The 72,089-nt window shown below is 39.7% G+C and overlaps 1 protein-coding gene across 1 annotated transcript; it reads left to right on the top strand.

Moving 5' to 3' along the window:
• Window positions 1-24,593: 24,593 nt before the first annotated feature.
• Window positions 24,594-35,059, top strand: lhx2b (LIM homeobox 2b). Its single transcript, XM_046386016.1, has 5 exons — window positions 24,594-24,846; window positions 26,393-26,595; window positions 27,593-27,963; window positions 30,915-31,120; window positions 34,339-35,059. The coding sequence occupies exons 1-5, from the start codon at window positions 24,664-24,666 to the stop codon at window positions 34,627-34,629; spliced, it is 1,254 nt and encodes a 417-aa protein (XP_046241972.1). The 5' UTR covers window positions 24,594-24,663; the 3' UTR covers window positions 34,630-35,059.
• Window positions 35,060-72,089: the final 37,030 nt, after the last annotated feature.

The raw sequence follows: 72,089 nt of genomic DNA on the forward strand, positions 1-72,089 counted from the left end.
AGTCCTTGCTCAAGAACAACTTGACACATGTAGCATTCTGAAGTTAGTACTTCATTATTGCATAACTGATCATTCAAAAAAGGTGTCAGTGTTACGACTGAAACCCTCTTTGACAAACATGGCCCTCTTAAGCTTAACTGTGAATCTACTCACTTTACGACGCAGTATTGTGAATACCACTGTTGAGCATGCTCTCTCTCTCTCTTTTAATCTGTCCTGTTGTTTTAAACCACAAAAGCTACAGTGATAATTGATTACAAATTATATTCATTTTTTGCACTGGCTTGTGGAAACAACAGAACATGATCTGTTGTAATCATACCATCATGCCATACCAGTTATAGATGAGACATTTTTCTTACAGACTACTACTGTTCATCAAAGTTGGAGTCTCTATTGACTAATCATAATCAGTAGATTTAGGGGAAAAATAAGAAAACACAAAGAGATGAAAAGCAGAAGTCAAGCAGGGCAATTTTGTTTCAGAGAGGATTGCTTGAGACTTGTACACAGACTCTGTAATCCCAATGCTCCATTTCATGGAGTTTTACCCAGAAGGGCTTATCCCCAGTATCTAACCCCTCACATACTCCACTTGCTAAGATGGGAAACAGACTGAGAAAAAGCAAAGGGCTGATGGGAAAGTTCCTGAGAAGGACTGTTGAGTACCATGCAGTTCTCTAATTAAATCTTTAACTGAAAATACCAGATTTGACATGCTTGTTAGTGTATACTTGAGTATACACTAGTACACTTTCGTGGTAGTGGGCTATATGCTAGTACTAATTTATATTTGGCAGACTTCAGTAGAAAGTATTATTGTTTGCTTTTGTGAACATGAAGCAAATTTATAAACAGAGGAATTGCTGTTTAAAAAAATGATTGAAAACAAACATGGCCCCCCATCTAAATGGGGGGCCATTTAGATATACAAATTAAAAATACAAATGAAACTAAATCTAAGGGTGCTTCCATACCTAACCTCGTTGGTTTGGTTAAAACAAACTCAAGATTGTTTCTATGGTGCATTTGGGCTGGTTTGAGAGCTCTCAAATGAATTCAAACAGACCAAACCAGACAAATCTGGTGTGATAGATATGTGATTTCAGCACAGTTTCTAGAGTAAAACAATGTACAGTGTTTATAAAGAGTATCCGCCCCCATTTTTTTCTGCTTTTATAAATAGCATCACGGTAAATATAATTTGGCTTCTTTGTCTGCACTGCAATTTTGCTCTTCTTCTTCTTCTTTGCAAAACTGCTCAGGCTCTGTCAGGTTGCACAGGGATTGGGCATGAACAGCCATTTTTACGTCCAGCCACAAATTCTCCATTGGATGGAGCTCTGGTTCACTCCAGAACATTCACCTTGTTGTCTTTAAACCATTTCTGTGTAGCTTTCGCTGTACGCTTCGGGTCATTGTCTTGCTGGAAAATAAATCCTCTCCCAAGTCAAAGTTCTCTTGCCGACTGAATCAGATTGTCCTCCAGGATTTCCCTATATCTTGCTGCATTCATTTTAGCGTCTACCTTTACAAGCCCTCCAGGTGATTCTGCTGAGAAGCATCCCCACAGCATGATGTGCAGTGGTTGGTGTCCACCAAACGTTCATCTAGCGTGATGGCTAAAAAGCTCCATTTTGGTCTCATCAGACCAAAAAAATCTTCTTCCAGTTGACTCTGCTAGAGATTTAATATGAGCTTTCTTCAACAGTGGCTTTCTCCCATAAAGCTTTGACTGGTGAAGAACCCAGACAACAGTTGTTGTATGCAGAGTCTCTCCCATCTCATCTCCTCAGAGTAGTCATAGATGTCTTGGTGGCCTCCCTCACTAGTCTCCTTCTTGCACCTCAGTTTGTGAGGATGGCCTGCTCTAGGCAGATTTACACATGTGACACTTTCCTTTCATTTGTTAATGATGGTTTTAACTGAGGTGATGTTCAGTGACTTGATTTTTTTTTTTGTATCCATCTCCTGACTTAAATAAACTTTCAATAAACAATAAGACTTTCAATAAACTTTTGTCTTCATGGTGTAGCCAGGAATACTAATTATGACTAGTATCACCAATTGGACCTCAGCTGCATTAGGCCAGTCACTGTGAAGGAGGTGAATATTTATGCAATCACTTATTTTACATTATGCATTTTTGATTAATTGATATATAATCTGTTTTCACTTTGACAATAAAACAAATTTTTTTTGAATTTTTTGTTCAAAAAGTCAAATTACATTGACAGTTCCATTTATAAGAGCAATACAAAGGGGGAAATATTCATCTGCTGACCATAAACTGTTCATGAGGCGATCTTATAATTGGACTGTATGAGTATTTATGGCATCCATGGTAACTGTCGTCACAGGTATTTGATTGGTAATTCAAAAACTGTTAAAACCAATATGAACTCATATAGATGGCATATAAATAGTACATCACTTTTAAGGACATTTCATGTGTTATTCCATGCATTTTATCCTTCTCACTTTTAACACTCTCTGCAGTTTAGAATTTTAGACACGCAATGCTGGACAAACTCAGGTTGCTTTCATCACATGACCTTCATTGTCTTAGTCACGTGACCTATGATCACTGTTTTGTTAGGTTTGGCCATGAAAAATATTTGATTAGATTTAGGAAAAAAGATCATGTTTTGAGTTAAGTTAACTTAAAGATAAGTCAGTGTTTACTTTCTGTTTCACATGGGGCACGAACACTGCTCTCCTGGATCTTGTGTTTGTTTGACCCAGCCACCACTCCAGCCTTTTTCATGAACAGACCTTCTCCCTATTTATATAAATTCACCTGACATTTTTTTCAACATGAAACGCATGCCTAAAATGAGACGAGAACAGCTTAATGCAGACAGCTTTAAATGCCAAGTGGAAAGTGTATTGCGATAACACACAAAATGACTAAAATTGCTGTGCTTTTTTTCTTGTTTTTTTATTTTATATGTCTAGAGAAGTGGAGTGTATCCTTGGATTTAAGAGGGCTAGATTCAAGTCTGAATACAGACAGGAAATAATTCTGTAGTGCAGCACCAACGATATGATGATGATAATATGGTTGACATTTGCACATTAAAACTGCAACACCTCCTTCCTAGAGGCTAGAAAATCTACCTCTATGTACATGACATTATTTAAATGCGTAGCCTCTGAAGCAAAGCATGTGGTGCTGCATGGAACCATGTGAAGAAACACTAATGCATATGTGGAACGCACAAAACATGGTAGCAAAGCAGGAAGTGAAAGTATTTATTTTTCCATTCAAAAACAATGGCTAATTTGCAGTCCCATATTCAGTTCCCACTGTACTCTCATTAGTGAAGCACACAAGATTGAGCAAGGTTTTGCTGTGGGGTCTGATTTTTAACTACAGATTCTGAATTAGCAATACTTCATGAGGAAACTTACAATATCTCTCTGAGAGTGCGTTCACGTCTTACCTAACAAAATCACATGTGGTTCAAGCTGTCAGTGGAGCTCCGTGCAGACCAAATAATTAGAAAAGCATGAAAAGGGGAGTCTCGGGCTGTTTTTGTTGTTTGAAAGCCAGTGGTGGAAAGTAAATAAGTACATTTACTCAATTAAAGTACTTAACTGCATGAGGTACCTGTTCTTTACTTGAGTATTTCTTTTTCATGCAACTTTATATTTCCACTCTGCTGCATTTCAGATCAAAACGCCACCTTCATTTACATTACACGTTGTTAAAGATTAAACGAGTGGTTTCCAACTTTTTTGGCTTCTAGAAAGACATATCAGATTTTTATTAGTTGTTAACAGCTCCACCAAACTGATTTTTCCCCTCTGAACTTTACACATAGTTTCATTTCAATAAATGTTTAAATAGCTTTAATGCTTTAATTACATTGCACTTTGCTACTAATATACAACCCTTCACTTAAGTAGGATATTTTATGCAGAATTTTTACGTGGAGTGGAGTGTTTTTTCATTGCTGTATTGGTACTTCTATTATTTATTTTATTTATTATTAAGCAAAGGAACTCATGGGATGGCAGATAAATATCTTTGACCACTGTTGAAAACAAAGATTTTATGAGAATAGATATGTGACTTGAGCATGAACTTAAAAGTTAAACTTCTATTAAATCCATTTGCTAATTGTGAACTGTTCAGGAAGTTATGTTATCATAAGCGATCTGTATATTTATTTATGCAAGTCACTTGGTAACCATGGTAACACATATTTTATATCTGTGAGTGTTGACAGTCCAGAGCAGTTAAACGTGTAGTGCATTGTGGTACTTATATTCTGTTTCTTGTTTATTAAGTCCCCGTGCTGCAGGATGACATCATCAAAACTATCCACTCCATGGGTTACTTGAAGACACTACCCTCACTTATACCCATATACTTTTCATTTGTATTTTCTTTTTGAAAGTGAAATTAAAATGACTGGCTTGTTCCTTACAGCAACAATGGTCAAAAATACAGGACAAAAGAGTGAGTTTGTTCATTCAATTAGTCTAGTAGGGAGATATGAAAGCAGACAGAAATGGTGGCAGACAGCCACCCTGAAGGAATTGCCACTCAGTATTCATTTTCCCAAAAGATTTTTTGCCTGGTGTCAGGCAAAACTGCATAGTGAAAAGAGGTTTATAGGGAACCAGTCTAAATGCATGTGGTGAACATTTACTTGCTTTGTGGAATTCAGCTGAATTAGCCTTTAGTTCAATAGCCCATATTTAAGTTTTTTGAAAATCCAAAAATGACAACAGTGATCAGGTAAAGGTTAAAGTAAGAAGCCAGATAGAGAGAAAATCATGACAGGGTTGAGCTTCGCAGCAACCGCGCAATGTTCAGTCTCTGAGGAGAATTTGATGTTAAATCATGGTGATAACATGAGCAACAAATCAGAAATGAAATGACAGAGAAATATCTTGCCTCTGGCAAAGAGTACAGGAGGGTATCTTCCATCAGAGAGAGGTAAATGAAGACACCATCAAACAGGAGTACACAACTTTCAATCTGTCTTCATTGGGGGATGTGGGAGTGTAAGTCCCTGGACCAAAGGGAGGGATGCTGCTGTGATCCCGTCATAGCCTTTGATCCCTGGGATGACCTGAGACACCGGCTGGACACTGGAAATGAACACACTGGAGGCCTGTGGGACCCAATCCATCACTGTTCAGTCTTGCACGTGCTCTGTAGAAGAGTGTCTACATGCATACATGTAGTAACACACACACAAGCATGCAATCTTTAGTACTCAAACAAATAAACAGCACAATTTGCAGACCAAGCAATTTACTAATATGTCGCTAATGCAGTATAATGACACCTGGTTTAAGCTCATTGTATGTTGCTACTATAAAATACATACGCCGATGAGCAGGGCACAACAATAAACACAGGTACATTCAATACAGGAATACAAAAAAGACTAGAAAGACAAAAACATATGTACATATATATTGTCAAACAACACAGTCGTAAGCACATCATTACACCAGCTACATCAATTATACCGATAACACTATCATAAGGAAATTCAAGTGTAATGCAGCAAACCAGGGGGGAAAAAAAATCCTGATGTGACAAATTAAAAGACATGCAGAGTTATAAATGAACAGAGGAAATTATGTCTCTCTTTCCAAAAGATGAGTGTTTGAGCAGTGCAGTTGGGAGCGAATGCTAAATCTCATTAGACAGAGCAATACCCAGAGCAAATTAAACCATTAGCCTCCGACATGTTTAAAGGAACACTTTAAGATCACTTCCTATTAAGGCTTGCCAGTAAACAGGCCTTTGAAATGGAGCCCTCAACTTGGAGCAGAGCAGTGTTGCAGACATCTGCCATACCCAGCCAAGCCCACAGTAAACTGCAGGGGAATGCTTTCTGTGCTACACATCGCTCTGCATAACACTCCACGTGCTTGTACAAGGGAGGAAACAAACCCTGGGGATTCATGGTCTCGTAGCATAGAAGGCATAAAAACAAGACTTAGCAGTTTGATAGTGACAATGTGAATTTTTGGAGAATTTAGCCAATTAATAGATATATATATATTCCATCTGCATTTGTAACCTGTATGTTCTCATTCATCTACCAAACAGTAAATTATTTTTTACACAATCAAACTCATGAATATGAAACTGCAATTTTAAAATTGCTGAAATTTATTGACAACAATTTTAATGTATTGCCTGTTGTTGGTTTTGGTAATTTTACACTTCAAGGTAAATTTCTACCATTATCTTGCGTGGGTAGGTAGACAATGTGTCACATGTCTACATTCAAAGCAGTAGCCCAAGTTTATATCTAGAGGCAAAATCCCTCTCCTAAAACCCAACAAAAAACTGGATGGTAATTAATAGTGACAAACAAATCATTTTTAGACTCTGTTTGAATTGTGTCATGAATTACACATATTATGTACATATATATTTGTTGTAAAATATATTTGTTGTCTCCCAATACACATCACCGACAGTGAGTTGGCAGTCATCTCAGCACAGAACAGCTATTAAAAGAGGTCAGAAATACTGCAAGTCTGGCCATACTGGCAGCTGCATCTATAATGAAAGAGAATTAATGTTTTCTCTAAGCTAGCTAGTAGGACCGGCTCTACAAGTGTTAAAGGAGACATGCAACTGCTGGGTATGTAAACATTCTAATCATGTATTTTTACAGTTTTACTTAAACAGTAATACACAAAATATGTGTAATATTGTACAGTCCAGTCGGAATCAAAAATTATTTGTCTGTTGCCATTAACTACCAAAATAGCCAAGACAGATTAAAAAGATAAGGATAGAAGCTAAAGCCTCCAAATAACAGTGTAAAAGCTAACCACCAAATCATTGGCAATCAAGACAGAAGACCAATTATCATCTTTGTTATTCTTTCCGACAATCACCATTCTGTTATTATCAAAATAAAACACTTAATCATTAGTTGTGAAAATATTCTGCATCCACACACGGTTTTCCCTCACTGGTCTCTGGCACCTGCACTCCCTCTCGCTCCTCTCCTGATATTTCACATCTACCTGGATAAGGTTTTATTCAGACCAAATCAGCTGCTGCTTGTTGATTGTTTCTAGTTAAACAAAAGGATCTTTTCTGTAATGCTAACCGGTGGCAAGAACAAGCACTTTTAGTGGATGTAACTTTGATAGTCGAAGTTGTCCTTAGGGACTACATTGCAGTCATGGCATCTATGTCTCAGCTGTAAACTTATTGTATCCCTTAGAGAGTTCCATAACACGCCAAAACATGTAAACATTGGAATTCCACTTTAGGGAGCAACACTGTTCCTGCAAAGAAGGCCAGGTATTTATTCACTGTCACAATAATCAAAACACAAAAGTCTATGTTTGAAGAGGGGGACTTAGCAAAGGTGTCTCTGCTGGAGGAGAAGGGTGACTAGGTATGGGAAGAAAAAAAACCTGGCTGCAGCCACGTAGCCAATCTTGTTCTTCTTTGGCAAAAAATTTGCCAAACACAACTAAACACAACGTATGATCAGTATGTTCTTTTAATGAATGCTAAGGTCTGTCAAACATGGTAGCTATTGCTACAAGCCATGTAACAAGCTAACTGGGTAGCTCACTCATGGCAACTCACAGAGCATAGTCATACACGTCAGTAATAGTTGCACTGCTAATCTACGAATACACTGGCCTTGAGGCAGACAGAGGCCCAGATAGCATCTTCTTGGGATGTCTTCCTGCACAAGTATCCTGGGACAATGTATGAATAATGAAACTTTAAAACAGAATAAAGGGCATTTAAAAATAGGAATTATGAATATACAGAAATAGTAGTAGTAAAGTAAAGTAGTAAACTCAACATCTCATATTTAGCATTGCCTACCCTGACCAGCGCATCAAAGCTTTTTACGCAAATAAGTAATTTGTTGGCAAAGGAAATGGTTCTGTTTCAGTTTTAGAGTTTCTATATAAGGTGAAAATTGTGTACTTAGGCAAATAAATTTGAGATCTGAAAGCCACCATGGCTTGTAGAAGAGTACAGAAGCACATGTTTGCTCAATGCTATTTAACAAAACAATTGTTAGAATTGGTACATTTTGTTAAAATGCTAAAGCTGCAGTAATTTCACTAGCAATCAAAGCAGATGATACCCATTTAATTTTCTTTTGTAAATTAAATAAAAGGGCCTGAGCCTTAATATTCTCTCAATGAAACAATGCATTTAAAATCCACTTCCAACACATAATTTAGACAGAGTGAAATTACAGCACATCCATGTTGTGCTGTAATTATAATTGGAAAAATGATTCATCAACCAATGTGAATGGTCCCTGAAGTTTCAACAACCCTCACAGTCTTCTTTCTAGTTTCCGTGTTGTTTCCACATTACAATAAAAGCTCATGAACACACCAAAGTTATCAATTTCACGTCCAGTGGGCCCATCCGAGGAGCATCAGAAGCATCTCATAAATCTTTGGATTGACATGTCTCGTTTACTTCTTGAAATCCTGACTCATTGGATTTAACCAGTTGCAAAGACTGAATCTCTACCTTTCCAACAACAGAGTTAATTCTATAGTATATCACGTGTACTCTGAGGTCTTGTGTGGTTTGGATTCAAGCATCAGTGGTTAGACTCTAGGGAGTTGCTTGTCTACCATGGTCGAAGCCAGTTCCATGTGTTGAGAGCAGTTTTAATAGGGTGCTGGGGAGAAATAACACTGCTGAGAGGAGCGACCATAGGCTTTCTGCAGGAGGAGTGAGAGACAGTTGTGCCAGCCCCTGGTCAGAATCACACACATACACATTCCGGTCTAACTGGATATTGCCCCAAAGTCCCCCTGAGGAGATTAACCACAGTTGAGTGTTAACTCTTTCGACTCTGTTCAGCTACCTGCCTTTCACCAGCAGATACCTGTTCCAACACCTCTGCCAAGGTTCCCTCTGCCTCCGACACCTTCTTTTTTGTGCTCAAATTGAAATGTTCCACCCCTACTACTCTTAGACTGCATAATCCCTAAACTCAACTGCACTATAGTCTCTGCCAGTTTTGAAGATTGATGCCAATAATTTTGGAGCAAAACTGATATTCATTAAGCTAAAAAAAAAAACAACAACAAGTGTTTAGTTTTTGGTGACATACGATACTGAGTCTTGCTGATGTTGTTGTAATAGTTTTGTATGACAATCGGTCACAATTTGTTGTGGATATTCCTGGTCACCAGAGAGCGAAACCTGCCCCTACAAGGTAAATTTGAATGCAAGATGTGGAATACAGCCTTGCTCCTCAGAGGATGTATGATTTTAATTTTGGACACTCCTAACACTTATAAACAAGCTGCTACTTCTGCAGTAGCATCTCATACATAAACTTATGCAATTTGTAATGATGTCACTGTACAACTGCTTTTGTGCGGCTACTAAGAAATAGGCCCAGTGAGTTCTGAGAGTTTGGTACGTGTTGAAACACTGTTGTCAAATGCTGTTAAATCAAAACTTATACAGAATATAGAATTGGACAAAAAGAAAATGTAACTTTTCAATGATACGTAGCCTAACTTTAGCTTATTCTCAAGTGAAATTCAATAAGACTACATTTGCTGGGCTGATATGCTATTAGGTGTTGTAATGGTAAACTTCACTCCTGACTGTAAAAAATAGCTTCTAATAAAATAATAAATAATACTTTAAAATGACTTACTTTTTCATTCTTTCGCATACTAGTTATTGTGTAAAAACGTACAGTTTCTTACAAATATATATGTCATATTAACACTTTTAAAGGGACAATTCACCTCAAAATCAAAAATATTCTTCCTCTTACCTGTAATGCTGTTTATCTTTATACACTGATTTGGTGTGAGCAGCTGAGCACCATGAAGCTGGTCACGAGGTCTTTGGGTTATCTTGAGTAAACGGGTCATGATTTCTTCAAAGAGACATTGCTGCTGAAATTTTCAGATGTATTTTTTGTTCAGTATATATGTACAATATATTTAGTCATACTGTATCTTGTCCATATTGTCAGACAAAACTAACACTAACCAGGCAGTATCTGCACTTTCAAAAGGTCAATACTGGCCCCATGTTAGAGCAAGCCTTATATCAACTTTGATGTTGGCTTTGTTCACTCTCTGTACTCCATGGTATTATTCCCTTTTCTTCCTCAGCACTGTTGAGGCAGACGGTGATAGACTGGGTGTCATTTTCCTCTGACCTGCTGTATCCTCACTGCTTTGGTCTGTCTGCCCGAGCCTGACATCTTCTTATCATTCTCTCAGAGCTAATCTCTGCTGTAAATCTCTGCACATTTCTGTGTCCTTTATTCTGCTAATCAAGCCTGGATTGCGTTCTATAAACAATTGAAATAGTGACAAAAGTGGAGTCTAATTTTAATGCTTTTTTTTAAAAACCATTGTTTTCCTTCAACCATTTCATACTTATTGATACATAGTATACAGATTCTAGAGACACTGAGAACTGATTACAACATTTTAAGAATTTATCTTTTTTGCATTGATGTGGTGATAATTTAAATCTAATTTAATCTATTGAAAAAATAACATGTATACATGTAAAAAGCCAGATCAGCTCTTAGATGTGTGGATGTCTCAGCTATTGACACACCGACAACATGTTGCCCACAGTAGGTCCCCAAACAGGCAATATCTATTTAATTAGTTACACTTTACATAGTTAACCCATACCTGGGCTTAGCTCCTGGGTATTTGATGACCATAGTGGATGCTGATATTTTTGAACAAGAACTAATGACAGTTAATATTTTTCAGCTCATAGCCATTATCTACACATCTGACTGTTTTTATGACTAGGAATGAAAGAAATCCTTCAAGGGTTGTAGGCTTTATCTCAGAATTCCACTCTTGTTAGTAAGGGAAGACCATATATTGACTAATATTATTTAGAGATTCACTGACTGATAATATATAACAAGGGCGGCTCATAATCAAAATAATGTTTTTTTCCCCTGTTGAAAATAGTCCTGTTTCCTGTGCCTAAAATGTTCGGTACAGGCAACCCCCCAAAAACTGTACGCACTCAAACATGCATAGTCTATTGGCTTGAACCCTGGTTGTCTCAGAATTAACCACTTCCTCTGTGGTGGCAATAAAAAACACAGCCATGAGTAAAGCAAGCACACTAACCCTGCCTCCCATCTGAGTATGTTGAAAGTTCTGCGTCCTTGAGATCTAACTTTTAAGCATCAAACACACTGAAAAGTCATACTAATTGATGGTGCATCTGATTAAAATGAGTGGCTAATGAGAATCGAGCCAGGAAGAATGTGAGAGAATCAGTGTTCAAGCTCAACTTTTAACCTTTGTGTCGGAGGGCGAACCACTTTGATGTTCCTTGGTCTTTTCATCAGGCTCGTTTTTGGTTATGAAAAAGGCATTTTCAAAGTACAAAGGCAAAGCGCACATTTGTAATTTGTCTCCTCTACAGGAACAAATGGTCATCAGAAACAGTTTTTTTTCTCCCTATGAACTATGTGGAGGGGAACTATAAATAAAGCTGAAAAAATGAGAGGTGAAGGGGCTGAGGGCTGTGTTGTCAATCCACAGAGTAGATTGGGAGGTTCGAATCTACAGCCGTTCTGTCTGGAGTCTTACACCCAGAGCAACTATACTGTGATCACACCCTCTGCAGACTTAGGGGCTCTTGCCTAGTTAGAGGGAGAGAGAGCGGGAATTGGCAAGGGGTACTAGTGGTTGTACATGTGGGTGTGTGTGCACTTGTGTCTGTGTCACGGGGGGTGCGAAGGGGAGTGCAGGCGGTACTTGGATGGAAATAAAGGTCGAAATCCTTGACTGTGAAAACTGTCATAGCAGGGGACATGTGCAGAGCCTGTTTGCCTAATAACCTAGGTCTTGTAAAAATATGAATGTGGAGTCCTCCGGAGCATATAATTTAACACCCCTATGCCAGGGGAGATGAGTGAGAATTGAAGCGAGTACACCTTGACAAAGGCTATTCTCTTGGTTTCACACCAGCAGAGCAGTACCGTGCAGGGTGCTGCTGCTGTGGCTAGGGGTGGCACAGCTACCAGGTTATGAACCAAAGCTGCACAAAAAAAGTCACATTCATGCAGAGTCACTCAACTTATACACCTTTTACAATCATACTTAAAACTGAAAAACATGCCATAGGTATAACACATAGTTGGTAGTTGGGTTTTTTGGGGCTTTGTTTTGTTTTTAACACACTTTAACACACTGAGCTGGAATCTAAAGACCAAAAGTGTACACAAAACTTGTTTGAGGATTTAAAATAGTTTATTAATGGTTTGGTAAATAAAGCATTGTCAGGGGACATATGAAGCAATGATCATATTAAGTTGGCTGCTTGTCAAGCAAACCCCTTGTTCAACCTTCTTCATTTCAGTTCATCTTCTGTTTTTTAAGACTAATCATATCCTTTATTTTGGCAATATCTGGTTTGACACTATTCACATTCATACTGCCTTTATGTGACCTACAGGATTAATATATATATATATCTATATATATATATCTATATATATACAGTAGGAGACCAGCTAAGAGCAGAGTTATCCCTGGATGACACTAAAATATCTCTCTTAAGAGCCTCCAATTGTACATAATGTAAACTTAACAAAACATGGCAAGACTCAACCAGCTGTTTTAGTTTTACCTAAAAAATGTACATAATTGTTGTTGTTTGTGCAGAGTCTGCTGCTGACCTCACCATGTGTTTTTTTTTAGCCACCCACATGACTATGGAGTCATGTGGGCCCCTATTTTGTTTTTATTATTAATGTGCATGTATTACGTATAATGGATTATGCATTTGTATGTCATTATCTTGCTGCAAGGTGAAGTGCTCACCCTTGAGTTTTAATGTATTTTTTTTTTCAACTGCTATCATCAGGAGTTACGTCATCAGTAAAAATGAGTGATCCAGAAGCAGCCATGTTTGTCCAAGCCATACCTTTAGAGCTGAGCTGGTGTTCTTTGAATCATGTGCAGATTCTTCACACCTTGGTCACTTTGGTAAGGGTTTATCTTGTCCTCATCCACCCAGAAAGCTCAAGAACTTTACTGAATCATCCTTTTGCATCTTTGCACATTCTAATTCGGTCTTCTGATTGTTGATGCTGTTGTGAAGTTTGCATATTGTAATGTAACCTCTAATTCTGCTTCTGAAGTCTGCAAGTGATAGCTTGTGATACTTTCACTCAAGTCTTCTGGAGGTTTCTCCTGGTCAGTAGTTTTACTGTAGGGTTTTTCTTCACAGTTCTTACGATGTCTCTGTCCTCAACTGCCATTCGTGCAGTGTTTCTGCTGCAATGATTCTAATGAATTATTTTCTATTCACAGTTTCCAAATTGCTTATTCTTCTATCTTGGGCTTTGTCCATACCAAATCAGGTGTTCCAATTATTAGCATGAAGTTGGGTGGAAATGTCATTACTACACAGAATGCTACACAATATGGTTTACAAAGTTCTACTACCCATGGCTGTCTTCTGGTCTGGAACATGATCAGACACAGCAGTGTGACGTTGGGTTGTGGTACTCCAAATGTTGATTTTTGTTGCAACCTTTCACCAAAGGGCCACTCTACAATCCCTGTGGGCTGCACTGTGAGAGTATAAAGACACTGTCTACATTTAAATGAATGGGAAGACTGGCATTTTTGCTGTCCGATTTGTTGTGAGTACAGCTATAGTTTCCTGGATATTATGTTGGTTTATTCTTTCTAACTATAAAATGACTATAAAAGGCTAAAACCAAGACTACACATTCAGAACCTTGTTATGTTTGAATATTTGCTGTTCCCATACCTTTGGAGGGCACTGTACATGTGGAGGAACCATGTGTGTGTATGCATCCACTGTCCTCATCTGTGTTTATTTTGCATTGTATTTGTGACACTGAGTTATATTGTGATTAACATTGCTCTGCATGTATTTCAGTGCTTTGTTATAACATCACACACCACTGACACGTTAAAAGAATGAAGGATATGTGTGGTACAAGTGCGTCATTAAAAGAAAGCATATGATCATGCATCCATTCAGTACAGTACCAGAAGTGAAATTATTTATTGAAACCTAAACATAACACGTAAATTATGTGCCTTGTACTGCAAGAAAAAAGTCGGAGAAGTTTTTTTTTTGTTTTTTTTTTTCTATTTATGACAACATATCGCTTAGCGTTTTCTTGGAGCCACCATCTAGCGGCCAATAGTGGAACTACAACACTTCCAAACTGGTTTCAGCACATTTTGAGTGATAAATTATTCCCTGTTTCTACTGGAATCTTTTGGTGGTGTTCCTCTGACTTCTTGTGAGTACTTCATTTTCATTTAAAGACACTGTGCTTATTTCACAAACTTTCATTTAAAGGGGCTACTTTTTTAGTCAACATGCAATGAGTAAGACTGCAATACTGTATGGACGTTGTTGATAAGCAAATACAGGCAGTGTTATAGAGCAGCATGACCCATTCTCATTCATAGGATCCACTGGGCACACAGCTCTTGACTGGCTCAATCTCAAGTCATTCAGTGTGTTCAGTCATGGGGCTTTGGAGGACTTGCTGCTGAGATGGAATGAGAAACAAGAGTGGTGCTTTCTTTTGTCCCCTTTTTCTCATTCCTTGTACCAGCACCGGCTCTGTCCTGCATCTGCAAGGCGGATTAGGCCAACAAGACGGAGGTTGCATTATGTCCTAAGGGGGCTTTACTGTAAGGTTCGCCACCAGTTCCCTCTCCTTCTGTCTCTCCCCACTTAATGTACCGCTTCACTCAAAAGCGACTAAATCTTTGTTAACAGGGAAACTATGAACTCACAGGGAGTTAATCAGAGTCAGTGCAAGGCTGGCTATTTGCATGCGAATTGGCTGTGGCTGTATACCAGGCCCCTTTATGTCATTCATTCCCCAATGCCTGGGGCTTCTGTCCTCTGGGACATCACACTGCCATAGGTGAATGTTGGGGAGAAATATCTTTATGTCTTTATATGCTGCAAGGAAATATGTCATAAATATAGCTAGAAAAACCCCCAAGAGGGATTTGTGGTTAGTCTACACCAAATTCAGTTTTCCCAAAGCTTTTCAAATCATCAGTTTAAGTTTCAAAATGTCTTTTTATCACGTGAAGCTGTTTTGCTCTTTGTTCAGTCGTGTTACATAACTGCAGTTTATCAAATGCTTGCTGTAAAATATGACAGTAATTGGATAAAGAGTCACATTTTTCAATTGTGATCTCAAGATTTTGTATCAGCTATGGTACAAAATCAGTCTGGAGCCGTGTGAACAATGTTCCTTCCATCCATCCTTCATCTTTTCTATATGGTTTGATTTGGAAAGGTTATTGAGAGGGGGAGGAGAGAGGATGCTAGAGGAGAGAGTAAATCTGATGTGGAAATGTAGACTTAGTAGGATTTATCCATTTGAGAAAAGACCTTTTCACTTGTTTTGTTGGTTTATCCCCTAAACCCCGTCTCACCCCCCTGCCTAAAAGCTTTTGACATCTTCATCTTGTTCACAGTGGGCAGGCTTTGTTTGCTCTGCTTGAAAAAGTGGATGGGGCTCAGCCCTCCCCTCTCCGTGGCACAAGTGTAGGACTTTGCCATGGCAAAGGGGGGATTTCTCTTTCCTGCTGCCCCCTCCTTTTCCACATAACTACAATATGGTCATTGTCTGCCAGTGAATAATGTGGCCACTCGGGCAGCATGGACTGCTCCTTGGGCTTTGACTGTGAACCAGCTCTTTTCTTCAGCGTGAAAGGACTCTAATCCATGTAAATATAAGACTCAGAGTACAGCTTGGCCACGGTGGGGAGAACGAGAGGGAGGAATGGAGGGGAGGGTCAGCAATTTAACCTTTGACCCAACAAATAAGAGGCATGTAAGTTTTAGAATTGCTTTCCAAAGAGGGGCTCCTGGGGCAGAATGAGCTTCTTTTGTAATCCTTGCAGTCTGTGGCTGATTGACAGGGGCTGGGGTGGGAGCGCAGTGCTACACAAAACCAGGAGAAAAAACAGTACCTCAGCTCTGCCATGAGAAAGAAGACAAACGGACAATGTTAATTATTGATTATCTCTATCTACATACAGCTGTTGTCAGGGAAAATCCTTGTAATTTTAATAATTAAAAAAAAAAAACATTTTCCCAGAATTACAAACTGTATAAGAATAACATCAGTTTGGCACCAAAGCTTGTTTCTTATTTCCTCGTTCATTTTGAATGATCAGGACTTTCACTTTATTCAACATATGTGCCACAGCACCATCTGCTTCTCTATTTAACACCATAAAAAAACACTGAAAGTCATGAAACATAATGCTGATCAGATGTAGAGTTTATCTGCAGTGGGTCAGCATCAGCTGCAGCTCCCCACTGAGAGATGACTAAAACCATCTCTTTGAACAGGCCTATTAGATGTACCAAACAGTACAATACTGTCCACTGAGCCACAGACTGACAACACTGTGATATTATTTGTTTCACAGAAACATATTTCATATTACAGAATGTATGAGAGGTACTGGGGAAAACTCAGATTTTTAAAAGACATTTAACTGCGACATCCTTGGCTTGATTCTGGGATCTTTGTTACGAAGCCATGTTTCCTGTCCACTATAAAGAAAGGTAAAAATACCAAAAATGAATTATTAATTATTATAACATATACAGGATAATATGGATAATACGGTAAAATTTTGAATGTAATCAAGTTAATTCAGATTTTATTTACATGGCCCAAAATGACAAATCACAGTGCCTCCGTGGACTTTACAAGCTGTGCAATGTATGATACCCTCTTCCTTTAGACCCTCAATTTGAGTAAAGAAAGACCCCCAAAAATCAGCCTCTTAGAAGGGAAAAAGAGATGTACGGAACCTCAGGAAGAGCCAGAGAGGAGGGAGCCCTCTCACAGGCTGGAGAAAGATGCAATAGGTCTCGCTTGTACAGGACAAACCAACAAAATCACAGAATATACAGATTACAATGAAGATTCTAAAATAAATATGTGAAGAATGTGGATCTGGGGGGGTGCAACTGAGCCCCTGGAGGTGACACCTGTGCCATACAACCTCCTCTCCACCGTGCTCACCTGGAAGAGCACAGGCCTTAGAAAGATCATTAGAAAAAGGGTCCAAATAAATACAAATTTTGATGACAAAATACAGACATGTGAACATCGAACAAACACCAGTGATCAGTGATCCACAGATGGGCCCAGGGAAGAACCAATGCAGATCCAACATCTGCATGAGGCTGTGACAGACAGGAGAGAAAGATCCGGAGGAGAGGAGCCTGAGTAAAAAGAATGAAGGAGGAAGAGAGAGGAAGACGCACACAGCTTGAAGCTCGAGGGAAACTAACAGAAAAACAACAGAAGCGCAGTATTTATAAGACATTCACAGTTTGTTTGTTGTATTTTTGTCAGCAGGACAAACATGAACTACAAGTACTGTGGTGAAGAGATTCAATGAGACTGAAACCAAAAGGTAACGGTAGCAGGCATGAGGGCTACACTAATTTCAGACATGTTTTATTGTTATGTTATAGTACTCGTGCTTTTAGTTCAGTAAAAGAACTGTATACGGTATTGGAGTCATGGACAGAGGGATTATATGACCTGGCTAATAATCATACTCTTCCACCTTCACTAGAATCAAGTGTTCAAAATGTGGCTTCACATTACCGTTAGTCAGAGTATTGACCCATATCATTTCAGCTCTACATAAAACATGGAGAATTCAAACATTCTGATTTTTGTCTTTCTTTCCCAAACCTGTCCTTTTTTCATGTGGGCCTCATGCTTATTCTCCCCAAATAAACATTTGGTAAGCACATTGTGAGGTCACATACTGTTGCATCCTTTTATTCCATATTTTGATCACATTCCCTGAAATAATTAATGGAAATACTTCCATTTTTTCATTACCTAAGTAACATCTGACACTCTTTCCAGACATATTTAAAGTGTATTCTTTGAGACCATACGCTTATACAATATTTTCTATCTTTGTGCCAAATCCGGAACATCACGCCTTTTCTGTCATTTTACAACACCGTGACGATATGAAAATGTGCCACCTCAATGCAAACAGTGACTCCAGGAATATGCTGTGCTGAAAAGTGAAGAATAAAGAGGCATCAGGGCATTTTAACTCTGAGTGACTGTGTTCTTCACTGCTGCCTTCCTACCTTCACTGCTCTTTCCTCCTGCCATTACTGTGCCTACCTGTAATTTTAGACGGGTCATTAGTGGTATTCCTGTTGGGTCGTCCTTCACGTCACTGTCTGCTGTGTATTTTTGGATCCTTTCAGTCAATGGTGTTTTTCCACAGTACTTCCCGCAGATCAACTGTCAATCAAACAATATGATACTGTGACAGATTTTTTTCCTTCATTTAGCAGAGTTTGAGTTTTCAAGCTAACTCCATTTGCTCAGATTTCCTCCCTTAGCCACCCTTTTTCCTTTGTGAACTAGAAGCAAATTTCAGTGCTGCCATCTTACCAGCATCATAACACTGCAGGAAAAGTAGCTTGGATGTCTGGTTCTTGGATGCTTTGTTGGAAAAGAGTAGAACCAGTTCAATAAGTGTTTATTCAAATTTCTTACAAAGTTAAACAAGGGGAAAATTGCTTTAATATGTATGAGTAACCTTTATAGGGATTCATTTTTTTTAAGACATCAAGAACACGTATACCAATTCTCTGTTTGTTCCTTTCCTTTCTCACGTCCTCCAAGTTTCCTCCTGATAGGAGGCGGGGGATGGAATGAGTGGACAGGAAATAAACAATAACAAAAATCTGGATAAAAACTAAGTCATTGCTGTATAGACTGGTTGTTGTTACCAGAAATACATGTGTGCTTATAACTAGTTCTCATTGGTCTGAACATGTGAAAGAGTGACTTTTCCTTTTTGGATTTTTTTAATTTCAGTAATTTAGAGGCACTAAGGCGTGGAACTATCAAGTACTTCACAAAAATCATTTTCCAAAGAAAACTTTTTCCAAATGGTGTGATATTGAATTGTTCAGGTGTGCTGAAGGTTGAGAAAATTCTCCCACAAAATCAGCTGGAATGGAAAGAAAGCATTGTCCCCAACCTAAATCAGGGTTTTTCAGGAGTTTGTGAAAGGCGGACATTTTAAAGGTACATGATTTTCTGTTTTCTTTTTATCCTTATATGGATTTTCTGCCTAGTCAGCCAATAGTAAAGAGATGAGAAGGAACGAGGGGAGAGAGCTGAGAAATGACATGAAACACATGTCCACGGTCAGACTTGAACAGGGGACACTGGGGTTCATAGACAGTACCTTAAGCCTATAAACCACACAGGTTCACAGAGATACATGCTTTTTCACTCAACTCAAATAAAATCATAACTCAAAGTCAACTCTACTAACTGAGGAATACTGTGAGATATGGTTGAAAGCTCTGCAAAAACTAAATAACGAAACTAATTGCTTCCAGTGGCGCATTGGCATAGCGAGAGTTAAGAAGGCATTTGTTTTGATATGAATTAATCTGATGGTTCCGTCGCATGCGATGTGTAAATCACGGAAATCAGGGCTGCTCACTTGCTCTACATGGATGATACTGACATCTGAGAGGCTCAGGTGTGCTGCCTCTGTGTTTATGCTTTGTATGATTCTTTCTTGCATTGAAAGTGTGTGTTTACATGCGGGCAATGGCATGGATGGTGCACATACAGTGATTAGGTGATCTGGTTCCTCCCTTTCATGTGTTTTTAGCCTCCTCTGCTTTGTTCCCTTTCTTAATTACAGCCCAGCTCTCCTCTGAGAGTGAGTAACCTACTCCCCACTTCCACAGCAGCATCCCATTAAAGCCACGCACCCGATGCCACCCCTCTACCTTTATGCAGAATACAATTAAAAAATGCAGAGAGATCAAAAAGATGCCAGGAGCCTGACGAGGATGATGTTTTTCTGAGAAATGCAGATTTGTGTTATTGATGGCTGCCCTGTTTGGAAATCATTATGGGACAAGGAGTAATCAGCGGAGCTGCATCAGCATTTTAGTCATCGACAAGCAGCAACACTTTATACCCCCTTTATACACACACACCCATACACACAAGGGCATACACTTTCCACAAAGTATTTAGCTGCTCACACTGTTTATTAGTTCCATGGTGGTTATTAGGATTAGTGCACTCTAAACTTGTTGTTGTTGTTGCATTTACCCAATTAAACAACACCTTTGCAATAACACGAGCCTGTTATCAGGTCATATTTTCTGTTTAATATCATGTCTTGTGAGTAAAGTCAGATGTAAAGGTGTATTTCTTTTGTGCAGGGCAGAGTTTCAAGTAACAATCTCAGCAGTTAGTTTCACCAAAACTGTGTTTTCCCTCTGAAAAGAAGAAAGTTTTGGAGATATATGACACGGGGGCAAGCTTAATTTTTTGGGATTATGAGAGTTTGGTCATCAAAAAATATTAGCAACTTTATTTGAACAAGGAAGGGCAAATGTGGATAAAATCCTATATGTAATTTTATGTTGTGATTGGAGCTACCCTTGACGACACTGATGCCATGTCCTCTGTACCTTTACTAAGAATTAGTGTGTTTTATCTAAATGAAGGGAGTTCACTTTTTACAACAAAATCTTGGTCTTCCTTCACCAGTGTGGACAGGCCTTTGAAAACAGTTTTAAGACCTTCAGGCTGGGAAATAAAACTGACTAAAGTACTTAAATAGATTAAAAGAATATATCTTACATACAAATAATTAAAACAATTTTGTGACTTTATTGTTATATTTGTCTTGAGGGTGTCATGGGGACTTGGATTCATAACCTCCGTACCCCTGAAGTCCTAGTTACGGCCCTGATATCAGTGTACGTGGATAGTAATGGTTTTTAAATTGAGAAACAGAAATGTTTGTTTGTGGCAGCATTTTATAAAATACCTGATAAATTAAGATACTTCTTATTATTTATTCTAAAACCATTTAAAGCCTAATTTTGCCATGAAGGAGTCCTGCTCACTGGTTTAAACCACTGTCTACAATGACCAGTGCAACCACAGATAGTAAAGTGATAGACACCATGATATAAATAGTATGACAAAATCTCTGCTGGTGGGCAAATTTATAAAAAAAAATTGCTATACATAAAAGCATATTGTCCAAACTAAATATGAATCCTTCTGCCACCATTACAAAATAAAATATCAAATTCCTACCAAAACTAGTTTTCTTAAATTGTTTTGACCAAAGCTCATAGACAGATTTTAAAATTTCACTAGTAACAAAATATAGCATGTTCAGAATCATTTGTTTGATAATGAGCCCATACAGTAGTCCTTGCTTCTAATTTCATCATTAGTGTTTGTATGATTGGACACTCTTTAGTGAAATACTGGTGAATGGGTTCTGAATCACTTGTTTCTGAAATCTGTAAGCAAAGCATGTAGAGCAGGATTGTTTCAACATTTTTATTTAAAGTTTCTTAAGTTTTTTACGCTGAGAGCCTCAGTGAGATTGCCTTTCTGTAAAATATGCCATAATAAGTGGGAACGACCTGATGGATGTATGTATAAAGCATAAAGAATGCTCCCCTGACAACAGACTGATGACTGGTGTTGCTGATGGTTTGCCTTTTGATTTGTTTCCTTGCATCTTTTTATCTCACAGCATTGAAGATGTGAGTATACTGCCCCCCTCTTTTTTCCAAAAAAAAGGAAAGAAATGTGTGTGTGTGTGTGTGTGTGTGTGTGTGTGTGTGTGTGTGTGTGTGTGTGTGTGTGTGTGTGTGTGTCTAGGGGGGGCGCGGGCGTTGAGAGAGATGGGAGTAGGATGTGTTGGATGAAGTGTAATTAATCCATTTTTTACCTTTTTAAATACATGTACCATAGACGAATTAAATATTGGACTGTTTTGCAGCGCAGATCTGCCTTAACACACTTGACACTGTTGTTAATTACCATATTGTGAGTTTTTCCTTCCTCTGCTGTGTATTTCGTGAACACACATTAGTGAGAATATACCAACATATAGCCCAGACCTCGGACTTCATTTGCATAAATCACCTCTAAATTCTGTGTAAACGTCTTCTTCTTAATACCGAGAGATGACTTAAATAAAATCAGAGAAACAAGCCAGTCAGGCTCTTCTGATACAAATACATGCAAACTAATATTTTTTCCTTAATCTTACACTACTACCTAATATTATATTTCATACACGCCCGCAGACATGCTCGCTATGTTTAATGTATAAACCCAGCCTTATAGCAGATAGAAAACGCAAATGATAAATATGCATGTATTCAATTAAGGGTATTACAGAGGAGCTGATTTGCATAAGGATTTAGGAGCTTAACATCATATTTGTGCTATAAAATTTCACAATAGCCTAAACGCGCGCTGTTACGCGCGGGAGGGGGCAAGACAGGTATTTTTGAAAGAAGCGAGGCAAAGAAAAGAAATTAGAAATATCAAGGAAACAGAATTTTTAATTCTTATAGCCTAGTGTTTTAGCGCACAAAATAGTGTTAGCCTCTTATATAGCCTGTAAAAGCCAGGAGGTTGAATGTATTTCGTTTTATATCATATTAATAACTGCTTGAATTGACTTCAATTTCAAACAACAAAAGCCAGAGCAATGACGTGATAACGTGCAATTTTCTCCCACACCGCTGGAACTATCGTCTTTTGTGCAAGATCAAACCTCTCCTCCGGTCCTCAAACACGTCCTCTGATGACGAGGTCCACTTTTCCCCTCCCAATTAAGAGCAGAGAGCTAATTAGAATGAGCGGATCCGGGATCAGTTCAGCCTCATGCTACAGCCCCCGCTGCTGAGCCAAACCACTCTACCTGTGGTGGAGATACAAGACTGAAGCCCCTGGGTGAGAAATGGAATCAGATGATAGAGTGGAGGTCAGGAGATGGAGCTCTTTTTAGGAAATAAATAAATCAGAAAATAAAACCGACTCAGAGGAATGGCAGCAAACGGCCCCACAGTGATTTTTTTACGTATTAACGCTGAGTTCAACAAACAGACTAATACTATACTGAAACACACTTTCCCTTCTTATCAATAAAGTTCTACTGCCCTTTTTTTGGGGGGTTAATATTTTCCTTCATTGTATTTTAATGAAGACAGGTGGCAATGACTTATATTTTAAAGCCCTTGGATGGATGGATGGATGGATGGATGGATGAATTCTGAAGTGAAATTTGCCCAATTTACGCCTTCCACATACAATAGGCCAAATGTGAAAAGGCATGAATAAGTCACAGTTGTGGATACAGTTTATGGAAAAATAAATTAACATTCAGATTCAGAACAAGTGCTTTTAAATGTATTGTTTTTTGTGCTTCTGTGGTTCGTCTTTATTTTATGTACAGTTTAGCCCATCCTTGCAGCTTCTGTACAAAGTACTTCGTTGCCATGAAGAGGTTGTGAGCAGCAACAGCGTGGTGCTGTGTGAAAAACCTCTCTGCACGTCACTTGAGAGAAGGTCCCAGCAGACCTGCGCACAGACAGACAGACAGACAGACAGACAGTTCCAACACCTCGGAAGACTGAAGCTGTCTTCTGCTCTGACACTTCTTTTTCTTTAAGCCTGCAGCTCCGGACAGACAGCCGTATAGCCCAGCAGCGCTGCATAACGGAGGCAAAGTGACTACGGCTTTTCAGACCGGTCGGTAAAAGTATATCCGAACAGTTCGGTGACGGCGGAACAGCCAATGAACATAAATGGTGCGTCGTGACGCAACAGGGCCCCGTTGATAAGGAGCGGAGAGTCCAACCGGGACCTAAGAAGGAGGAACGGCGGTTTTGGGGGGCCAGCAAACACTCGCCTATCATCAGTCAACGTAAAGCCAACTCCTCCTCTTCTGCTGTTACGCACATGTATGCAGCCTCCTTGGCAAAAGACAAAACATCAACTAAACAGACTACTGTAAAGGAAAACTGCTTCTCCCAGGCTGCCGGAGGGATTTTATAAAGACAAGGCGGTGTGTGTTTTTATTTTTCCACTTTCTCTGCAAAGCAAAAGTAGTTTGAGAGACATAAATCAGCTGCTGTAAGCATCAACTTGGACTGTTGAACCTGGAGGACGGGAGGAAGCCTTTCTCGCAGGCTCCCTGTCAGTTTTTTTCTTTGTTTGTTTGGTTTTTTTTTGGACATATCTTTTTTGATCGTTCTGACTGTGTGATACAGTAGAAGATTGCTGCCTAGCTTTGACAGTGTCAGTTGTACAGAGTTACTTATTGTTCTGCCAGTGCCTTGCATATGGTCGAAATCCTGAAATATACTCCCGGCAAGAAGGAGGCATCGGTGCTGAGACCCATGCAGCGGGGGCTTCCATAGTTGGTATGTTTATTCACCGTAAATGGAAAAGAAAATATAGAGAGTGTAATTGTTAATAACACAGAAATAATATCAAACCTGAGAGAAAAATAGATCCTGGTAAGAGAAACGGAATCCGTGCTGTTATTTATGAATTAATCATAGCTTATTAATAATGAGAGCTGCAGAGATTCGGATGACGGTTTCCATTGGCAGATGAGACGTAGTGTGGAGAACACGTGTCCAATTTTTCCCTCATATTTTTTTCCTTCCTGATCTGGATTTCTCACTTGTCACGGCAAGAAAGGAAAACCTAAAAAAGAAAAAAAAAGCGAGATTTTTGAAAGGCATTATTGCGCAGGGTTTTGCTTCTGATGGACATCTTGGCTTGCAGATCCGAAGAGAACAGTTACAATATCCTCCCCTCTGCGGCAACGATGCTTTTCCATGGCCTCCCTGGAGGCGACGTGCACGGTGTGGTGGAAGAAATGGACCGGAGAGGAAAGAGCGAGTCAGCAGCCATCAGCTCAGCCATCGATATGGGGGAATCAGAAACGGTAGGAGAGATTCGTTTTGTCCTCTCGGCTTGTTAGCGCAAGCAGCATGGCAGCCTGGAAACATGTGACAGCGGTTACACTCTTACAGCTCCAAGCACTTTGATTCTGCTCTGAACTTCCAGTTTATGCAGGAAAACTGTCCAACAAATGCGCCAGCTTATTACTTACTTGCTTTTAAACGCCTCTGAGGCTGGCAAACTTCCTCCAAAAGGCCGGATTTCTTCAGCCTGAAATCTCACAACTTATTTTAGTCCCAGCAAAGCGTCAACCAAACAAACCCAGGACTGAACAAGCTGCAGAAATAGTCAAGAAGCAAAAATGTTCACAATCCAGCGCTTTATTTCTTTAAATGTGCCTTTTAGCGTGCGTTCAAAACACATATTAATCACAGCAAAGCACACATTCAAATAGATTCTGAATGCTTCACGAACAAAAACAATAGACTTTTTTTTTTTCACAGCCAAATGAACTTAAACACGAACAGCAAAAGCCAACCACGAGTTTTTATTCCAATCTGAATAACAAGTTTCCTTTTTTTTTTTTTAAAGATTAGAATAAATTTTGGATTAACAAGTTCAGTAATAATTCTTTAATTTGCCAGCACGAACAATAAAACAAGAGAAGATGGGAAAGAGCAATCATTTTAATGAAGCTTCTGTCTTCATTTGCAAATGACTCGCGTGGGGCAGCCTGTGCGTGCGGGTGTGCGTGCACGAGCGGTTTGCAGGCCTCTCGAAAAAGAGCAATTAATGACAGTCTTCTATCATAAACCTTTGTTTACTGTACCTTCAGTTAACATCATTACCTTTCCAAAAATGAACAGCGCAGATTTTACTGATATTACTACTACTGAAATGAATTAATGGTGATGATTCTTTAAGTCCATACACAGCGTGTTAGTGATTCTTCATGGTAACTTTAGGTTAAATTACATTTTAATTAATTATTTTAATTCTTCTGCTGCCTGCTGCCTCTATCAGAAACATTTTAACTGCGGTCTTATCGTTTCTTTTGGCCTTAGCTGTGTAATTCATATCATTATTATTATTATCATTGTTATTATTATTATTATTATTAGCAGCATGTATGAACATCAGCAGATTATTCATGGCTACAATTTCTTTTAGTGTAACAAAAAGAATCCTTAATGTTTTTTGATTGCTTGTTTGTTTTTAAATTTGTCTTGCAGAACGGAGTTTGCAATTTACAGGATTCCATTTTTGAACCCACAATTGTATTTTATTATAATTTATAATATGAATTTAAAGCTGGTTTTACTGGAATTGTTAAGATGAAAATCCTTTTTTTTTTTTTTGGTTTGTTTTTTAAATAATATTTCTAAAATCGTCCCATATGTGACTGGTAGCGGTGGCGAATAGACTGGTCATCTGCCCAGCATTTTAGAATATTTCTTTTCCCTCCCACATCAGGGTGACTTAGTGTTAGGCCATGAGGACGCCATGTAGAATCGTTTTGTTGTTTTTCTCTCTCCTTACATCACGTTCTGACGCCGTGTCCTCGTGCCTCTCTCCGTGTTGACCTGCAGTCCATGCCGTGTATGACCAGCGAGCGCGTCGCTCTGTGCGCCGGCTGCGGCAGGAAGATCGCGGACCGCTACTACCTGCTGGCCGTGGATAAACAGTGGCACATGCGCTGCCTCAAGTGCTGCGAGTGTAAACTCAACCTGGAGTCTGAGCTCACCTGCTTCAGCAAGGACGGAAGCATCTACTGCAAAGAGGACTACTACAGGTAGGAGGGCACACAGGCCATCCAGAAGTGCGCGGGGGTTTTGGATCACCGCTGCATGTATGTTTCAGAGAGCAAAATCTGTGCTTCAAAATCATAAAGATGAAGAGAGTTCACCTTTATGAAGATGAACTGTCTTTAAGTGAATGGAACACCACAGATTATCCGGGACGGGATATGTTAAGATAACCTCAATTCAACAACGAAATCAATCACGTTTTCTGGATTTATTTCACTTTTATTTTAGAATTATACATCATTTCTGTCTCAAAGCTCCTGTCCTGATCGTTTGGCTGAAATTGATGTTGATATTCTACACCGATGACAACTATAATCTATATCTTCTTTGTGGTATAATCCATAATCCATACTGTACCGTTTTCATACCGAAGAGTTTCATTACATTCATGTGTTTCTTTCAGCGCAGTGCAGTGTGTGTGTGTGTGTGTGTGTGTGAGAGAGAGAGAGAGTGAGGGGAGGGGACTGTGCATGGAAAGAAAATGATTGTGCTAAAACTTTCTATCGAAATGAAGATAATGAAATAGCTACTTTTAGGTATAGCAGCCCTGTAGGGGGAGTATGCCCTCACCCTCACCCTCACACACCCCCCCCCCCCCACACACACACACTCATCACTGACAGGCAAGCTTTGGGTAACATCGACAGTTGGGATAAGGAGATATTATTCAATTAGAAACGTGAAAACGTCAAGAAAAAAAAATGTCAAGTTTTGTTCAACTCCCAGCCTGATATCCACATGGAGCTCAGTGATATCGGCAAATCGCTGGAGGGTGTCTGTCTAACTTTGAGCTTCCGTCTGAGTTCACTCATTAGTGCGCCATGGAGAGGGGGAGTTAATGCACTGTTTTTAAGTACTTTAAAGTTGGGCTGTTTGCAGAGACAGTTTTTCTGGCCTGCTCCACACTGACACGCCACCGTGCCGGGTGGCGTGTCAGTGCTGCGTGTCCAGCCGTTGATGAGGTTTCTGTGTTGTCCGCAGAAGATTTTCAGTGCAGAGATGCGCTCGGTGCCACCTGGGGATCTCAGCCTCGGAAATGGTCATGCGGGCCCGAGACCTAGTCTACCACCTCAACTGTTTCACCTGCACCACCTGCAGCAAGATGCTCACCACCGGGGACCACTTTGGCATGAAGGACAGTCTGGTGTACTGTCGGCTGCACTTTGAGACTCTCATCCAGGGAGAATATCAGACACATTTTAACCACGGGGACGTTGTCCCGCACAAAGGCCTGGGCCCGGCCAACACGCTCGGACTATCCTACTTCAACGGCGTGGGGACAGTGCAGAAAGGCCGGCCGAGGAAGAGGAAAAGCCCCGGGCCAGGAGCCGAGCTGGCTGCTTACAACGCAGGTAAGACACACTTTTATGAAAAAAGAAACAAACAAACAAAATATCCCGTTCTGATGATGACTTGAACAAAAAATACATTTTTGGTCTAAAACGTAAAAAGAGAAAAAGTTAAGAAGTAAAAAGAAGAATGGTCGCTGTCTGTTGGAAAGTAAATCTCGCTCCACAGCTCTAATGAGCAGGCCCACGCCACGAGGACGGTCTGATTCAAAGTGACAGGCTTCATTAATGAAAAATCTTTTTAACGTTCCCATCGGGCTTTAAATTATGCCTGTACCATTCTAGGCAATAAGTTTACTCTCAAAACCTTCTCATAAAACTGGAGAGTTTTTTGTTTTTTGTTTATATTTCTATAGGGAGTTTACGCTCAGTTTCTCCTAACTTTAACGCAGTGCCATGACGGCTGCCCAGTTTGAAACACGCCATGTTGTCACAGCCCCAGAGAGTGGTGTTCTGCTCAATATCGAAGAAATAGTTATCTTATCACATTGCTTGATTTTTCTGTTATGTTTAGGATGATTTAGTCACGAGTGTGGGCCTCTTCTTGTCATTTGTATTCCTATAGGATCTTTGTCATTATGATAGTCTGGACAGTTTCCACTAAGTTAACCATTTCTATCAGAAATAACAGCAGCATGTTCATGTGGAGGCCCAACATAGAAGAGCACCAACTGACTAACTTTTACTTAGTTCCACTGACATTATTTTGTAAACTGACAACATTTAGGCCATAATTACGTTCACTGCAAACAGCTTTTTAAAGTTTGATTGTGTGGGTTTCCACACTGCTGCATAAAGATTTCATGCTTAAGCAGTCTAACTATTCTTAACAAAAACTTGTAGTCAAGATTTTTCTAAATGATAATCTGAAAAGAATTTCACTTTTAATAGTTTGTGGTTTTTAGTCGGTTAAGTCTCTTAAAACAAATAAATTGTTCTCCCATGTCCTCTTTGAGGTATAAAAAGAAAAGTTTTTTGATGTTCCAGCTTTTGCTTTTGCCCTTTTCCACTTGTCAGGTTCCATAGACATCGACAAGCCATAACGACCCCCAACCACAGACACACACACACACACACACACACACCTCATACTTCTGGAGCCTTTTTACATTGGGACTGGGCCAAACTGGGCGGTTACCACAGATCAATGTGATTTGATGAGTTATTCACTGGAAGAGAGAGCAGGGAATACGAGAACTATTTTACAGTGGACTTTTTAATGCTCTGACTTTAGTTAATTAACCATTTCAATTGTACACATAAAAAAGCGAGTCAGTTGCAAAAAAAAAAAAAACAAAACATGTCAGAATCCAGGACAAGTCATAGAAACAGCAACACACTGAGTTTTCTGTTGTAATTTTATTTGTGTGCCAGTTTCACTGATTCTCATTAACCAGAACTTTTGAACAGTTCAGTCAGTTAAGTTTATCAGCTACAACAAGTGAGTTATTATGTTTTCACTTGTTTTTTTAATGCAGACAAGCTTCTTTTCTTTTCTTTACTCACTTCTGGCCGGATCAAGTGATTCCTCCTTAAAAGAAGCATCACTTTCCTTATTCAGTGAATCAGTGGAAGTCATGGCTCAAGTGAGGCTGACCTAAAAACAATGCGAATAATTTCACCTCTCAATGATGGACTTTATGGATTAGTGATGCTTTCTGAAAATTTAAGAACATGTATTTCTTTACCGAGACAAAAAGTAAAAAGGAAGGCAAATTTCTGGAAAACAAAATATTCTAGCTTTTATTCGTTGTGGGTATTAAGTAAATTAACAGAGGAAAATGAATTTGAAGCTGAGAGAGTAAAGAGGCAGTGCGCCCTCTTCTGTTACCAGTCAGAAACAACATCAAAGCTTCACCTGAACAATCACATGAGGACATGTGGCAACCTGGATCAGCCTGCCACTCTGTGATGGTACTAACGCTGTGGGGAAGACGTTCCGTGCGTGGATGAGGATACAAGCGGGAAACAGGCGGCTTTTTGTTAAAACGCCGCAGCATATGCTTTGGACAGAAAGCAGCATTTGTTCTGCCTGGTGTGTATGGGCTAATTAAGTGAAGTGTTATTCGGATGGTTTTCACTCACTTCATATTCATCATTTGCAGCGTTCTGATATTGAACGCGAACTGTTATGCATGCAGCAACACTTTGAATGTTGCCAAGAAATTTGCAGGCTGGGACAAATACATGTGTGTTGTTGTTGTTGTCGTCGTTGTGTATGTGTGCGTGTGTTTATTGAAGCCGGGCTAGCACCTCCTCCCAGGAAAGACAGATATGTAGAAAGGGACAGACAGACAGACGAGGTGCAGAGAGGAAGATGATCTGCAGCTGGAAGAAGCAGCTGTCAGGTCACAGTGTCACCTTGGATTAGATTGATTATTTGGATTTAAATGAAGAAAATGAATAGAGAATGAAGTTCAAGCAAGATGGACAACAACCCCTCAAAAATCTAAAAGAAATTTTCATCCTCAGTCAGCTTAGAGCTATAACTTTTCTTTCTTTCTTTACAGATGTGTTTCTCTTTTCGCTCCACATGAGAATTTCCCCACTGCGGGACTAATAAAGGCCTATCTTATCTATCTAAAACTAAACATTTGCATTGCCTACCTTTCTTGCACTGTTGCAAGTCAGGGCCTCATGTGGGGTCGTACGATATGCATTTGTTGAGTTTCCAATGTATTGTTCCTCGATGTATTAAAAGTAAGAACATCCAATAGGTTTAAAATGTAGAATGAAATTTCCTTTAAGTGGATTTGGAGTTGTTTCTGTGCTCTTACAAAATAAAGTATTATCAGTGATGACTGGAGAATTCTAACTCCTAAAAGTAAGGGGTCAATGCAAACAGCCAATGCAAAGTGAAGCACTAAACATATCCAAATGATGATCGTCAGTGATTGGATCAGAGTTTGCTCTGTCTAACCAGCTGCTCTCTCCTGTTGTCTGTTGGCCTGCAGCGCTGAGCTGTAATGAAAATGACGGCGAGCCCATGGACCGGGACTCCCAGTACAGCTCCAATCAGAAAACCAAGCGCATGCGAACATCATTCAAGCACCACCAGCTTAGGACCATGAAGTCCTACTTTGCCATCAACCACAACCCAGACGCCAAGGACCTCAAGCAGCTCGCCCAGAAAACCGGTCTCACCAAGCGAGTCTTACAGGTAACAACCGCAGCCTTTCTCTTGAGATGAGTCTACGGTTTCCTTTGCTCAGGGCAGAAGGAGACAAATGCCAACAGGACTGAAGGAATTTTACTTTTTTTTTTTTCCAATGCAAATCAGACTGCTTCCAAGTGTAAAATATATGAAGTGAGATTTTTCTTAAAGAAGCCAAATAAGCTGCTTTATTTTAAGATAGTGCTGTTTTTCAGTCCAGTGAAAATTCTTGGAAGACTTTCAGGGAATTACAAAAAGTTGAAAGAAAAGTGAAGTGTTTTATTTTCTTTTCCGTTCTTTTAAATAAAAACACAGTCAAAAAAAAAAAAAAAAAATGAGAGCTGCATGGAAAAGAAGAGTGTCTAATTTCCTGTGGGAAAAACAAACTGTTATATGTGTTTACTCTGGAATGCAAAATTACCTGGAAATGAAAAGATAACAATAAAAAAACAAAATGTAAACTATTTTAGTGGAAGATGTGATGTTACTGTAAGGACTAAGGGATGAAAAACACAAAGCCCTGTAGTACACACGAAGAAAGAGAAAGCACAACTGAGCCTTTGATTTCCACAAAAGACGACAGCAAATTATCTGGGGGACTGAAGAAGAAAAATGAGACAAAAAGGTTTCTGAATCAAAATTTTTCTGAGAAGGAAACAAAAAAAAAAATCCTCCCGCTGCTTTAATTAACGCTTGCAGAAAACAAAGCAGTCGTTTTGCTTTGATGCGTTCAAGTTTTCATGCCTGTTATTCTAGCTGAAGCGCCTCTCCCTCAGCCCCATGGCTCCGTCATGATTCCACGCTCTATCATAGATCATCGCCTCACTCACTACATCTCAGACACTACTTTTTTATTATTGAAAAAGACAGCAATAATTGAGTGTAAAAAAAAAAAAAAGAAGGTAATTCCAATATAAAAATAAATAAACACTGGGGAACAGGGTGATAGTTTCAAAATTGGGTGAGGGGCTTCCTTGAACGGTTTCATGGTGGCTACAATAAAAAGACAAAGAAATCAGTAACTGTATTGCCATTGCAAATATGAGGATGACTAAAAACATAGCTGCTTTTTTATACAAAACATAGATAGGTGCATTATTATCTTGTTAGTCAATAAAACAGGAAGCCAAGACTTGTACAAGCAAACAAGAAAAGGTTGCATTTTCTGTGGTTACCACTTCCTCTTTCTGTGACTAACCATGAAAAGCAGTAGTAAGCAGTAGAACAGCAGTCTTCCTTTGTGTTGTTAAGTTTTTTTATTATTATTATTATTTTAGTCATATCATCTGCAAACAGACTTTAAACAGATATGAGGAATTGCTTACTGGTGTGGGAGGTTGGGGAGTAATGTGGGTTCTGTGACATCAAAACGTTTCAAACACCACATCACTATTTTTCTTGTTTCTTATCATCTTTAACAGCGGGGCAACAATATTATTCAGTGTCTCTGAAAACTGTTACAAAATATATCTTTCACAGCTAGGGCTAAAGTTCGCTTGGGTTTAAAACAGGATTAACCACTTCTTTGGTCACCTAAATGCAGAACTCTCCTTACACATTTGATATATTCCAGCCTTAAAAAGTTAATTTGCGTGAATTAGCAAACAACTGCTGCAACATAAGCATTCATTTGAAGTTTTGTTTCTGGTAACTTAAAGAATGTAATTCCACTATTCACCCTCATTTGTTTGTAGCTTGCTCGGTTTCCACCAGCTCCTCAGAAAAAAGTAGCTCTTTAGCAGCAAAATGATTGGCTTTGTTCAGCAGCTAGTCGCTTACTTTGTCTGCATTCTTTTTGGTGCTAAGCAGATAGTGTACAGTGGGTTTATCAAAGCTTTTATGTTGAAAATTATCCTGGTTGAAGCAGTGAGAGTGATCAAAAGTTGCAGGACGGAAAACTAAAACAATAAGATAAAAGATTCTAAAGGTTCCACAGAGACAAGGATTACTTATATCTCCCTATGGTTTCATCACTGTGAGTGACATACAACACAAAGCCACTGGAGCCACTGTTCATATAAAAATATCGATTAGTGCAACTTCAAGGTTAAAGACTGACCTCGGTTAAAATGTACCCACATTAATTAGAAAATGGAAAACAAATACTGATCCTGTGCCAAGTCGGAGTCATCTATCCACCGTGTCCTTCTTCTACCTCTGTCTTTCCTGCTGACATAGCTGCTAAAGGTTCTTGTCAGGGAAATGTAAACATGCATCTTATTTAAGCATTTGAACAAATGGCTGATGCTGATATTTTTCTGGATAGAACAGTCTCAGATGCAAATTCCTGAATCTGTCAGGCAGCCATAGGTCTGCATTCATTTTACCACATTATCAGAATTACAAAGACAGAAAAACATGCTTGAGAGACAGCAGATAAGAGTGAGCATCATGCCTGCTTTTATTAGGGTTGTGTGATGATGTAGTTTTAAGCACAAACTGCACTGTATTAACATGCTGCAAAAACTAGCGAGAATAAAAGAAGACAGGATGTTCAAGTGTTCATTGTGACAAATTATATTTATGTGAGAAACTTACTTGCCATTAGAGGGTTTAATCTGTACTGAAATTTAATCAATGCTTCTTAAGAGAACTGCTGTAGTTTTTGAATAGTTTGAAGTTACCGGACTCAAATATGCAAATGCACAGCCGTGGTTACTAAAACTAAAAGTGTTGAACAAAGTGCAGCACTGGTACTTGTGAGTTAGGGAGGTATTAAAATGGTTGGTTCAACAAAATCAGGCAGAAACATTTAGCCCTCTGTACATCGGAGATGACTGGAGTGCACTGAAAGATTATATTTCTATAATTCGTCACCAACATCTCGTTTCAGAAAGGTGTCCTGGTTACTTTTCGGAATCCACAGACCTTGCAGTGGACCGTTGCCATTGTAAAAGACATAATCCCTCAGAGTAACCCTCTAGATTATCTAGAGTAATAGAGATATTATTTCTTGAAAAATATGCTACTGCAGAATTTGTCATTTTCTGTTGCTGTGAGCTCTACACATGATATCTAGCAATAAAACAAAAACTGTATGTGTTTGGCCAGATACAGCTCGAGTTAAGTCCAAAACTACCTTATGTGTAATTTCAACTGACGCTGGTAAATATTTTCATATGAATGTATGTAGAAACCTGAAGTCTTCCTTTAAGCATTATTTAACATCAGTTGATCAGTTCCACTGTAGTAATGTTATTTATTCTGTGATTTTATTTCCACAGGTTTGGTTCCAAAACGCTCGGGCCAAGTTTAGGAGGAACCTGCTGCGGCAGGAGAGCACAGGGGTGGACAAGGCATCCGATGGCTCCACGCTGCAGGGTGGGACGCCATCGGGTCCCGCCTCAGAGATCTCCAATGCCTCCATGAGCCCCTCCAGCACCCCCACCACCCTGACAGACTTGACCAACCCCACCATGCCCACCGTCACCTCCGTGCTCACCTCAGTGCCAGGCGGCATGGATGTCCACGAATGCCGGAGCCCATCACAGACCACGCTCACTAGCCTCTTCTGATGGATGACCACAACACCCCTCCCCCTCCCCCCCTCCATCGTCACATACCCTACACCCTGCTGGATCTAAAACTGAGCACTGTTGATTCCTTCGAACATTTAACGGATTAGTAAAGAGAAGGTAATGGAAACTTAAAAAAAAAAGATTTCATTTTGCCCTGAGCCCATTAGAGACTATTTGCATAGTAAGGCAGCTGAGCCTTACAGATGGAACAGTTGTTGTTATTTTGATGTTGTTGTCTTGTTGAGAACTGAGGAGACTTGATTTGCATTTCTCAATGTTTACAGAAAGAGACTGAGGGGAAAAAACTGCTTAATTTTTGGAAATTCTTTTTTTTTTTTCCAGCACAGTATTTATGTTGTTGTACAAGAGTCACTGTTAGAAGGATTGTAAAAATTTTTGAAAATCTGAGATTAAACAGGTTACAATATCTTATGGCTGCCATGTGCCTTATAGTCTGTTTATCTGAACTGCTGTATTGAGAATTCGACCATGATCAGACACACATTATTGGACTCAGAAGATAGCGGGTGGGGTTAATGATGCATATGTGTGTGTGTTATGGTTAGTTCTGGTTCCATTATGGCAACTAATTATTCTTCTTGTCATATTTGGAATTTTAACCTCCTCCTCACTTTGTGACAGAAAGGATTTAAGCAAAGCTACAACCTGCTGTAGCCAGTGTTTTAGCGCCCGTTCTTCTTTTAGTTAATACACTGCTTGTGAAACACAGGCCAGAAAACAGATTTCTAACTTTCTCCACATCTCCGTATTTCAGATACATCACGTAAATCTTTTCACGTGGTCAGGAGTAATTACATGTGTCAAATTCCAAACTTAAGTGATAAAAGTAAAGCCACGAAGGTCTGGAAATGCCTCTTGATTTGTTTTGAACTCCACACAGGCCGTGTAATTTTCACCACCTTTCGAGAAATATTTTCAGTGAGACCAAGGATATTCTCTCCATATTTTGAAAGAATGTATGCACTGTAGGTCTTTGCATCAAACTTTACAAACTTTTCTTCTCTATTCATGGAAAACGCCAGAGCGGTGAATCTGAAGCATTTTTTTTTTCTACAGCAAACGAAACATATTTACTGTTAGAGTGCAATGTTATCATTTACGTCTCTCAAGATGATGCTGGCCATTACACTGAAATTAGTGAAATTATTTTCTCACATGGACATTAATTAACTTTCAAAGAATGTCAAGGTGGACATTGTTTTGCATGATAGAAAACACATGCTGTGGATGGTTTAGATACTCTGATGAGTCCCAGACCGCTGTAATGATCCTGACTGAACTCCTCTTCCTGTGCGGCTTCTGCACATTGCTGTACACATCTCATCTGTCCCCAGCTCTGTAACGTACATAAACACTACCAATTACAACACTCCTCTTTTTGAATTTAATTCGTAGTGTTCTTCATCGAATGATGTGCACACACAGGACTGTATACACACATTGGTGCACTGCTCTGATTGGTCAAAGGGATTTGTGGCACGGTGACGGCTCTAAACCAGAGCTATGAGTGGAATGGCAGTTAAGTTCAGCCGTTGAGGTGCTGGGATGCACATATATAAATCCACCCTAAAACATGTCGACAGTCAAAGTGAACTCCACTCTCCGCTTTTACATGCGTTTCTTGTCGTGTGTTTTGACATTTGAGTCTCTGCTGAAAGCCTCACCTGTTAAATGCATGTTTCGTTTTTCCCTCTTGGGAAAGGTGAAAAAGTTGGTGGTTTAACACAGAAAAGATGTGATGAAGGCTGACAGAGAAAGACTTTTCTAACAAACACTGATGAGATGTACCTCTATTTATTCCTCTTCTTCTTCTCCCCCTCTTCTTATTGTAACGCAGTATCAGTCACCCATCGTTATGCTTCCACTAATAAGTCCCATTTTTGCAGGCTATTTCTTTATTTAATTGCGCTTTCTCATACATGTCTTGTGACACTGGTGAAGATGTTTTCTTAATTTGCTTGTGCATTTTGAGCTCTCGGGGCTGCTGTACACTCTCAACAATGTAGAGCAGGTTTAGGAAAGTTGATATACCAAATTCTTATGAAAATAAGCTCTTAAACGCAAAGATGATATCGATTTTTGTAAGTGTAAGAAGATTTTTGATTTTATTAATCAGTCAAAATGTAAGAAGGTCACTGCACTTACACAACTAAGCCCTCTCAAGGTTCAGACCCCCGCAGTCCTGGTGGAGACCTGACAAAAGATCATATGAGATTAACTCATTATCATGCTCATTCCGAGTGGTAAAAATTTCTGTATCATGCATCACAAAAAGATGCGTGTGTATATGTGTGTGTGTGTGTGGGCTGTGCACATTATGTCTGATTATCCCATCTCATGAGGACAGTTACATTCAACCACTTCCACCAAATGTGGCACTTAAAAAAAAGAAAAGAAAAGAAAATTCACTCCTCCGATCACTTAAAATAAGCATCTGTGCCAAAGCTGAGAGCGAGCTGACAGCCTTCCAGAAAGTGTAATCATAAAAAATCTGTTTTCATGAGTAGCTTTTCTTCACTCTGCTGGAGCAAAATGTGCTCAATTTTCTTATGGCTCCAGCAGCGGGGACTCGGGCTGATCATAAAGGTAGGAAGATTTTCCACTTTAAACTATCACTTTACAATCTGTTCCAACACAGAAGTTTAACAAGGGAGTGGTGAGTGGGTGGTGGAGGGAGGGGTGTGGAGAATAGCAGTTTCTACATGTTGTAAGGAAAACATGAAGTATTAAAAAGCAGACCTTAACTTCCCTGCAGTGTATAGTTACAAATGGGTGTACATAATAAAAGAGAAGAGTTCGTCACAGAATAGACACAGTAATAATCTCTGCAATGGTGTAAGAAGTTTGATGACGTGACCAGTAACAAAAAACACTCCAAGCAAGAAGATCTGCTCATCTTTTGTCCAGGGTGTTGACCACCTCTCTCCATGTCTGTTGGCATGTTCAGTAAGTAGGAATGTGAAGTGTGTGTGTATGTTTGGAGCACTCACTCCAGGAAATCAATCAGGTCAGACAAGCATATGGATGTCTTGGCCAAGCTTAGCTGAAACTGCATCTCTGCATGATATAAGGACAAAACATAGGCCAAACTATAAATTACCAGTGTTGGAAAAAACATATTTGGCCACCTGCTTCATGTTAATGTGTGATGTGAATTTGATCCAGTAATTACAGGGAAAAGAAGAGCCTTGGCAAGCATCACAGAGAAATAACACAACAGGCTCATAACTGAAAATTTACTGTGTGTTAATGGATGCTTATGTTTTTATTTTCCCAGAAACTGTTATTCTAAGGACAGTAAACTGCAGGAGTTTCCAGAGTGGATAGGGAGGGTTAATCAGTTTTACAAAATAAGGGTCTGTAAAGACAACTCTATCTACTTCGATCTTTACTATCAGCTGAAAGCTTTTACTGTCAAACACTGTCTATCGCCTTCCTGCCTTTCAGTTTAATATGAGACAGCATGTCAGCCATCAGTCTGGAGTTCACCTTTCACTTTCATTATGAAAATGCAGAGTAAAGATACTGCAGAAAATATTGGTTTTAAAGGATCACACCGGAATTTATTCATTTTATCATCTACTTTACACCTGAAAAGTTTCATAAAGAACAGTGCTGAAAATTAGTCATTTTTTGGAGAGCAGCTGTTAAATCCGATGAAAAATGCTAAACTAACAATGAATTGATCTAGAGTTGAAAAGAATGAATTGATTTATCTATTGTGAGAAAATTTATCAGGGATTATTTTAACAGTTGATCAGTCATTTGTGTGATTTTTTTGACTTGTTTTCTTCTTGGAAATAAGGATTTGATGCTTCTCTTTGTGATGATAGTAAAGGTAATATCCTTAGGTTTTGCTCTGCTGGTTTAATTGAACAAGACATATAAGTCATGCTTCAGATGAGGAAGGAAGCTAAGTACATTTACTGAAATAATGTACTTAAGTACAGTTCTGAGGTATTTGTACCTTAGTTAAGTATTTCCATTTTCAGCTGCTTTGTACTTTTACTCCACTACAGTTCAGAGAAATATAAATATTTATGGCGGGGTTCATAACTTAAATGACTAGTTATTTAGCACAGTTAGATTTAGTTTAATAATACAAAATAAATTTGTATTAAGGTAAGACTTTATTGACCATAAGAATGGTAGTTAAACCACGATTTTCAGCTTCAACATTAAAGTGATAAACACATTAATTTATCATTATTTATAATCCAGTAATAAAATATAAATTGTTCCCCATTCTGCATAATATGTACTTCTACTTTTGCTACTATAGTTATATTTTGATGATAAGATTTTGTATCTATACTTAAGTACATTTTTAAATACATGGCTTATACTTGTAAAAGAGTATTTTTATAAGATCTGACCTACATACTTTTTCTGTCTGGCTCTTGGCAATTATAAAGGAAATGATCCTTTAACAGTTAAAAAAAAAAAGAGAGAATAACTAACATAATAGCTGACAATGACAGTAAGTATGGAACTATGTTACCTGTGCATCAAAGCCTTACATGTCTTTTTTTGGGTCTATTTGTTTTTTTTCCCCAAACTAGAAAAAATACGAATTTATTAAAACTATATTTTTTTACATTTATTTATTTTATGATTTATTTTAATTCAGTCCCACATACACCATCCTGCTGCCCCCACATACTCAGGAGAGACATGAACAGTATTAATGTGATTAAAAACATTGTAATTGCACGTATGCCTTTGAAAATGATCTGCAGACATGTAAATGCATGGAATTTCTGCAAAAACCCAAGTGTAGAACTCGTAAAGTAAAGCTAATAGTTAATAACACTTAATAATCAGTGAAAATCATTACTACATCATCATGGATTATGGTTACATAAACTGACCCTTCTAACTACCTGTCTTTACTGTCTAACAGTGTTCTCTGTAGGATCTGGTTTGTTTGCTGTGGAACTGGAGCCACTTACACATTTGCATTTCAGTAATTTAGCTCTCACACGTCTGCAGAGTGACGCACAACCACTTACAGCTACTTACAAAATAACAGAGGAGGCTTAAATTCTTGGATCACCAACATTACAAGCAACCACCAGTAAGTAGAGCAAGGGTCAACGTCCCTCTCACATGCACATGAGCACACACACACACACACACACACAGAGATATAGCTCCCCAGCCTGTCTTGACTCATGGCCTGTTTTCCCAGCACAGCTTTCCCAGAGGAGTGGGTGCCAGATAGGCTTGGTGCCGAGGGTTTTTAGAACTCATGTTAGGTGTTTGAGCCAGAATCTACAGAAGATGCCAAATACGTTGGCCAGATGTACCCACACACTCGTATTAAGTGGTGTGATGAAGGTTTTAATAGAGAGGGGCCAGTCTTAACAACACATGTCAAGCTATATAGAAATACTGGGTCCCGTAAAGTTTAATATGTAGGAACTGTGCCATTGCTGTTGTTTTTTTTCTTTTCTTTTTCTTTTTTTTCATTTATTTAACAAAAATATGACAGAAATCACAGAAAAAACTAAACTATAGTTAATAAACAATTAACAACACCAAAGTCATATTAAAATGACCAAGATAAAAAATGGAATGTATTCATCCTGATAAACACAAACAAACAACACATATCTTCATGTACACATATCAGCAAGTCTAACAACTTAGAAAAGCAGCACAGCATTAAAACATATAAAAATCAATGGTTGATCTTACTTCATACTTAGCCTATACAACTTGACACCCCCCAGGATAATTACAAAATAAACAAATGCATTTAATATTCTTTTAGTTAAATACAAACTTCTTACCAACATCCCTCTGCTTCAAGAAAACCTTTGCTGTGTGTTTTAATGTAATCATTTCTGTTTGTAATATAGCCTTCCAAAATAAAGTGGCATTTAAAAAAACATCAGCTCCATTCACTTCAGTTTATTTATATAGCGCAAAATCACAACACGAGTTATCTCATGACACTTTCTAATTAAAGCAGGTCTAGACCAAACTCTTTAATTTAGTTTTTAGTTCAGAGAGACCCAACATTTCCCCTTGAGCAAGCACTTGGCGACAGTGGTAAGGAAGAACTCCCTTTTAGAAGGCAGAAACCTCGGAGCAGACCCCGGCTCCCCGGTACCCTCCGATCACAAGCCGATTCTCCAACCTCTATAGGCCACGGCTGCCCCGTCAGTCAGTAAAATGTCGGACAATGTCATTACACTGTCTCTGACACCTGTGGCACTTGCTGCACAGCTAACCAAGCTAAATAGCTAACAGCAGCTAGCTACAGTTAGCAGTAGTTAGTGGTTTTATCATTAGGACAATCTGCAAGTCACCTCAGTATTGTATTCCCAGTCTTGTCTCACCAAATGGTATATGAATAATGGCAATGTCCTAATCATTTCATGTGTCATCGCAACACTTTTTATGCTTTTTTGCATATTGTGTAATACCATTTGCATTAAACTTGTCAAGTGTCATAGAGGAAAAAAAAATGTCAGGTGACATAGTACCAAAAGGAAGAAAGTCCACAGGAAGTTTGGGTGGTGGATGACTCAAATATGTCTTGTAATATCAACCTTATTTCTGTAAGTTACATTGCGTAACATATTTAACTATTTCACCAAGGCTATATACTGTCCATAAAGTAAGTAAGTTATGGGGTAAGCAAACATTTCAGTTATCCTTGGAGCAGGAGTTTAGTTGGGTGGCGTTAGTGGATGTAGGTGAAACACTAACTATGTATTTTGTGGTCTGCCACAAGATAAGGTGGATAAGATTAAAATGAAAGCTTTAAACTTTGTTTGTTATTTGATAATCACTAATAAACAGAAAACTTTGTACAGTGGGAAGTAATACTCGACTTTATCCAAGTAAATTTCTGACTTAATTGCCTGACAGAGCAATTGTCATGCTTACTGAATCATTTGTTCTCGAACCCACTTCCACTCCCACCTTCCCTTTATATTGCATCATCACAGAAAGCAGAACTGTATCGATGCGAATGAGTTATGTAAAACTGTCATGACATAAAGGTATCATATAAAACTAACTTATGATAAAGGCCAAATTCTGCATTATATTCTGCAAATTCATTCTAATAATCAGTCATAGCTCAGCGTCTGTTGCTGTTCACAGTCTGATTGTTATAGCCAAAAAACAAACAAAAAAAAAATGGCCCAAATATTTGCCTTTTTTGTTTGGTGTGCCATTATAGTGTATACGTTCTGTCTGTCCATCTGGTCAGCTTCATTTTAGAGGCAGGCATAATAAATTCCTTCAGTTCTTTTCATTTAAGTTCAGACGTAGTTGCTACAACTCCATTTTCATGTTTTTGAGTTGAGGTTATGTAAGACAGTACAGTGTCTGATGAAGGAAGATGGACAAGACTACAGCTTCAAACTTGAGCCCTTGGAAAAACCAGATTCAGTTGGGTGGTGGGCTGAGGGGGGGGGGGCTTGAATGTAATATATAATGAAAATGAGCCGGGCTCTGATTCCCTTTTCCTTGGTCATTATGTGGCCATTTAGGCCAGCTTTAAGCCCCTTGCCTCTCACCCTGAGGGCCTCTCCATCTCCGGGCTAGCAGCTAATTAGCATGAGGAGGCTCAGCTAACGGTTCTCCCTCTGATCACATTCACTCAATGGCTGAGGACGCATGGAGAGATGAAATTAGAGTGATTAATTAGGCTTTGACACTCCGCCAAAGGTTCTCAATTTAACGCTGTCACATCAATAAAAAAGGCATCTCCTCAGCCGCACGCCGAGGCAGTCTAAAGGAAAACGACGTGGGGGTATTACCAACAATTAAGACCAATTAGTAGGAGCAACCCTCCAATGAGAAGACATCTATAAACACATGACAGAGCACTTAGAAAATTATGCCAAACTAAAGTCACCATATCTCTGTCTACTTTGCAATGGAACAAAACATTTACGTTACTGTTGTAATTGTACTGTAGACATTTTTGCTCACATGCTTAATGCTTTTCAGTCATTTTGGTCACTTCTAATCTGGATGTTGTTATTAGATACAAGTTAAGTAATTTAGTGATCTTTGATAAACCATTGCAGTATTGTGCTAGCAATGTAATACAGGGAAAGGTTGAACAAGATTAAGAAAAGCTGTTCTGATTGACAGGAAGAAGAAGAACACAGCTGCACAAAACTGTCTCTTCACCAATGCTATGTTGGACATTCAAAGTGCAGATAAGATAATCCTTTATTTGTCCTACAATGGAGAAATTCACATTGTCACAGCAAGCAGGATTGGAAGAAAGCAAAATCAAACATAGAGCAATCACAGAGGAATTAGCTCGATTAGCGATATTTTCATCTTGTAAACAATAGTGGTACATTGAATGGTTGTTAAAGATGTTGCTCACGTACACAATTTGAGTGAAATGTTCTTGGTCAATCGTTACTGAAACGCTTAAAGGGGAATTCTGACATTTTTAAGAGTGTTTTTATATTTTGGTGGGTAAATCATTCATACTTACCAAAAATGTTTGATTTGGTCTGGTAGTTCTCCCCAGCTGACAACTGTGACATAGCTGCAATAGCTGCAATGTTATCTTCTGGGGCAAATCCAACTGTAGAAGTTACATCCACCCCCATTGGTACTCTATGTGTGACAATATTACAGAAAAGATCTCTACAGAGAGACCTTTTTGTTTAAGAGTAATGTAATAATTTTTGTCATACCAGAAACACAAGTCTTGCTCAAAGAAATGCTCTTGTAAAATAAGACCCAAGTTTTAAAATACCCAAATTCCCCTTTAAAGCCAACAAAAATAACTAAATGCTAATAATCAGGGTGGGATAAAGAAGGTGTCTGTCCACATCTTGAATTTAACTGAAACAGGTGTTTGATGAAACAATTTAATCTTCCTGACATGCAACCTATAATTGCAGGTGTATGGATAATGAGTATCCTCTCTGAGATAAAACCACAATAATCAGTTGTAACAGTCTATGTTTATGTTCAGAGAGGAAAGGTCACATCTTGTCTTATAAATGGTAAATATTTTGTTTAATCATGAATAAAAATTTGCTCTCAAATGCATTAACAAATGAACTCTTTTTCCTTCATGCATGAGAATGAGGGTCTGAAAGGAAAGAAAGAAGAAAGAAAGTTTATTACGATCTGAATTTACAGTTTGTTCTTTAGGTCCTTTTTTCAATCATGATAATTTACCAGATTGATTGCTGAGATCTTGAAGCAGCGTCATTCTGCAGTAAACAAAAAAGATCAGACTATCAGACAGCTTGAAGGTTTATACAGATAATCTAAACCACTTTCAACAAACTGAAAATCAGGGAATACCATGTGCACACAACAGTAGGATAATAATAAGAATAAAAAATAAATAAATAAAATAAAAAATAACAATAAAATATTACATTAGTCCAACATGACCTGACATGACATGGTAATGCCAAGTTCAACAGGCTACCCTATAAAATAAACAAAAAAAGAACTTAAAACATGGCAAAACTTACAACTTCAAAGTTGTGCCACAAACACCCAATCCATCCTTCAGTGACTGTGAGATAGATTCACTAGATATTCAGAGGGAAGAACAGCTACCGAGCTCCTGTCTCAATGAGGTACTAATTAAGCCCCATACGACTGCAAATCAGACTAATGTGGAACGCACATTTTCTGACAGATGAACAATGCAAAAAATAAAGTGAATGGTTGTTTCTCATATTTTGATGGCTCCCTAGACACACTAAGGACACATTTTTGCTGAAAACTTATATTTTAATAATACCCTACATTTTTTATTGTGATATACTGTTTTCTCTTTGTTGCTCTTGCTGCAGTTTAACATCTGTCATCTGCCTCTTTTGTTAAAAATATTAATTTTAAGAGTACACTATTTTGTACAATTTATAGAGAAAAGTATTCAAACGGGTTGTTTCTCAGGGGTCGGGCTAACCTCCTTTCTTGCATACCAAGACATTTTGGACAATGCTATGCTTACGAATTTGTGGCAACAGTTTGTTGAAGGCCCTTTTCTATTCCAGCATGACTGTGCCCCAGTGCACAAAGCAAAGCTCCATAAAGACATGGTTGGATGAGTTTGGTGTGGAAGAACTTGACTGGCCCACACAGATTGTGAGCCAGGCCTTTTCGTCCAATATCAGTGCCTGACCTCACTATTGCTCTACTGCATGAATGAGCAAATACGCTCCTGAATCTTGTAGAAACCTTTCCCGGAAGAGTAGAAGCTCTTAAAGCGGCAACTCCATATTCATGATGTATTTTGAATGGAGTGCAATACTTTTGTTTATATAGTGTATTTTTAACATAGTGATGCCACTATGTTGTATAACTTTGATTTGCTTTGGCAGGAGGAATAACTACGACTAAAACTAACCATACCTGGCGCTATAGCCAGAGCCAGTCAAGCACACGTTTTTTTATTTTGCAGCTTACTCATATTCATTTAATACCCTTGCAGCTTATAACAAAACCTAAATGTTCCACAGATCTCAACCATCCTCACCTTGACAGACAAGGAGGAGAGCTCATTTAATCCAATCCAGCCATTACCATGTCTACGGAAAGGACTGCCTTAAACAACCAGAGAAGAAACACTGCTTCATTATCCTCCCCCCCAGGTGACAAATCCTCCCTGAATGGAGCAGAATGTAAAAGTTTCCCTGGGACACACCAGGCTCCTGCTCAATTTAGATATACAGTGAAGTGCTGTCAGGGAGACGTACAGCAGATTTGGGGATCTGCACTGAGCGTGGTGAGCATGGAGCTGGGTGTGGAGCTGCTGGGCTCTCCCTGCGGGTGCCAATGTGAGTGCGACACAGGCAGCTGTCATCAGAGGGGCGGCATTTCCTGGTCTGATGCTGACAGAGGCTGTCTGCAGGCAGTAGGAGCGCAGCTAGACTGACACCCTGTTTATTCACAGATGACATCTGGGCTGGGGATGGGTGTCACTGGCATTTTGATTCACCTAGCAATGTGAAAACCTTCCTGAAACACTGTGTGATGAAGTCTTTGTAGAGAACACATAACTGGAATAATTGAGGAACTCCAGCATGTATGTGCCCCATCATCGCTGCTACCTGGCTGTGAGTGAAGCTAGCATAGAACTAACATGCTTATACACACACACACACACACACACACACACACATAGAAAGAGTGTACATTTTCTCACATAGATCCACCCACACATTCAGTGCAAAATCTGTCCCAGATTTGCTGTCCCAAAAACCACAAAGTGGAAACCACAAATTTATCTGTTAAAGCAGTAGATATCAGAATGTACTGTATCCTGGAAATAAAATACTCACCTACTCACGTGGTGTCTCTAACTCTAAGTTATGTGACAGCCAATGAATATAATGAAGGGTACAACCGTTTTGGTTTTCCTTTCTATAAATGTGCAGTTTACTGTTTCAGTGTTAACTTGTGTTTTCTTGCCTTTGAGGTAACCTATAGCTCGATCCACCTTTACCTCAAAGAATTAGCATAGGGATAATTCTGTTGAGTAAAACTTGGGTCTCGTTTTTGTGGTTTTGGTCTATCATCTTTTGTACTGATTACAATACCAGTGAGACGCTCAAGCAAGTGTTGTCCAACAGTTCAACTAAATCACCTAAACCACTTTTTTGGAGGTAAAGCTGAAAGCAATCAGAACAGAAAATTTGCTAATAATCCCTCATTTCACAGGAACACTGCGCATAGCTAAAGTGAGTAAAGAGTACATCAGGTCAAACTTTAAGCACAAAGCGGATGTGTAGACTGCAATGAATGTTTACAACAGATCACGTTGTTTTCACTTCCAAATAATTCTGGCTTACCTTGTGGTGGTGGTTCTCGCCCATTAGAGTTCTTTAAAGGTGCGCTCCCATATTTTTAGTAATCCCTTTGGTGTGTACAGTACTATCAACAGTGATCATTGTTGCCACATTTAATAAAATATGCATATCAGAATCAGACCCTTAAATCTAGTCATGTTAAATCTAGTTATGTTTTATTTCTGCTTTATTTCCATAGTAGGAGAGAGATTAAATTTTATAACTTGCAACTTGGTAAAAAAAAAAATAAATAAATAAATATATATCATGTTAAATATAACTGAAAAAATCTAGCATGTTTTTGTCATTATAATACTTCATGAACTGAAATATATCTGGAAAATCATTGTAAATATTGAAAAAGATCAGGGAGCTGTCTCTCTGACACATACAGAGATGTGAGGAAGTCCATAAAGACAGAGGTGATGAAAAGGCCAAAGGTCACTTGAAGAGCTGAGCATCTGTTTCATCTGACAACCATGCAGTGAAAGATGAGAAGTTTATCTTAGCTGGAGCAGAAATGCTATTTTTAGGTGAACTGAGTCATTCTCCAAACTTGCTGTAATGTCCAAGTAAACCATTCTAAAGTGATTTGGTGCAGTACACACACACAAACACACACACACCTCTCATTTGTTTATACCATGCGACTCAAAGTAAACACTGATCAAGTATTCCAGTCAAAGCAACATTATATAGACAAAGGTATCCAGACAAACCTCTCTATGTAGCTGTTTTTCAGGGGTTGGACTTGGCCCCTTCCTTCCAGTGAAGACAAATCTTAATACTTCAGCATGCCAAGACATTTTGGACAATGCTATGCTTCAAACTTCGTGGCAAGTTTGGGGAAGACCCTTTTCTAATCCAACATGACAAAACAAATAAAGACAATGGTTGTGCATTGTCCATTTCTACAATACTTGAGGTATCAAATGATATAGTTCTCACAAGAAACAAAACCAACATATCTCATTAGAATAAGCGTTTCTCATCATATCACTGGTGTGTTGTTATAACAAAAATGTTTCTCATTATGACCTAAACAAACATTTTTTTATTACAGTAAAAAAGATGACCTCATTGTCCTCAACAGCGCAACAACTCTGTCAACCAGCACTTAGACATCAGAGTCTTTCTTTGACCTGAGTAACATGATAGAACTGCATTGAAAAATGATAAGAAGGTCTTATGTGAGATCAAAACACATGTGAATGTAAATAATGATATGCAGCTTTATTGTCCAGATATCCACTCTGTTTGTTTGATCATTGAATTTAGATGGGTGAGCATACAGCACTTTAATTTTGATACAAATATAGCATGAAAGCTCATTTGATTTGCATGCAGTGTTACATAGTTACAGTGACGCTTATGATTATGTGAGAATGCCTTTATTAATTTAATTACTGTTACCGAGCTGCACTGTAAGCAACTTTGCACATTTGAAGCTCCACATAGTAGCAAGAGGTAATTGCTGCAAATCTGAAGGTAATTTTTAAAACTTCTCAGGTCCTGACATTTTGAAAACTGCTGAAGTGCAGCTAAAAGCACAGGCGAGGGAAAAACTTTTTTATTTCTTCATAATTGTTTTTGAAACTATGTGAAAAAGATTCCAAGTTGATGAGTCCAGCTTTTACTAGGTAGACGCTTTCTCAATTTTCATGTGCTCTCAAGTTTTGAATTGTCGCTGCATCATTTTCCTCTTTCCTCTGATCACATTCAAATTTCAACACGTGCATTCCTAACTGTGAACATCAATCCACTCAACAAAATTATATTTAAATTAAATGTCTTGCACATGATTTGCCAGATAGGAAGATAACGGTGAGTATATGCTGTGTACAGAAAAATAAGGAAACTAAGTATGAAAAAGTGGGTGTTTCCTTGCTACATGATACAGCCACAACCAGGCACAAAATGCACAAACACACACACAAGGAGCATGGCTATAAATAAAGTCAGCTCACAGTGCCAAGGAGCAGTGGCATATGATTGGAGGGAACATGCACATGAGAAAGGTTACAACCAACCAGTGGCCCATTTGTCTTGTTTAGATACAAACTACTTGATTCCCCAAATGAGTGGTGAGGAATCCCATGACATCAGCACTTCATCACAGCATGTTCACCATTATAAATCAGTTGAACTACCGACACCTGAACTTTATTCTGTGCACAATGTAAAGGCCACAGGCACAGGCTCATGCTATTAGCAGCAGGCTGATCCATTGTGTGTGCATTCAGGTCACAAAGCAGGGCACAGGATCCATGCAGCATGCACTAAGTGCGCAAGCAATAACATGACAAGAGACAAAACTCCAGAAAGAATGAATGATATTGACATAAAGGATTTAAGATCTTTTTATATATTAAAAATAGGAGCAAATTGTAAGGAAATAGGGCGGCACGGTGGTGCAGTGGTTAGCACTGTTGCCTCATAGCAAGAGGGTTCCAGGTTCGAATCCCGGTCTGGGCCCTTCTGTGTGGAGTTTGCATGTTCTCCCTGTGCCTGCGTGGGTTTTCTCCGGGTACTCCGGCTTCCTCCCACAATACCAAAAACATGCACATTAGGTTAATTGGCTACTCTAAATTGCCCCTAGGTGTGAGTGTGAGAGTGTGTGGTTGTCTGTCTTTGTGTGTTGGCCCTGTGATTGACTGGCGACCAGTCCAGGGTGAACCCCGCCTCTCGCCCGTAGTCAGCTGGGATAGGCTCCAGCTCCCCCGCAACCCTGACGGATAAGCGGTACAGAAAATGGATGGATGGATGTAAGGAAATACACCCATGTTCTGTGCAACTGTTGTTGGGATGTGTAAGGGTTTGGGGTTTTATTTCTTCACCAACTTTTGGTTTTTTGTGCGCTGGCATAGGGGTCTGGGGGAGATCGTCAACCACGTCCTGCTGTGCCCTCCTGTGTTTATTGATGTCCCTGAAAATATGAGTCTACACTGGATCTCGGTAATAGGTAAGTATGGGCTGAATGACATCTCATCTAAAGTGCTATAGTGTTAAATAAATAATAAATAAATAAATAAATAATAAATAATAAGCAGGAGAGAGTCAATACATAGATAAATAGATCTTATATCACAGCAAAACATGCAATTAAAGGTAAGTGCTCTATATAATAAATAATTCACACAATCTAAGCGGTGCTGTATCTCATAAATTCATCTGGACAATCACAAGCTCATGTACAAATCATAAAACGCAATACAATTCAAGCATTAAAAAGTTAAAAAAGGCAAGTAAATAAGTAATTAATAAGAGTAGAATTTATTAAGCTATGATGAGATAATTCATATAGTTCATACCCAAAAGAAAAAAAAAAGAAAAATCCTTTTTGTATAGTAGAAGACAAAAAATCCCACTAATTCAGGATTAGCCCAGAGATCTATGAGTTCATAAAAAATCAATTAATTAATTCTTCTTTTAGAGTGGTAGGGTGGTATCATTCCCCCTCCCTGAAAAGTCTAGGTGACATTAAGTCCCAGAGGGATCCGGGTCTTCAGCCTGCTGATCCAATACCCCTCCCTCCATCTCTGCTGGGCTCCCGTCCACGTCGCGCACACTTCCAGGCCCACAACAGCCAACTGTTGTGTAGAGTGGGAACGGAAGTGACTAACCAGTGGGGTTTGTAATTTTCCTTCCCTAATATTATAGAGATGCTGTTTTATTCTGTCCTGAACGCTATTACTTGTCTCCCCTATGTATAATAGGTTACATTCCTGACATTCTATGCAATAGACTGCATTTTTCTCTTTTAGGGAGAAGTTTCCATTCACTGGAAGTTTGAAGTTTGTTATCTGTTTCTAAATATTAGGTTTCCTTTGGAATACAAACTAAAGAGATCACTGTGACATTTTGCATCATTCAGTGATGAAAATGAAAAAGGAAATTGAAAACCTATTTTGCCCCTTAATGATTACTGATTTTTACTTACTGATTTTTGCTCATGTCATGATCCACCTGCTGTTCATTTGCACTGTTTTTCACCCACTTGCATTATACTCCACCCTGCACTACCTCACTTTTGGACTACCTCCAGAACCATATTTATTTTACTTATCTTATTTTATTTTGTGTTACCTTATTTTATTTTATTTTATTCTTCTATTATATGTTACTTGTTATGTTCTATGTATGCACCAATCACCAAGACAAATTCCTAGTAATGTGAAACCTCTTCACTTATAATGGCAATAAAGTCTTTCTGATTCTGATGACTAATTCATGTTCTTTAATGAGATCTCTAATTATTATTTTTTTTATTCTTAAATTACTGTGTGATTACCAATGACAAATTTGTGCTGTCATATTGCTTTTTACTTTTTATTTTACTGGAAAAATCTTTTCACAGTTACTTTTACATTCAATGTATGGAAGCAAATCATTGAGGCAAATCACTGAGACTGTAAGCTTGTGAAATGATGTTCACATATAATTTTGCAACATGAAGGTATACATCAACTTTTGTGTGTATGTGAAGAAACATTTTTGAATGTGTGATTTACAAATAAAAAAGAATGTCACAAATTAAAATTTGTGAATGCATAATAAAGCTCTGTGGCTAAAGAAATGCTAGTGCAATTCTGAACAGGTTTTGTACATAGAAATATAAATAATAATATAATTTTGTAGCTGAAGTGAAATGAAGTAATAAAGTCAGAGACGGACAATTAGAAGCTACAAGCTGTAAGTCAGTATTTGGCTCATGTTGAATAACCTGAATTATAGTAGTTCGCTAAGTAAACTGGCAACTTGTATGTATGGATTTATTTAAGATTTCAGTAGTAGTGTATTGTGATTGACTGATATCCCTTATCAAATAATGCTAATAATACAGAATAATTTTGGATTACACCACTACTCCCCATTACTCTTTAACTCCTTTTGTAGTGTTTATTTCCTCTCTTTTGTTCTATTTTTTTCTTTTTTTGCAAATATGCAGAGCAGCTTTCACCATCTTTAAGCTGTTAGCCCTGATGGAATACCTGGTTGTGTGCTCAGAGTCTGCGGACAGCAGCTGACCAGGGTCTTCACAGATATTTTCAATCTGTTACTGGCCCAGGCAGTTGTCCCAGTGATCTTCAAGACTGCCACAATCGTGCTAGTGCCAATGCACTCCTCTGCCAAGGCCCTTAATGACTTCCGCTCAGTTGCACTCACCCCTATCATTGCAAAATGCTTTGAGAGAATGGTTTTATCTAAAATCCTGTCTACCCACAACACTAGACCCCTATCAGTTTGCCTACCTCTCCAATAGGGCAACAGAGAATGGCATCTCCACAGAACTCTACTCTGCTCTGACTCAACTGGACAGACCTGACTCTTATGTCTCCTACTCCTTCTCTTCATTGACCTCAGCTCTGCATTCAACATGGTGATCTCCTGCAAGCTGATACCCAAGCTTAGCAAGCTTGGGTATCAAACTAGATTTTGGACATCTTAAAATAACCAACCCCAGTGTGTCAAACTGGAAAATCTGTCATCCTCTAACTTGACCCTGAACACTGGTGTGTGCTGAGTCTTCTCCTCCCTCTTCATCTATGACTCCACTTCAGTTCATGACTCTGATTCCATAAACAAGTATGCAGATGACATCACAGTGATCAGAGGGGATGATGAGACGGCCCTACAGGGATGAGGTCCAACTCCTGGTTGTGTGGGGTGCACCACAAACAACAAACTGACCCTCAGAAGACCAACTAGATTGTTGTGGATTTCAGCTGAGCTGGGAGCGATGGCCATGCATGCATGTACACAAGTGGAGTGGGTATCAAGCTTCAGATTCCTTGGCGTCCACATCGCTGATGATCTAATCTGGTCACTAAACCCGAGCACCATCATCAACAAGACACAACAGTGCATGTAGGTAACATGTAGGTTTGTTTAATTAGTACACTGTTTGCTAATTTGTTCATATAGAGGATATGAAATGTCTAAGTTTCTCTGTGGTTCTTTTAGGGTCGTTTGTCCATATCATGAGTGTCACTATTTATTTTTCTCTGCATTTGGCAAATTTACCAAAACAGCTGATAAGTTTGGACCTTCTGAACTGTAACCAAACAACAAGTTCTTTCCTGCTGATACTAATACAAATGTCAACAAATCCCATGAAAAAACAAAAAACAAATAGTATATTTCCAGACCATCGCTTTCTGTTGTTTCTGTTATTGCAGAACAAGAGGTTTCATTTCTTTCATTGTACTCTGACATTCATTTGTTTAGAACAGCTGTCGTTATAACAAGCCTATTCGATAAATGACTGACTGTTCTCATGAAGACAAACCCCATCTGAAAAGATGAACATGAACCTGTGCATTCCTCAACTATACAAAGTGTTCAAAACAGCTATTGTAGAACTAAAGTAATGCTGTTGTTTGAGACTGGAAGTCCATATAAATGTAAGAATATTTATCACTAAAGTTCATTTGGCAGTGATACTGAATACACATATGTGAGAGATATTAATGTAGGTGTTAATATTTGTGCTTGTTTGGTTGTACATGTGGAGATTGTTTCTCTCTGTGTGTATTTGTCTGATTTATGTGAAGGGCATCACACCAAGTGTCTTGATGCATCAATGACATGGTCAGTGAGTGTGTATTTGAGCTCTCCAGCAGCTTATTGGGCTGCCTTGTCCCCTGCTTGTCCTGCCTTTATGTGGTCCAGACAATGGGCAGACCTCCCAGCAATGCAGCTGGGCCTGGCCTTCCATACAGCACTCGTCCATACACTGTAAAACTTCAGTTTAGTCAAATTTACTGAATTTATTTGTTTTTTATTCAGCTAAACTAATAGATCATTAGTTTAGAGATTAGTTGCATTATTGTTTTTCCATAAAAAGATGAAGACTGGGGGATCTCTTAGCTGTTGTGTTTTAGTGGTGCTTGGAATTGAGAGAAAAGTTCACAGCTCTACTATGTTCCCTAGAGCCTGAAATGTTTTACACCACACTGAGAAAGTACTGGAAAGAACAATTAACACTTTTGCTATTTTATTTCAAATATGTCACAATTTGCATTAATTATGCATGTTGGAAAATGGATGTCAAAAAAAAAAAAAAAGAAAAGAAAAGCCAATCTACCCATTGCCTTCAGGTTCACTGAGAAAGGTCAGCAAATCATCAAAATATTAGTTATCCTCTGATAGCATAAACATAGCAGAATTCATGGAAATGCATCCAATGGAAACCTTAGCCTTGGCCATTGGGGGAAAACTTGGCCTCATGATGGCAGTACAGGAAATGTTGTTCAAGAGTGAAGAACAAAATAAAACAGAGAATCAGTTTCTAAAGAAATTGCAGGTGTGAATGCTGCTGTTGTTAAAATGCTGGCACTTAACTACAATGCTTGCTGAATAATGATCCATGAATAACACTGAATATTTTAATGTTTATTGAACAGTGTTTGACAGGCGTGTTTGACACTTTTCTGTCAGAACCAACATTCATTTTTTCAACAGTTTGAGCTACAGTAGCTCTTCTATTGGACTGGACAACATGGGCCAGCCTTTGCTCCCCATGTGCATCATTGAGTTTTGGCCACTTGCCACCTAATACATCCCACCCACTGCCAGGTGCCTTTGTAATGAGATAATCAATGCTATTCACTCCGCCTATCAGTGGTGATGACGTGACGGCTGATTGGTGTATGTGAGAATACTAAAATCTTCTCAGTGAGCGACATATTCTCATCAGCAGGTTAAGGTTGATGTGGTAATGATAGCTGGATAAGTGGGAAAGTCTATTTGCCTGAAAAGATCAATTAGTCTCACATTTTGAATGGAGTTTGCATCTGAAAATATGAATTGAAAATTGCTCAAAAATATGTATCTTTGTGCTGCTCAGTGATTCTCAAATAAGACAGTGGTGGTGATATGACAGTCATGGTGAGTCTGGGTTCACCTGGCTCAGAGAGAAATGTAGAGTCTGACCTCTAAACTAGGTAGGCTTTTTAGAAAAATCATAGGTCACTTTGTTGAAATGAACCACTGCAAGAATCAGGTCCATATATAATTTGAATAGGATCCATTTAAAAATGGCACTGATGCAGCGCGTTAAAAACTGGCAATGCCTGGGAGCTTATGACGCAGTTAGATGGCATTCCTGTCACTCCAAGCCTCCTAAAGTCTAAGTCTAAAGTATATGTCTAATTACTTTGATATTAGAATGGCTAGAGGCAGCACAAAATTTGCAATGTTTTGATGCACAAGCTATGTATGTGGGTTAACAACTGTGACAGTAGGGGCTATTTAAGCATAGGATGTTTGGATAATCTCTCCCACTAGCCTTCCCCCACTCTAACGATGATGTCAGCCACTCTAACTATGAACACACTGTGCAATAAACACTAATGTTAAAATCTGAGCAGGGGTGAAAATTGCATGAAACTTCCATGAATCGCCACCTTATCATGATGGAGGGGTTTGAGCACTCTAATGATCCCAGGAGCTATGTTATTGGGGGCTGTTTGCCCCATGGTAGAGCCCCGCAAGGGGCCAATCAAAGTGCAGTTTATGAAGACCACAATGAAGAGGAAAAATAAAGACAAGTGTACCCTGCCTGGAAGGTTATCGGGGCCCAGCCCAAAGCAGGGACATGGGTCTGTCCTCCAGTGGGCCCATAACCCTCAGGAGGAATGAGAGGTTTCTGGTGCAGAGTGGATTGAGCAGCTGACAAAGGTGGGGACCTCTGCGTTCCCATCCCTGGTTGTTGAAGCTAGCTTTTGGAACATGGAATGTCACTTCACTGGAGGACTGCTGCAGGACTTCAACTCTCACAAGGGCAATGACAATGTGACCTGGAGGGGAGTGACTGAGAAGAACGGCCTGCTTGATCTCATCCTGAGTGGTGTTCCCTCATTGGACTTCTGTGCTAGTCATAGTTTGTCTCAACACTATGTTCATACATGAGGGTGTTAGTAAGTGCAATTGGCACAGAGACACCACAGTTTGCAGGTTGATGACTCACTTTGTAGTTGTATCAGCGGATTGGCAGCCATATGTGCTGGACACTCAGGTGAAGAAAGGTGCAGAGCTAAACACTGTATGGCCGATGAATATATCAGGATGATCTTCAACTCCTACTCAAGGCAGAGCTTTGACTGCACGCCAGGGGTGGTGGGGGACATGGAATCCGAATGGGCCACGTTCCACGTCACCATGGCTGAGGCTGCTGTTTGGAGTTGTGGTCAGAAGGTCGCTGGTGGTAGTCACAGCAGCAGTCTCCAGGGCCCTAAGGGTGAATGAGAGCCATCCTGAGTTCCATAAGGCTCGATGTTGCAGGGCCTCTGCAAAATTGCATGGTCATCGGGGACAGTGCCTTTGAAATAGCAGATCGGGGTGTGCTCCAACTCTAGAAGGATCACAATCCACAGCCTCCCAGGGAAAGTCTAGGCCAGGGTACTGGAACGAGTACTGTTAATCTGACCTCGGATTCAAGAGTAACAATGTGGTTTTCACCCTGACCCTGGAACTCTGAACCTCCTCTACAGTCTCGTGAAGGTGCTGGAGGGTTCATGGGAGTTTGCCCAACCAGTTCACATGTGTTCTGTGGACTTGAAAAAGTCTTACAACCTTGTCCATTGAAGCATCCTGTGGGCAGTTCTCTGGGAATATGGGATGAATGGCCTGTTGCTATGGGCCATCAAATCTCTGTATTGCACACATTGCCAGTGATAACTCAAACTCATTCCCAGTGAGAACTGGACTCAGAAAGGACTGACCTTTGTCACTCATTCTGTTCATAATCTTAAAAGGCAACAGTGGTGCTGGAATTTCTAGGTGCAGCCAAGTGGTGGAAGGTGTCACGTTCAGTGACCTTAGAATTCCGTCTCTGCTTCTTGCAGATGAAGTTGTCCTATTGGCATCATCGAACAGAGATTTCCAACTCACACTGAGGCAGTTTGCAGCCGAGTGTGAAGGGGCTGGAATGAAGATTTGCACCTCTAAGTCTGAGGCCATGGGTCTCATGCGGAAAATGGTGGATTACCCACTCCGGGTTGGAGGACAGTAGCTGCCCCAAGTGGAGGGGTTCAAGTATCTTGGGTTCTTGTTCACAAGTGAAGGTAAAATGGAGCGGCAGATTGACAGGCAGATTGGGACAACCTTTGCTGTGATACAGCAGCTGTATAGATCTGTAGTGGAAGAAAGAGCTGAGCTGAAAGGCCTTGAAACACCTTGGGTGTCCCCCCAGACGAGCTGTTGGAAGTAGAGAGGACAGTCTGGGCTTCCCAGCTAAGACTGTTGCCCCCAGATGAATGTCAGAAAGTCCCAACATTTTGAAGGTTGAGTGATGTTTCGATGTGAATGAATGAATGAATGAGAAGAGGTTGATGATGAATGGGAAGTATTTCCAAACTGACATCTATTATAATGAAGTATCAAATAAAGATAGATATTGCATAGTTTTAATGGGATTTGAAAGTTTAATGGCACCTAGTACATTGAAAAGATGGTGAACATTTTCATGTTTGATTGGAGTTTCTGTCTGAAAGTTTGCATAAGTAGTGAAGGTGTGAAAATGCATGAAAATATTTGAAAAAGTGGGATTTAGGGAACTTTCCGTCCACTCATTTCCCTAAACACAAGGGCAGCTGATGTGTGAATGAAGATAATGACAAAGCTGGATACCTGGAACTCCTGTGGTTGATTACCATGGCAAAGTGACAAAATACCCTCTGAAAGTCTGCTAGAAGATGTGAATGCAGCAGTACAGACTATCCCTACTAAGTCAATAACCAAAACCAATGAGCTGATGTACACCACAGCAACAATAATCCTTGAGATGCTTGGCTGCAACTGTAACAAGGAGCAAGGAGCACTATCCCTCATGAAAGAGGAGGTTGGAGGCCGAGGTCAGGGAAAAGCCAGGGAGAAATCATTTGCCTCTCAGAACTACAGAGAAACATGATGAAGAAAGGGCTACCAACAAAGTCTATGCCTGAGGCACTGGAGACTGTCAAAGAACCACAACTCTGGCTGGCTGCCTGAAGAGATAAGCACAAGAAGCAGTAAGTGAAGAAGTGTACTTCCAGTAGTAGGGCAATAACATGAGAACAGATCCATCCAGGACTGAGACTAAACAGTACTGAAAGAACATATGAGAGAAGGAGACATCACATAACATCAGTGCTCAGTGGCTAATGGATCTAAGAGCAGACCACGGCAGTCTCTCAGAACAAGATCCAGTAACATCAACATGGCAATCAGCACAACATGGAAATGCACAGCATCATCATGACACCAAGAGCCTTCATAAAGAACTTGATGGGGCTGTGGAAGACAACTCTAGAGTTCAACTCAAAGCCAATTACACAGGTTACCATCAAGTGCGGCATCTACTAGGGTGATGCACTATCCCTGTTGGTACTCTGCATTGACCTGAATCCCCTCAGCCAGATCATCACCCTCATCTGAAGTGGGGTAACCATCTAACACCTGATCTACATAGATTACATCAAGCTGAATGCCAAGAATGAGTGAAACACTGACTTGTTGATCCACATCACCAGGATCTACAGCAATGACATTAGAATGTCATTCGGACTAGATAAGTGTGGCCGGTTGGTAAAAATGAGAGGTTATTTAATTTAATTAGAATGGAGGGGGCTGAACTACCAGAAGGCAACATTACAGATGTTCTGGACAGTGGGTCACTGGGATCCTGCAGACAAATGGAAACCATGAGGAAGCCACAAAGAAGTCAGCTACAATTAAAGACCTACACAGAGTGATGCAGGTCCTGAGAAGTCAGCTGAATGGTAAGAACAAGGTCCGGGCATTCAACACATACATCATGCCAATCAAGTTGGCCAAAGGAGGAGATTGAGGCCATTGATATCAAGACAAGGAAACTCCTAATGATGCACAGAAGGTTTCACCCCAAGTCCAGCACCTTGGGACTGTACACTAAGCAGAACGAGGGTGGCTGAGGACTTGAGAGTGTCAGAGCCACTGTCCAGGATGAAACAACAAAGAACAAGGAATACATCAGGAAGATGGCTCCCAGAGATGAACTGCTAAGTGAATACCTCAGGCAGCAGAAACCTGGTAATGATGAGGAGGAAGAGGATGAGCCATCATGGAGGAATAAGCCCTTGCATGGCATGTACCACCGACAGATAAAAGTGGCTGATATAACAGAATCCTACCAATGGCTAGAGAAAGCTGGACAGTACAGAAGCCCTAATAACAGCTAGAAAAGATGTGGCAAGTAAAGGCAAGAGTGGTGCCAGTGGTAATTGGAGCACTGGGGGCTGTGATCCCAAACTGGAAGAGGGGTTCCGGCAGATTCCGGGTACAACATCGATGGTCTCTGTCCAGAGGAGTGCAGTCCAAGGAACAGCTAAGATACTGTCCAGAATTTTTCTTTGAGCTATGTGTTACATTGAGGGCAAAAAAACGAATCTGGGTGTATATCAACATTGTCTTTCCTTATACTTGCAATGGGGAGCAGTAAAGTGGGACATTGTCAAATACATGCAGTGATATTATGTCCTGTAAAGCTTGGGTGTACCTCTGATTTCTAGTCACTGCTGCTGGAGGCACATCCCTGAGAAAAAAACAAGTCCCCTAGATAGATATGTTAAATACAGATGTCAGTCACCAATGAGACTGAAGGCAAGTGCCTGCCACACTGGTGTGTTTGTTCCCCTCTGTGTTCAATTTGTTCTCTTGTTAAGGTTGCATAGCCTGAGCATATTTTTGTTTAGTTGTTTTCTTTCATGGACCCAAAATATTGTTGCATATTTTGTAACTTGCTTTCTTCCTTTCCAGGTTAATAAATTACTGTCTTTTGAACATCCACTCTTGAGTCCTTCTGACAGCCCCATCCTTAGCACACTGTTGGCATTGCTATGTAGTATTTACAGCCGCTTCAACTATGTTGAAATACTGTAACTGCAATTCAAATAATTCTTTGACAAATTTCACTGAAAATTCATTGAGACATTTTCTTATATGTGTGTATATATATATATATATATATATGTATATATGTATATACACTGCTCAACAAAATAAAGGGAACACTTAAACAACACAATGTAACTCCAAGTCAATCACACTTCTGTGAAATCAAACTGTCCACTTAGGAAGCAACACTGATTGACAATCAATTTCACATGCTGTTGTGCAAATGGTACAGACAACAGGTGGAAATTATAGGCAATTAGCAAGACACCCCCAATATAGGAGTGGTTCTGCAGGTGGTGACCACAGACCACTTCTCAGTTCCTATGCTTTCTGGCTGATGTTTTGGCCACTTCTAGTCTACAGTCTACAACCCACCCAAGTGGTAGTGCAGCTCATCCAGGATAGCACATCAATGCGAGCTGTGGCAAGAAGGTTTGCTGTGTCTGTCAACGTAGTGTCCAGAACATGGAGGTGCTACCAGGAGACAGGCCAGTACATCAGGAAACATGGAGGAGGCCGTAGGAGGGCAACAACCCAGCAGCAGGACCGCTACCTCCGCCTTTGTGCAAGAAGGAACAGGAGGAGCACTGCCAAAGCCCTGCAAAATGACCTCCAGCAGACATAAATGTGCCTGTGTCTGCTCAAATGGTCAGAAACAGACTCCATGAGGGTGGTATGAGGGCCCGACGTCCACAGGTGGGGATTGTGCTTACAGCCCAACACCGTGCAGGAAGTTTGGATTTGCCAGAGAACACCAAGATTGGCAAATTCGCCACTGGCGCCCTGTGCTCTTCATAGATGAAAGCAGGTTCACATTGAGCACATGTGACAGACGTGACAGAGTCTGGAGACGCCGTGGAGAACGTTCTGCTGCCTGCAACATCCTCCAGCATGACCGGTTTGGCACTGGGTCAGTAATGGTGTGGGGTGGCATTTCTTGGGGGGGGGCTGCACAGTCCTCCATGTGCTTGCCAGAGGTAGCCTGACTGCCATTAGGTACCGAGATGAGATCCTCAGACCCCTTGTGAGACCATATGCCGGTGCGGTTGGCCCTGGGTTCCTAGGTTCCTAGGTCTGGGAGGAGATCCCTCAGGAGACCATCCGCCACCTCATCAGGAGCATGCCCAGGAGTTGGAGGGAGGTCATACAGGCACGTGGAGGCCACACACACTACTGAGCCTCATTTTAACTTGTTTTAAGAACATTACATCAAAGTTGGATCAGCCTGTAGTGTGTTTTTCCACTTTAATTTTGAGTGTGACTCCAAATCCAGACCTCCATGGGTTAATAAATTTGATTTCCATGGATAATTTTTGTGTGATTTTGTTGTCAGCACATTCAACTATGTAAAGAACAAAGTATTTAACAAGAATATTTCATTCATTCAAATCTAGGATATGTTAATTTAGTGTTCCCTTTGTTTTTTTGAGCAGTATATATCTCAAACACTTCACTGAATACAAAACTCTTTTTAGCTTTATAACAGTCTTCTCGACAATCAATATATTTGAGTTTTGCAAAAATATTTTTACAGTGTAGACACCCCGCTTCTGTACTTGGGAAAAGTTCTCTGTGATTCAACTGTCACTCATGGGCGGCCAAAAGCCCGGTGAAAGGCTCTGTGCCGGCTGAGTGGTGAGCATTTCTGAGGCCCAGGCGTGTGGGGAAGAAAGGCCTTTGTTCTGGGCTTCCCACTCCACCAGCCTGCTTTTGGGCTCTCTGGAAATGGGGCCACAGTAAACAAACAATACGTCCTGATGAATGGATAATGATGCACATGTTTACTGAGTGAGATTTCTGCAGCACATTCTCTGTTCACTCAGCAAAAATGAGGCACACAGATAAAGGCTGATCTTTTATTTGTGTTACATCAAAGAAAAAAAGCCTCAATTACCAGCAGTCTCAGTACAGTGAAAGTTTAACTCATAGTTGATGCTTTGGTCATTCCACATCAATTATCTAAACTTTCTGTCACAAAACTGCCAAATTAACACCTTTAACTCAACCTAGACATTCAGCTCATACAAAGTTACGTCTTTGTCTTTGAGTGTCTAAGCTGAGACTAAAGCCACTCCATCCATTACTACTTGATATTTAATTTGAGGTCTTTCTTATTTCTTAAGCAACTTATTAAGTATATATATATATTACTTGGAAGGACCTGTGGCTTTTTTGATAAGCAAAGACCTGACAACACTTATTGATTCGTAGTGCACTCAGTCCCAATTTATTGTCATGAAATACATGCCTGTTTGGAATAAAGGTCTCTCCTAGTCTATCTGGACAGATTAAAACATCAGGCAGACAGCATCAACAGACTGGAGGGAACCGCAGAACATCTCCTTTGTCCCAACTAGGCTGTATTGTTCTATGTGCAGCATATTGGGAGGCTTGGGGTCTTTGGTGCACCGGAAGAGAGCCTGGGAACAATAGGCTGCACACAAATCCCTCTCCTCACCTCACAAGGGCCTCTGCCTTCCATTCCCATGCCAGAGAAGCACTGGGCTCAGGGGGCAGCCCATCAAAGTCACTTGACTCAGGAGAGCTCCTCTCAGAGAGGTAGGGGGCAATATCCACTCTGGGGCCATTAAACACAAGCAGTCCAGAGGGTACTTGTTCCAGGTCTAAAGGACTCTGTCTGCTTGTTAAATTCTGGCTTTCACATGATTCTTCTCAAGTAATCAACTGAGACATTTCCATAGAGTAAGGTGTCTCTACTCCTACTCTGACACAAAAGCACAAGGAAGATTTTTACATTTGCTGTCCCATACGCTGCATGATGGGTCCAACTACTGTTGATACTTTGACCTGTGGTGATGAGCAGGTAAACAAGCAAGCACAGTAAATTTAATGACACATTTATAGTTCCTGTTAATGTTTTCAGCTGACATGAGGTAAATATTGCACCGATGGGGCCAAACTCGAAACAAAAACCAGCCCAGGAATTTGCTGTGAAGCAGTCCTAATTTGACACGCCAAATTTGAACTGACACAACACTTATCCCTCCTTCATCCTGTTGCTCTTGTATTTAGAGCCAAGTATTTAACAAATCATTTTTATTGCTGAGCTGGCTATCAAATATTATGCGTCTTGTAGGATTTAATGCTTGATGAGTGGCAGAAAATGTTCAAATTTGCAAGTGTATTTTACCATAAAATCCGATTTGATCATAAAAAGACACAGACGACTGTTCTCTGATCTGACGGCCTTATGTCTGTTTCTTCCATTTACTTTGTGAAATAATTTCTAAAACCACTGGAAAATAAATATGAAGGTTTAGGAGCAAGAACGTAAAGTAAACGAAGTAAATTCTATTTCTGTCAATTCCAAAACCTCTAATTTATGTACATGTATGTGTACATGCACAAGTGTTGATGTCTTTGGGGTTATCTCAGCTTGTGCTTGAGACTACAAATTTATTACTGAAAGTTTGTGATCCAAAGTGAGGTGTGGAGTTTGAAAGAGGTGGGCATTTAGGAGGCAGGGAGAGTTAACAATGACATACACTACGTGCATGTCATTGTCAAGAAATGATCCTCAAACAGCTGAATTTTAAAGTTGCTACATCATCGAATGCCACTGAAGGACTTTGATGACTCTGATGTCCAGGATACTTCAAGGGCCAAACTGGACTGGGTCCTTCACCCAAACATTTTTTAAGGATGCTTGTGTGTATCCTTGGCATGCAGAAAGCATACACAATCGTATGCCAGCTATTTATTTGGCGGCCTTTTTAAAAATGGCGTGGTATCACAAGTGGTGCATTAAAGTCAGGACCCTTTTGAAGTTGCATTATGGGAACTATAGAATCCAGTGTTTTTAGAATTTGGCTCATACAAGACATTAAAAGTAAGGACATCTCAGGCTCTCTTGATTTTGTTGTTTAATCTGTCAAAAGCTTCCCATGAAACGACTGCTTTCATGTATGCGTGTGCACGTGCAGATGTTGATTGTTTCTCAACGACTCTTGTGGAAATGTGCTATTTTGTTTTGGGAAATAATGTTTGGAGGAAATATAATTGTGGCTTTGATTACATATATTGGCAACATTTTTGTCAATCTATGAAATAACTACACTGCACAGTTTGTACTACTAGTACTTGGAAACCAGAGGCTGGGATTCACATGCTGCATCTCCATTGTTGTTAGACAAAGGTTACTAAAACTTATTGTTACATTTAAGGAAAAGATGGTAGTTTTTATCAAATGCAAAAGAGTAATCTATCAAGTTTTGCATTTGAACTTTCTCCAGCTTAACAAGGATAAGACTGAGATAATTATATTTGCCTCATGAAGCCTTGATGTTCAGAATGATTGTAAAACTTGGTTTCATGCCAACCAATACCAAGTTGTTTATCAGGGAGTCATTTCTGATTCAAATCTGGGCTTTAAAAACCACATACAAGGGTTCATTCAGTGGTGCTTTATCTGTTGAGAAGCATCTCAAAAATTTAAACATTTCCATCTGTTGTTAAACCGGAGAACGTTGTTCATGTTTATGTACTTTTCAGTCTAGATTCTAACTCTAGATTTTCTGTGCTTGGTTGAAAATCACTCAGTCATTTACAGTTGGTCCCAGTTATCCCTTTCTTGGCTACTAAATGCTTCTAGAATACAGTTTAAATATAATTGTTATACTCAAATAGTGTTAAAGTTCCAATGTATATTATTATTGTTATTATTTTTGTTGTTGTTATTCTTGTTGTTGCTGTCATTGCAGATCTCTCAAAGAATCCAAAACTAAACTGAATTCATAACACAACTCGAGTTTGGCTTTGTAATAACCATCTAATTATTTAAACTTATTATAGTAGAATTCTTCTTGCTATATATATATATCACTGTAACATTGTGTGTTGTATTTCATTACATTGACAAAGCTAGACAGCCAGGCAAATATCTATAAAACACACAAACACACTGTCAGTCTAAGTCTTTCTGCCTCTCACACACACTCACAGATACTGTGAACCTCGTGTGCAAACTTCAAAAGGTGCTTTGATCAGAAATCTGGCACCAAGCTCTCTTGGATTCTCTTTTCTGAGGTGTATTATGTCTTTTACAACTTCATCTTCTGTTGGCTTTTGAGCGTCAGATCCACAGAGTTGTGTAGGCCTTATGTTTGCATTGTTGTATTTTAAAGCTTTGCCATATGTCAGTCAGCTACCATCACATAATGGTGATGGTGAACCAGCTGGACATTGTGGTGGTTGACAAACAACAGCAGAAAAAGGCAGCAGTGATACATGTAGCAATCCCAAGTGACAGCAATAACAAGAAGAAGGAACACGAGAAACTTGAAATTTACCAAGGGCTGAAATAAGAGCTAGAAAAGATGTGGCGAGTAAAAGCAACAGTGATGCCAGTGGTAATCGGAGCAGCGGGGGCTGTGACTCCCAGACTGGAAGAGTGGCTCTAGCAGATTGCAGGTACAACATCGGTGGTCTCTCTCCAGAGGAGTGCAGTCCTAGGAACAGCCAAACTACTGCATAGAACCCTCAAACTCCCCTCCCAAGCCTCCGGTAGAGGACCTGAGCTTGAGGAAAGCACACCACCCTGGAGGGGTGGTGAAGAAGAGAGCATTGGGTGTCCAGTGAGAGGGAGATTTTTATTTAAATAGATAGATAGATAGAAGAAAACCAAAGGGTAATTATTTTATCCCTGAATGATCAGCTGAACACAGCAGCTCTGATGCAACGTATTGCTATATGAAGGGCTGTTACACCTAGACACTTTATATACCCATGAGTCTAATCATCTCCAATATGTTATGTGTCCCTTTATTGTCCACATCAAGATATTAGCTATGGGTAGGGAACGCAGGAAAAGGAGTAGGGTGGAAGGTTGTGGGTATATTATTCACATGAAAACGTTATATCACAGGAACAACTTAATCTACCTGAGCCTCTCCCCAAAGGTATGAATTATGAAGGCATTTATGGGGGGCCCCATATATAGCCATTTTTATTTTCAATTTATGGCTGACAGAAGCAAGAGCAGGGAAGCCACTTTGAAACCCTTAAAAAATGTGTTTTATTGCACCACCGCAGCACTACACAGCTACAGTAGGACCACAAACGACTCCCCATGGACCTGCCTTTGCAGCCATCCTTACATTCTTGATTTCTGTGGCATAATTCTTTTCAGAAACAGTCTCTGTGGAAGAACATATTTTTAAAGGTGATGAATTACCCTCATAAAGCTTTGTTTTTTCTCATCAAAAGCATAGACTGAAAATCCAGTTCAAGAATTCAAATACAGAGGAAACCTCTGCGATGATTTGAGGACGAGAGATAAAATATTTTGGGATGGAGCAGAAAGGATGTATTGAAAGAAAAGGAAATACAAGTGCCAGCTGGTACGTGTACTTTTGTATATATACATATATACAAGTAAAAGATTTATTGCCCTGCCCCTGTTTTCATACAAAAATAAATTAGCTTTGGTGTATAACAACAAACATAAAATCAAAAAAAGATTACAAGTAAAGTGGAAAATATTTTTTATAGTTGAAAATAGAAATTTGACAATAAAATATGAACATATATATAAACATATGTACAGTAAAACTGTTATTTAATGAAAAAGCTGTATATTTTTGTGCAGAAATGTGTGTTAATGTAATTCGGTGTCGATTTTCTGGATATGTATACGTGAGACCTTGGGTGATGATGGTGCCTAGGAAGCGCAACGACTCCAAAGTGCCCACTGGAGAGTCACACAAGTTGATGGGTGGGCTTGGACTCTTACTGAAGTTCTGAAGCCTAAACAATCTCCACTGTCTGTAGAATGTTAAGCTCCAAGTTGTTCTGACTGCACCAAGTTACCGAATGGTCAATCTCCCACCTGTAGGTGGAATCATTCCCACCAGGAGATGAATCTAGTGAGAGCAGTGCCATCCATGCACTGGAATGATGACTGAAGTTGTAGCTGTTGGTTTATGGAGAAAAGAGTCGAAGAGAAAGGATTCTGCACTGGAGGGACACTGGGGCTGATTATCTGGGAGCTAGAGTCATGTTTGCCCAGCTTCTTTTCTTGCCTCCTGTCAGACAGGAAGCACACTGTGACTTGATTGGAGCAGGCACTGGTAGTTAGTGCAATGCAAGGAGGAACAGTGTAGTGTGGAAGAACTTGGACTTAGATAATAACTGGAATGCTGCATTACGGATGATCTGCAGAATTTTTGTTCTGGCTGTTTAGCTGACTGTTTTGTGTATTCGTACAACTGCCCTCCATGCCCTTGAATTGCCCCCTGGGTATAAATAAAGTTTTTTGAATTGAACGGTGTTGTGCATTAGCAGGGACATTTGGTTATTGGCAAGTAATATCAATGATTATGGGGTATAATCATTGAAACAAATAAGCATATTTGTTATACACGCAAAATCAGGGCACCACCCTGTCACCAGGGACCAATAGCCAAATTAATACATGGGAAGTAACAGTTGCTTAGGAGTTAATGAAGGGTGAATTCGAGCACTGACTGTTAGGAAACCAGCTGTTATCATAAGTATGTGGTGGGTGCAGAGGGAAGAGAGAGAAGATGGCGGCGGAGTGACGCACAGAGCATGGTCCTTAGAACCAAGATGGCGGGTGGCCATGGGGTGTAGCTTACGTGGCAAGCTAACCCTTGAGCTAACCCTCGAGCGTCATCTGTTTTGAGATTCGTGATCGCGATCATGATCACGCGCTCGGGTTCTGTGGCGGCTTCATTGCCCAATGTAAAAGTGTGAAGGGAAAGAGATAGAAACAGAAGAAGAACAAAGAGCCCAATGATGATCACCACCTCAGTTTTTGAGTCCCAAACTATCACCACACAATAGCAGAATCAGTAAACCGAAGTTTATCTGGTCAGGTACTGATCCTTTAACCAGCGATATGTGAGCTCAACAAATGCAGCACTTACAAGTTAAAAGGGTCATGAATAAACGACTCTATTCTGACAATTCCTCTGCCTTTTCTCTGACATAAGCCTCTTACTTGGTGTTGCTCCGATCCTTCAGAGTTTGAAAAGAAATAATCCTTTTGAACGTCCGCAGTGTGGGTGCTGAACAGTCTGTTATCTCGTTATCTCACTCTTCCTGCGATGCGGGCTGATGCGCCCTCAGCGGCAGCTGGGAGGATCACTGGTGAAAAAGTTGGCACACGGTTCTGGTTAACGTGAGATCAGCTGACTGCACAGTGATCCAAGTCGAAAAAGGAAAACAAAAGAAAAGACACAAAAACACAAAGTCTATTTGTCGGCCTGCGAGTTGAAAACTGTGACCCAGGGTTTTAAAGATGGTGATAATTAAACGTTTTAGGGTTGCTCCCTTTCGCCAACGGGGACACCAAGGAAAGCGTGGAGTAGCTCTCACGGTAACAACGGTGCACAGGGAAAAAGCCACGTATGAGGGTTGCGATGCCTTTTTATTACCCAAGTGATGTCACTGCGGACCCCTGTGGAGATGTCATGAACACAGCCAATGTCCATGCCAAGTCTGCGTTCAAATTCAGATTTACATCTAGATGTAAATCATGGGGGTTCGGGGCAAAGTCTCTCTAATGGTCAGTCACTCTGGCTCAGGCTTTTGAAGGGACATTTAGGCCTCTCTATTGTTCTCCTGAACACATGGCCAAAGATCCCACCAACTGAATTGAGTTGAATTCAGATGGCAGTGCATATGAGATGACAACAACAACCTGGACCTATGCCAAGTCCTGGATGACTATCAGGTGATTCTCCCAGATTCTTGCTGTCTGAGAATGGAACACCACAAGACAAGACAAGATAAGACAACTTTATTTGTATAGCCTATTTTTACAAGCAGTTTGTCTCAAAGGGCTTTACATAACATCATAGCAGCATCCTCTGCCCTTAGACCCTCACATCGACTAAGGAAAACTCCCAGAAAAAACCTTTAACAGGGAAAAAATGCGAGAAACCTCAGGGTGAGCAACAGAGGAGGGATCCCTCACCCATGACGGGCAGACATGCAATGGATGTTGTACAGGCAGGTGAGCACACGGAGTTCTGAGTTGTATTAAAGAGGTCATAGAAAGGAGATTTCTCTTGGTAGTGAGGTGCAGACACCCACTAAGAGATGTCAGCCAGGCATGCAGAGTTTCATGCTGGGGTTTGGACTAGGAAAAAGACTAGCTGATTTTCATCTGTATAGCTGTGGAAGGAAAAGCCATGTGAGTGAATAATAGAGTCAAATGACTTGGGGTAAGGAGAAAAGAGAAGGGAACTCAGAGCAGAGCTTCAAAAGAGGTTCAGATACAGATTCTCTCTGCATCACCATGTAAGGACGATTGTTCAGGTAGGATGTGAACGGAGAGAGTGAAGAGCCTGACGATGCAGAAGTCCATGCAGAATATGAGCAGTAGAGCAAAGTAATACTTAATTTGGATAAGTAATAGACATAGTGTGAAATTTGGAAGAAGGAGTTATGCATAGAAGTATTAGAAAGAAAATCTCTGTTTTCTGAGTGTAACTAGTGCAGTTTCAGTTAGATAGAAAGTACCATATTTCCACACATGGACCGTGACATGGACCTTTATTTATCTCAAATTCAGAAGGTACCAGGCCTTCACCTATATGAAGCAGGTTTGTATTAGAGGTAGGTCTTTAGTAGGTCATTTTAGTACAAACAATCATCTTGATGTGTTCACTTTTGTCCTGTTAAAGTTACTGCATTATGCTGTTCTCTGGATACAATGAAACTCAAAAATTACACTGTATCCATTTTAAGTTGAGTCCTCTAGCATTCCAGTGGAAGAAACCCTTCATTCTTTAACAGGGCTTTTATTGCGAAACATTGGCAGGCATACCATATGAAACAATCGGTTGAAAAGAAGAGCATGGACTATGGAGTTTTGTTGATGCTTGGACTCTACAGCTTAAATGTGCATTTTCAGAAAGATTTAGCCACACTTACAATAATCAAAGACTAAGGTTGCTGAGGATACAAAGCATGAGGATGGACTCCTCATCAGAAGAAGACTATGGAATGAATCCTTGTCCGTATCTGTGGACACATGAGGCCAGATGTACGGAGAAGCTAGGAGGCTCCTCCAACTACACTGTGGAGATGAACTCTGTATCTCCACAGTCTTCATGAATAAAGTTAAAAGTATAAATCTTGGATGACCACAGATTAAGCCAGAAGACAGGAAAGCATATGCTTTGTTTTTGATAGGGTGTCGAAACTCTATGAATTATGTAGATTTCAGCGATGAGATGAACAATCCTAGCAATATGAAGATTGTCATCTGAAAACTACCCTTGACCCATGACCTTTTAGATGTCAAAGTAGAAGGAAAGGGGAAGCCAAAGGTAAACAATAACAATGGAAACCACAAGTGAAGGAGTTTTGTTGTTAGTGTTTTGCTGTTCAAAGAACACAGTGGTTCTCAAACATCACAAGATAAGAAGCACGGGTCTGCCAAACCAGCTGGCTCTTCAGTCTCTACGTGTACTGTCAAAAGAGCCTGCACAAAGATATAAGAAGACACTCCCAAAGATAGAATAAGTTTCATCAAAAGGTTGCTATCACGAGGTCACCAAAGCAGACACTGCCATAAGAGAATGCAATGCAGTGAGTGTTTTGATAAACACTCAACCATCCTCCATGTTGTGAAGGAAATTCAAGTCCTGTCAGAAAAGGAGGAAAGTACAGAAATCACTAGCAAGGTTAGCAGCGCCTTTGTAGGGACAGAGCGTGAATGTGTGAGAGATACTGTGGCAGGATGTGGACCTTCTGCATCCATGGCATTATTGCGTAAACCTAACCCACAAGTATCCTACAGAAATATTACTCACTACTATGGGATCAGAAAAGAAAGCAAATACTCATATCCTGTCAGATATGGCGGCATGCGGCTTGGAGGAGGAGAATTACATAGACCTCAACTGAATGGCTCAACTGAAATGATTATTGAGGTGATTGTAATTTGAATATAGACAGATAAGAAATAAAGAATGTAAAGAGAGGTCAACTAAGGGACTGTTACAGTGATTTTTCTCATGTTAGCAGGGCTAAAATGGGTGAAGTGATTATTATGTTATAATTAGAAGCATAGCCCTGGCATAGACCGTACACAAGGGTTCACTCAACAGAGTACACCAATGAAAAGGGATAACAGACCTGCAGACCAATGGCCTGCATGAAGTCCACAGAACGCATAAGTTGGCTTGCTCATAGGTACTGACACCTCAAAAGCCAGAGTCCCAGCAGATAATAAACCTGTTTACCCAGCTGTACAACACAGAGGTCCCAGAGAGATGATACAGCAATAAGGTTGGATGGAAGATAGTTCCTTGACTCAGTGAACAGCTCAACACAGCTAGGTGCTGGTCATCACTGCAGCGGGCTATGACTGAAAGACAAGACACAAAAATGCCTCACAACAGATCTCTAGGTATGCAACACCTCGCAAGCCTCAGAGAGAAGGTTCATAGAAATCCTGACTTCCACAAGGAGTACAGAAAGTTTATGAGAATGCTGCAAGAGAAAGGATATGCCCCTGAAGAGCAACTAGGCCAAAGCAATGGGAGAGTGTGGTTTTTCCCCATACCAAAAAGAAGAAATTCATGAGCTGCTTTACCCAGCAAAAGATGCATAAGCACAAACAAAGCCTTGAGTGCTTACCACTGAAGATCTTTCAAAGGTATAGTTTGAATTAATATGTCTATGTGAGAAACAAAGGTATTCAGAGGAGATTAAAGCTCTGTGTTATGGGTCCCAGAGATGGGGGCCCGTAGGAACAAATATGTTTCCTGTACAAAACAGGTAAAATAGAAGCAATGAGGACACCGTGCATCTCAGCTCCCTCCAGATCACCTCAGAGGATGATTTATTTACCAAATCATAAGTCATGTAAACATTAGAAATATCTGTCTTCTTCGCTTCAGTTTCATATAGTTCAAGTTCACATTGTTCCTTATCCAAATTCCTCATATCACTCCCTATTTCTCAGTCTCAATGTGGCACAGTTCCTTTAGTCAGTTTCTGTCTGTGTCCAAAATGTTTTCTTTATCATTCATACCCAGTTAACACTCTTTGTAAATATATTATATTTCCTTTTCCTCAGTATACAACTGGTTCAACACACTATTCACATTTAGTGTAGCTGCCGGAGTATATCCTACATACAACCCACTGCATGCTGTTCTTCTGTAAGATGTGCAGAACACTGAAGGATAAATTAAAAAGTGGTTACATGTTTTAACTCAGGTGTTAACAATTAAAGTTAAATTTGTAAATTTAAATATTTGGATTTCAACAAAAATACATGCTCATAGTAAACACATTACCCATATAGGATAAATTTCTGTATTGCCTGCAGTGTAGAGGAGACCTCATTAACCTTTTGAACGGTCATTCAAGCACTCAAGCGACAATGTAACATTTTGGGGTTTATTCATAGTTTACCAACCTGTATAAAGCAGATGAGAGAGAAGCAATGAGGACACGGTGCGTCTTGTTTCGCTCCAGATCGCCTCTGAGGAAACAGCGAGAGTCGGGCTCCCTTACTGAACCCCGGAGCATCTGGAGTGAACACAAATGTCCCACCCCAAAGCTTCCAACATAAGTGGACGTGGAAGTTAGAACTGTTAACTACTTTAAATGAAACATAAATGTGTACATTAACAAAAATCATCACAATAACACATATCATTGTCCATCTTTCACTCAGACAATGGCACTAATTTTATTGGTGCAGAGAGA

The sequence above is a fragment of the Scatophagus argus genome, chromosome 4 (genome assembly GCF_020382885.2).
Source record: "Scatophagus argus isolate fScaArg1 chromosome 4, fScaArg1.pri, whole genome shotgun sequence".
Taxonomy (NCBI): Eukaryota; Metazoa; Chordata; class Actinopteri; family Scatophagidae; genus Scatophagus; species Scatophagus argus.

Bases quoted from the DNA above. Each gene is read 5' to 3' on its own strand.
- lhx2b (XM_046386016.1), top strand. From the start codon at position 24,664: ATGGACATCTTGGCTTGCAGATCCGAAGAGAACAGTTACAATATCCTC. The intron at 27,964-30,914 runs GTAAGACACACT...GTTGGCCTGCAG, and splicing joins GCTGGCTGCTTACAACGCAG to CGCTGAGCTGTAATGAAAAT. The intron at 31,121-34,338 runs GTAACAACCGCA...TTATTTCCACAG, and splicing joins TCACCAAGCGAGTCTTACAG to GTTTGGTTCCAAAACGCTCG.